Source organism: Bidens hawaiensis, unplaced genomic scaffold, assembly GCF_021521415.1.
Source record: "Bidens hawaiensis isolate Kalapana, Puna unplaced genomic scaffold, B.hawaiensis_p1.1 tig00038603_1, whole genome shotgun sequence".
Taxonomy (NCBI): Eukaryota; Viridiplantae; Streptophyta; class Magnoliopsida; order Asterales; family Asteraceae; genus Bidens; species Bidens hawaiensis.
In genome coordinates, this window is record NW_027496780.1 from 30126 (window position 1) to 102214 (window position 72089).

At 36.4% G+C, this 72089-nt stretch overlaps 4 protein-coding genes, 1 non-coding gene and 5 pseudogenes across 6 annotated transcripts in view; 2 read left to right on the top strand and 8 right to left on the bottom strand.

The window, feature by feature from the left end:
• Nucleotides 1–7124: 7124 nt before the first annotated feature.
• On the bottom strand, nt 7125–9426 carry LOC143590459 (subtilisin-like protease pseudogene; annotated as a pseudogene).
• A 3218-nt stretch (nt 9427–12644) lies between these two features.
• Nucleotides 12645–22663, bottom strand: LOC143590460 (subtilisin-like protease pseudogene; annotated as a pseudogene).
• A 1461-nt stretch (nt 22664–24124) lies between these two features.
• Nucleotides 24125–38295, bottom strand: LOC143590461 (uncharacterized protein At2g29880-like). The gene is made up of 4 exons (XM_077070932.1): nt 38070–38295; nt 37966–38015; nt 37237–37884; nt 24125–24177 (listed from the first exon to the last, which is right to left on the bottom strand). The coding sequence occupies exons 1-3, from the start codon at nt 38293–38295 to the stop codon at nt 37252–37254; spliced, it is 909 nt and encodes a 302-aa protein (XP_076927047.1). The 3' UTR covers nt 24125–24177; nt 37237–37251.
• LOC143590466 (subtilisin-like protease pseudogene) lies at nt 25909–28720 on the bottom strand (annotated as a pseudogene).
• LOC143590468 (subtilisin-like protease pseudogene) lies at nt 33957–36350 on the bottom strand (annotated as a pseudogene).
• Nucleotides 38296–40294: 1999 nt separating the features above from the next.
• Nucleotides 40295–46096, bottom strand: LOC143590469 (uncharacterized). Its single transcript, XM_077070937.1, has 13 exons — nt 46040–46096; nt 45860–45959; nt 45023–45124; nt 44818–44922; nt 41821–42020; nt 41635–41736; nt 41439–41555; nt 41273–41329; nt 41126–41192; nt 40965–41018; nt 40774–40848; nt 40650–40685; nt 40295–40522 (listed from the first exon to the last, which is right to left on the bottom strand). Exons 1-13 carry the CDS (start codon nt 46084–46086, stop codon nt 40409–40411), a joined length of 1176 nt encoding a protein of 391 aa, XP_076927052.1. The 5' UTR covers nt 46087–46096; the 3' UTR covers nt 40295–40408.
• Nucleotides 46097–50003: 3907 nt separating this feature from the next.
• Nucleotides 50004–50076, top strand: TRNAR-ACG (transfer RNA arginine (anticodon ACG)). The gene has a single exon. It is a non-coding gene; the product is annotated as a tRNA-Arg (tRNA).
• Nucleotides 50077–51253: 1177 nt separating this feature from the next.
• Nucleotides 51254–52340, bottom strand: LOC143590463 (sufE-like protein 2, chloroplastic pseudogene; annotated as a pseudogene).
• Nucleotides 52341–52462: 122 nt separating this feature from the next.
• LOC143590462 (protein PECTIC ARABINOGALACTAN SYNTHESIS-RELATED-like) lies at nt 52463–59320 on the bottom strand. The gene is made up of 11 exons (XM_077070933.1): nt 58971–59320; nt 58165–58215; nt 57982–58072; nt 56883–56959; nt 56590–56678; nt 56101–56220; nt 55677–55793; nt 55455–55598; nt 55128–55251; nt 54832–55023; nt 52463–53121 (listed from the first exon to the last, which is right to left on the bottom strand). The coding sequence occupies exons 1-11, from the start codon at nt 59253–59255 to the stop codon at nt 52762–52764; spliced, it is 1650 nt and encodes a 549-aa protein (XP_076927048.1). The 5' UTR covers nt 59256–59320; the 3' UTR covers nt 52463–52761.
• Nucleotides 59321–68308: 8988 nt separating this feature from the next.
• The window catches only part of LOC143590464 (coilin-like), a 4793-nt gene continuing 1012 nt past the window's right edge, over nt 68309–72089 (top strand). The window contains exons 1-12 of one of the 2 annotated variants that reach the window (XM_077070934.1): nt 68309–68550; nt 69449–69513; nt 69606–69836; nt 70192–70368; nt 70453–70522; nt 70635–70712; nt 70772–70846; nt 70920–71031; nt 71224–71255; nt 71390–71590; nt 71664–71735; nt 71836–71967. In XM_077070934.1, the coding sequence (XP_076927049.1) occupies nt 68350–68550; nt 69449–69513; nt 69606–69836; nt 70192–70368; nt 70453–70522; nt 70635–70712; nt 70772–70846; nt 70920–71031; nt 71224–71255; nt 71390–71590; nt 71664–71735; nt 71836–71967 (1446 nt within the window). In that variant the 5' untranslated portion in view covers nt 68309–68349. The remainder of the gene's footprint in view (nt 68551–69448; nt 69514–69605; nt 69837–70191; nt 70369–70452; nt 70523–70634; nt 70713–70771; nt 70847–70919; nt 71032–71223; nt 71256–71389; nt 71591–71663; nt 71736–71835; nt 71968–72089) is intronic. The other variant, XM_077070935.1, reaches the window with a different exon arrangement.

Sequence of the window (72089 nt, forward strand, 5' to 3'; positions counted from 1 at the left end):
AAAGTAAAAGAGATTTTGAACTAAAGGTTCATCAAGGTAAAGTTTATAAAACAAGACTAATGGTCTTAAGCCGGATTGTATATCTGACTAACAATTGGTTATACTCGTACTATAGGTGTGAGATAGCAACGGGAAAGACCCTCGGACGGTGTTTGAAGCCGATCCAAATTGAAAAAGGTGAATATGCCACAACTTTAAAAACTTGTTTTCAAATGAGTCAATGTGTTATATGAAAAACTTTACATGAGACTAAGTGTCTCTAAAATATTTATAAAAAAGAGTATAAACACTGGCCTCAGGTTATCGTGTACGTTTGCCTCGGTCCTTACATATATGATAGGCACATCACACCTGGTCACAATTACGCTCTCATGCGGGGAGTATGACCTTGTGTATACGTATAGGCACTCAACTAGTCGAACGTTGCGGTGTTTGCTGGGGGAACCGAGTGTAGAGACTTGAGTTTATGAATTGTGTTGTTTTAACTTGATTATTCCTAAGCCACGTTGGGCTGAGACCTACGTAGTCTCGAGGGGTGATTAAGTAAAAAAAATATTTAACGTCAGCATATTCACCAGCATTCGTTGCTGACATATTTTCTTACATTTTGTAGGTGATCAAGGTTAGCGCTTGGAATGGCGAAGTGCTCAAAATATCCGATGGCTCGAATCTTCTTGTTTAAAACTCAATATAATGTTAATGGTGGTTTTTTCAAAGTAAAACAAGTAATCTTTAAACATCAAACGGAAAACTTTTAAATCCCGTCTTTTGTATATGTAAATATTTATATTTTTAAATCCACAAGTTTGCAAGACTTCCGCTATTAAAACGTAACTCTGATTTAATTACAATTGTGGTACCAACATATGTGTCACACGCCTAGGCCGTGGTTTGGGGTGTGACATTTCCCGAAACTGGAGATAATTTGGAGGCGCTTAAGGGCTCCGTACGGCTGGGTTAGGCCAGCTAGCGGTGGCCTTTATTCATCGGGTCACCCCGTACGAAGTACTTAGGCATTCTATGTTTGTTGGTCGTTAAAAAAACATCATACTACTCGGACTTCAAAAAAATAGTTAAATAGATTGGATAATAGCAACCTTCAAAGAACTTTGACTTCTTTAAATATCTTAATTAAAAACTATCCTAAAGACTGCATCTCTTTCTTCTTCCTATAAAAAATAACCTGCAAACCCTACCATTTTTTATCAACATTCAAAACATCAATGCAACCATCTCTGATTAACAAAGATCTGTCGAGTTTAAGGAGGCGCTTGCAAAATTTTAGGATGGGGGAGGGGGGAATCAAAATTTTCACAAATATATAACTGAAAAAGAAAAACTAAGGGGATGGTTGCCCCCTTCGGATAAGAATAAGCCTGCCACTGGTCATGCCACTCAGCAAAAAAAGTGCACTATTTGTAATCTATTGGGTAATTGGTATCAACGACCCAACTCACACTTCATCAACTCTTCAAGTCACCAGTTAACACCTATTGATACATGCATTTAATGACAGAAACATGATGTCAACCGTTACTAACGTTTTTTATTATTGAAAAACAAAATTGAACCACTAATACCGGTTTTGTTTCACAATTTTAGTTCACCTGAGAGATAACTTTGACATGGTATGTAGGTTGTCAACTTAATCCAGTTAGATATTGGTATATCGAAGATATAATTTTTTATTTGCCATATTTCGAACTTTTGTAAGTTAAAGACATTGTGCTCACCTCGAGCCTTGAAATAATCTTGTTTAACAAACGACCCTGAGATTCACTTATCGATCACGAGTAGGGTTGCAAGTCTAAACGAGCCCAATTATGACCGATTTTTAAAAGAAATTAAGAATGGCCAAGTTAAGAACTAAGCACATTTATAAGTTATACTTTAAATGAATTTTGTCATTGTTCATATTTTTAGAACCGGACACTGTCACAGAAATAGTTGTAGAATAGAAGTTTGGTTTGTAAATTTTAATGACAAAGAATTAACTGGTTGGTAAAACATCATTATATTAAGTACCATGTCAATTTGTTGTAAAAAATTGAAATTTTACCCACCATACTTGTATTCACATATAATGTAAAAAATTATCGAGTAGGTGGCATGAATAATGGTTGGTGTACCTATTTTCTTCCTGAAGTGCGGGAGAGGCGATGTTTTGACATCCTGAAAGTGTTATTTGTATTACCTTGATTAGAATTAGAAGTCAGAAGAATAGTAGATGCCATGTTGACAACAAAGACTAGACATGAATAATATGGGAGTTAATCTTATGATGTGTAAAATTTGGTTTTAGTTATGAGCAGTGGGACCATATAGGGGTGTTGGTGAAAATGAATCTTCCATTGAATGCATGCATAAATGGAAATCACAAAGTTTCAGAAAAAGGATGTCATCGACCCGGCTCCACAGAACAGATGAAGAAACAAAGCCCATAGAAAATGGTAAGTACAAAGCTCCGCTAGACACCTTCATCTTATATATGTACACACCATTTTGATTCATATATTTAACAAGGTACAAATGAAAAAACAAAACCCACACCACGAAAGCACTATGAGAAAAGGAAAACTCATGTACCCTTAAGCAACACAAACACGGGTTCTGCTTCAACAAAGGATTCAACAAGAAAACGTCAGAAAGGACTGAACCCCGGTACACCCACAACATATATCACTACTCATAAGATTTAACTACAAAGTATACTTTTTTTTTATTAACAAAAATGATAGTGTTGGTTCTCAGCTGCACCCACATCCACCAGCAACACAACTAAAAATGGAAATAACATTGCATGCATCACCCGCACTTGTAACCATCATACCGATCTGCCCAACTAACGACAACGACTGGAATGATGCATGGTGGGTAACCAATAATTTGGACACTGTCATCCAGGTCTGCCAAGCTTACGAGACCAGCAGGTCCTCTTTTGAGATAATTATGGAATTAGTAATGTTCAATATCTACTTCGCCATTACAATTGTATAATAGGCGTTATAATAATCGCTTATATTTTCTTAAGGGTCATCATTTGAAGCATTTTTCTATCTAATATGAAATGAAGAAAAATTAATTACCTAATCATCATTTTACAACTGCGGAATGTCTTCTAATTACAATTACCACTCAAATCCAGATAACATATTATTTTCGTCAATGTTCTATAACATTCGATAGCTAACAAAATGAAAAATATGATATCAAAAGGCAAATTTATATCACCAACCTTCCATAACGTTACGATTAGAACATACTGTCATAGAATGTTACACTACATCACATTAGTGTAATGGCTCTAAACACGACAACAACGACAATCAATTTAATGAAAAATGCAAAAACGAAAGGGTTGTTGTACTACTTTTTCATCTTTATAAAATATGGAATATCTATCCATATATCAAACAAGTCCGTTCCAATCGACCTTCACCACAATATCACCTTTCTTCTCATTACATTCATCCCTAATATTTAGTTACTCATGTTCGCACTGATAAACCATTACACGCCATATCAAACACCACAAACCAATACGAGGGGATAATGTGAATGAACCCGCGACAACGCGCGGGCACTTATGCTAGTATGTATTAATAGTTTAATACTGTCATTTTCATGTATTTACATCTCCATCTCATGTACTAATATCTCAATTTCATATATTTATACATTTATTTCATGTAGTTATGTATTCATTTCATGTATTTAAACATTCATTTCATGTAATTTTAAGCAAAACTTTAGTCCAAGTTTGATAATGGTTATTAACCGAAATTAACTGAACGGAACCGAACCGATAAACGATCGGTTAGGTTGGGTTAATGCTAATAACCGAACTGAACCGTGCACACCCCTAGATGATAGTCTATTATTTGAGCTTGCTTTTTGTGATATGTGTTTTTATTTGTTTTTTTTACTTAATCTGTGCTTCTTTTTTTGTTTTGTCTTGAATTCGTTTCCAAGTGTCAGGTTAATTCAGTTGATATTTGTTATGAGGAGAAAGATGCTACCAAAATTTAACTTATAACCATATCAATTTGCATACCATGACCAAAATACTTGGTTTGACATAAAGTTTTTGTAGTATATTGCAGGTTTGGAAGTTTGGAAGTGCAAGGCTGAGCAACTTTAATCATTAGGGCATTCAGTATTCTTTTATGTTCGTTAATGCCGATAGGTGTGTGATTAAATATTTTGTGTTCATTTGTGCTAAATTCAGGTTTATTAAAGAATGGTTGAATTTAGGCATTGTGGATTGGTTGTGAAGGTAATAAACTCTTTTAAATGTGTAACGGTTGTGTTGGTGACGATTTCAGTGTCCGCAATTCACAACTTATGAGAGATCTTACTATCCATCATTTGACCTACCACCTTACTATCCATCATTTGATCCACCACGGCCGTTTCATTCCTACAACTTTGCTGTATATGAGACACCATGATTGCTAAAACTCTTAAGGTCCACCCAAAAATTTCATTTGAAGGTGCATATGAAAAATGATTTAGTTGACTTCTCTTTTAGCTGTGGAATGAAACATGAATTTTGTGCTAATGAGAGGATTTTTGCAAACCTGGGTGGTTTTAGTATTTATTGTTTTGTGGCACTCTTTGCATTAATAAATCATACTTATATATCAGGTTTATTTTACTTGGACATAATTTCGAAGTATGGTTGTATGAACAAATGGTCAACTACATTATTATGTGTCATATCTTCTAAGTTTTATGCCTATTGTGATTACACCTTTTGATATTCGTTATATGTCAATATGGGTTTTTTTACGAGGCCTGAATTTCTAGATACAAATCCGGCGTAATGAGCAGGCGTTGAACACACTAAAACGACACTCGAATAGAATAAACCATTAGAAGAAGTCAAAATACTAGTTGGAAATGATAGTCGGAGTTTCATGAAAAGATAAAAATTATTCTATTAAATACAATATAAAACATTTATTTTTATTATGTCTCTTTTGAACGGCGTAAAACTAATTAAATTTATAAAAAACATTTATTTAAAGATAGCTTTTGATATTTTAATTTAATTAATTAGATCTAAAAAGGAGAGAGAGAATTACAGAAATTGTTATAAATTCTCTCTTTTTTCAAACCTTTACTTTTAAGTTAAAACGCAATTCATAACTTTAACATATCGCTTTTTTTATTATTTCATTTTTTAAAAGTAATAATTGTATAAAAAATTAAAATGATAAAAACAATTGTATTAAAAATGAACAAGATAAATTATTAAAAGTAATAAAAATATTATATTTTATTGAAAATGTTTTAAAAAGTAATATAAACATTATTTAATGACATATCGTTATTCTTTTTTGTTTTATTGGATTTTAATAAACCAATTTAATTATATTAACCGATATAATTCATGCTCATTTTATTGACACTGGTGATCCTAATTTTAAAAAAGTTGGCCCAATAGTCTCAAGTTAAAAAGGACTTAACGTTATTATACTTGTTTTTTTTTCTCTAAATTTCAAACTAATGTTTTTGGAATTTTGATTAGAAGAAGAATACGAGTCAATTGATGTAAAACTTAGATCAAAACAGTGCTTCAAAATGACAAAACAATGTTTCAATTCGGGTGTTTGAACTTATAATTAACAAAAATCAAACCGTTTGGATCACCGTTTTAAAACGGTACTCCAAATTTAAAAAAGTTGCCCGCCCCTCAATACTCCTCGGTTTGTCTTCGACACACCCTTACTAGACCCTATGGGTGATGTTATATTGGATACGTTGTTTGTATATACGGATTTTATTGTCAATTGTAACTTATCGTAAATTAGATATTAAATTGTTTAAGCATTTATAAGTAAATTTCATCAAGATTTTTTTAGCTAAAGTAATAATTTTGAAAGTCGTTTTATTTATGAATTATGAACGTAAACGCAAGTCCCAGACGAGGATATGAGTATAGTGTTGATTATTGAATTGCCTCTCATTACGTAACGTATCTAACCATAGACCCACCGTTGTCTGCCTACCAGGCTGCACAAACAAAAACATGGGACCTACTTTATTTCAAAAGTTTGATAATTCATAATGGGCCTCTTTTATTATTTTTTTTTCTATTTTAATAATCAAAAGAATTTTAATAATCATGGTATATACATAAAAAAAAATAATAGAACCATTAAACTAATTCATTTTTTATGTTTTCTCAAAAATGAAAATGTTTACATGCTGCACAGGTGTAGGTATGTGCATGTAAGCATATTATGTATAGAAAATATACCTAAACATGGTACACATAACCTACTCATGTATATGTTTTATAAAATAAACGAGCTTTGTTTGTAATATTAAAATAGTTGAATACATATTGTATTTTAATCATTTTTGTATTTTAAACTAAGATTGAAAGAAACTAACAATTATTATTATTATTATTATTATTATTATTATTATTATTATTATTATTATTTTTCTTCCAACACTAAGTGGGAGCTTGAGTCATTGTAATAGAGTATTACAATTATATTAAAATATTTGATTTATAATTACGTGAAAAGCTGTATAGAAAAATGAGGGTACTAATAATAACAATATCACAAACTTAACCCACGGGACAATGGGACCCACTAAACTTACTTACAGTCTAATTCTACAGATGGCTTATGGTCCATGGTTGGACTGTAAAACAGTTAACTTCCTGGAATGCTATGCAGGTATCAAATTTGTTTAACCTTAAATCATTGAATATAGCATTGAATATTGTTTAAACTTGTGACTTTGGTGATGCATTGAATCGAGTTGACATTTGTACATTGTATTTAATATATGCATACCAACTGCTCGATGAAATGCCTATGAGATTATAAGTTTTGGATTCTATCTTTGTTTGCATAAATCTAATTAGTAACATCACAAACAAGGCATAGGACCATCATGATCATCCAATCAGTTTTCACTTGTTAATTATTTATAGGCGAACGATCAAGAACTACATGTTTGGTTATCCATCTTGTTTACATTTTTACTTGTTCATTCTCCTTCAACCGAAAGTATGAATACGCCGTTTCTGGTTCTTATTTATATATAAAAGCATATATAGACGTTCATGGTATACAAGATGCAGGCAGGCACTAGGATCTTCATTCATACTTGAATGAAAATGGAGTTCTAACGCTATACTTACCACTTTCATCTACCCACGTCATATGCCCTTGCCCGTACAGACCTCTCTCCTTGTCCTTAACATCTCGACTAAACGTCACCTCGTATGTTCTCTTTTGATGCAACTCTGTGAAGCTCATGACATCCTCTACTTTTTGAACCACAAACTTAATACTTACACCCTTTGGCACAGAAATGCCCTTGATGCTGTAACCCGACTCTGGCAAACCAACATTCCTCACACCCTCATCATTATGAACCACAACCTTGATACTTACACCCTCTGGTACAGAAACGTCTCTGATGCTGTAACCCGACTCTGGCAGACCAACATTAGTCACCGTCCTTGAGTATGTTTTGCGATCACCTCTTTTCAGAGTTACCGAGAAAGAAGGATAATTGAGCTGGGCCTCCGGGATGGTCTTTGAGCAATTAGCTTTCTTTCTAACGATGGTTTCAATTTGTTTGGGCGTATAGCCTAACCCACAAAGATAAGGAATGTAGTCCTCGGGTTGGATGTCAAATACTAGGCCTGGATCGCGGGCTTTTGGTGGGTTTACGTGACCCGATCCAGTGGCGAATACATCAGCAGGAAGGCCTGTTTCATCTACAATGGGCTCTCCTTTTCGGTTTAGTTGACTAGCGGTGGTCATTATTGCAGACTTGATAACAGCAGGAGACCATTCTGGATGTGCGCTTTTGAGCAACGCGCTTATGCCTGCAAGATGAGGACAGGACATTGATGTGCCTTTTTTGACGTGAAATGTTGCTTTGGTTACTGTTTTGTTGTTGACTGACTGATGCCATGCTGCAAGAATGTCCATACCGGGCCCAGTAATGTCTGGCTTTAGGATTCCAGGACTTGCACGGTTAGGCCCTCTTGAAGAGAAAAAAGTCATCTGTGGATCTGATTTCAGCCGACCACAATTCCACCGCAAACGATGGTGGCAACAGGAGAAGAAGTTGAGTTCAGATACTTCTTAATCTTAACCCCTTCTTTGTAACCAACATTTGACGTGAGTATAACATGAGGTTCTGCTATTATACTTTGACCATGAACATTGCGATTAGCCATAATCATGGCAACTCCCCCTGCATCCTTAACTACCTTTCCGTTGGAAACAGTATCAAAATCTTTCCCATGATCACACAACACTACGTTCCCCTTGACGTCCATGTGGTCCAGTGATGCTTTTTTGCACCATGCTCCGTAAACAAGAGGCCAAAGCTTCTGGTCACAATCCTTTGGTTGGTACAAGGATTCACCGTGAAATTTCTTCTTGTTTCCAAGAACAACTGTTGTGTTGTCCTGAACCTTCTATCAATTGTACTGGCCCCAACTGTAAGGACCCATGGTGCCTCATTTGATAGTGATGCACTCTCCGGGCCACCATTACCTGCTGAACAACTCACTAAGATCCCTTTCTGCATGGCACTGAAGGCGCCAATTGCTATACTATCATTATGAAAATCATGAAAGGAATAGAAATTCAGGCCAAGCGAAAGAGACATCACATTAACACCGTCTTCAATAGCTGCATCCATGCCCGCCAAGATGTCATCGTCCTTACCAACCGCATATGTACATACTTTATACATGGCTACGTGCGCTAATGGTGCCATCCCATTGGCAGTGCCATTCCCCAATCCGAATACGTTTGCGTTGTCTACAAAATTCCCTGCAGCTGTACTTGAAGTGTGTGTCCCGTGGCCGTCATTATCTATTGGCGAAATTCCCCTCATAAAGCTTCTCATTCCGATGAGTTTGTTATTACACCCGGCCACTTCACATTTGCCCTTCCATGTTGATGGTGGAGGGGGGATGCCATCGTCGTTAAAAGACGGATGTCCGGGAGTAATTCCAGTGTCGAAAACGCCAATTATGATTCCCTTGCCATGGTTTGAATCTTTCCACAACCTTGAGTTTTGGCTCAAGCCCAGAAACTTAGGTGAACGAGTTGTGTGTAACTGATACACACTTTGAGGCCTTACAGATAAAACTCCACTCAAACGCTCCATCATCTCAGCTTGATCTGCTGTCATTTTAGCAGCAAATCCTGTAATCACGTGACGGTATGTGTAAACCATCTCTGGTTTCTCGTTTGATCGCGTAGCTACTTTTGACAAAAACGAGTTATACCAGTCTTCAATGTTGAGGACCTGGACTTCAGGTGAACTTACGTGAACAATGTAGGTCTTGAGGTTAGTGGCTTTGGTGGGAAAGACATTGAAAAAGGCTGTGCAAGTGAGAACTAACACAAAACCAATTGTTGGCGACATTTTGTATCCCTGCCTCCCTGGCTACTTACGATTTTGTGGATATATGTCAAGGGCTACTCCTAATATGTATCTATATATCACTGAGGGGTATGACATTATTCTTTAGGAATAATCTTTTAACAAGCAACATCACCTTTGTAGCTACATATAAACACATAGTAGTTGTATATTATGCTCTCACTCAGTTGTCTATAATTAGGAAAGTAGTTTTCATATTGCCTTCTGTTCTTCATTTCTACACGTTTCCCTTCGTTTAAAAGAAGGTTTAAATCCAGTGAAAGTTAGTTAGTTTTCATAGTGCTCTATACATATTGCTTTTAGGACAAGGAAGATTAACTTATGACTTATCGCCAGCAAATTTATTATTGATTTTAGGATTATCCTTAATTCCTTATTTTAATTAGCAGGTTGTCGTCATTCTCTTTTTGGTGTCCTGTAAAGTGTAAACCATCGCTTTCTTGGCCAGCTTTGAGTTTGTTTTGTGCAGAATCTTAGCCAGTTAGACATGCATGTAGTCTTTGCTATTACTGAAGGTTTTCACCGTCTGCAAGTTTGTTTATAATAAAAACGAAAGGGCCTAAAAACTTGTTTATTTTGATTAATTAGCAGATAATTACAGTTAGTTTTGCTATACAGTCTGCTTCTTTTTTAATTTAGAAATATGTTGAGCTGGTATGGGCCCAGGCTCATTCTTTTGCAGGTGCATTGCTATTTTGATAGAATTGGCATAACATTCTTGCTTCAAGTCTCATGTAACTAGGTATGCAATTATTAAGCAATTCATCATAAATTGAATTTGGAAGGATTATTCTTCCTATCGATGTAAAATCAGTGACATATAATCCAATGGTCAATACAAGAAATATCTTAGGTAAGCCAAAATTTTGTGGCGACCCTATGTGTTGGAACATAACACATTAATGAATACAATAATCCACTACTAGAATTTAATCACAAACCGACTCGAATCAGTGTCAAAACTAAAAGATGGCCACCACATGCTCATTTCGAAATAGAGAGGCTTCATTGTGGTCTTTGCGTGATTATATTTTTGGTTCTGTTGTTAAGATTCTGTGAATTAACGAACAAAGTAGTAATTGCTTACGGCCTGCTTTGTCACTAATTTGAAGAATTATGTTGCTGGATTCTGATGATTAACTAAATGAATGGTATTTTCTTTAATGTGCATATTGGAAAAAAGTACTCCTGTCTAGATAAGTTGTTTTAATCTAGTTGGTCCACTGATGGTGTTATCATGGCTATCACTGGCTCACAACCACTGCCCTGGAAATTATTAGCATAAAGTCATGGACTATGGCTATTGGCTACAGAAAGGCATCTTGGAATATAATCAGGCAAGGCTAACATAAGTACATAACTATAAATATTAACATACTATTAGGGTAAAAGCGGGGGGTGGGGGGAGGGGGGGGGGGGGGGGGGATTTTTGTTGTATATTTCATTAAAGCATGCTTTAGTAAGACTACAAAATGAGTTCTAAAAAAACTGTCAAACTAACTTCTAAAAAAACCATAATCCACAACATATAGTGTTATAGTGTTACTACCTTGACCTGTGACATCAAACTTACGATCTAAATCTACAGTCCAGTATTTTGGTTGAGTTTTTGTTCTGGGCCAATTGAACTTTTAATTGGGCCAAAACATAAGAGAGAATGTTTTCTTCATATAGTTAGATTTTTATTTTTTTCAACAGCGAACTTTATTAAAAAGCTAGCAAGATGCTAGAAATCGAATAACGAAACAACCTTATATGGTAAAATTACACCAATCATTCCAAGCCAAGTTTTTAAATGAAGAACACTTTTTAATTAAAAGAAAACCTAAAGATTTTAAGCTCTCTACTGTTTTAGAAATAATAGCCGACTTGTTTTGGAAGATGACTTCGTTGCGGGTCTTCCATATGCTCCAACATGTCGTGAGAATGATCCCCAATAACACCTTGTTTTCCTTGTTCCTCAAATTGCTAAACTCATAAATAGTAAGCAAATATCAGATTGAGAAAGCGAAAATCAGAGGAATATTGCATCAATTGCTAACAAATTGCCAAACTAAAATAGCAAAATAACACGAGGTGAAAAGATGCTAGCTAGTCTCCTTGTATTCTTCACAAAGACAACAGGTCCCGGGCCCACGTCTACATTCCGAATTGAAAGGTCAACTCGAGTTGAGAGCCTATCGATTTCAGCCTTCCCAGCATGTATGTTGACCTTGATTGGGACCCAATTATTCCATTTCATAATAAATGGGACAAATGAGTTAGAGGAATCGAGTTAGAGGAATTGAAAAGAAATTGTTTTATGGCAGCAACCGTAAAGGATCCCGCTATATCATTTTGACAAACCCAAGTGTTCGGAGCAAGCTTAGGTAAGCAAGTCAAAAGTTCATTCGACTCATTTTGTATCAAACCTATAACGTTTCCACCTCCATTTCCAAACTATATTTCCTTCAACCATCTCGAAACAAGGGTGCACCAAACACGTTTTTCGGGTTAAACAAGTCATGTTAGGATTATGAATTTATGAATGAACATTTGGATCGGACAGACCCGAACCAAGATATACAACTCCACAATTCACATATTTAAGAACCAAAGACTGACTCAATTCGGTTGTCGACCAACAGTTAACTATTCTACAATTCCATTGACCTGATCACCATAACTAGTAGAAGAAGATCAAAGTAGCTTAACGGTATTTTCTTTACTGCATTGTATGTAATGCATGCATATCAACTGCTCGATGAAATGCCTCTGTGAGATTGATTATTAATTTATTTTACTTAAAGGCAAAACCAACTATAACAACTAATTTTCATGGTGGCCAATGATTATTTATATATAATTAACAAGTATGCACCTTTGGCTTCTATCTGTGTTTGCATATAGTCAGTCATTGAGTGATTGTGCATAATAATAATATTGTTGTTGATAATATAACCAACAGAGTCACTCGAGGATAGTTGAAGTCAAATGTTGTCCTCGTATTGGGGGGTTATTGAATTCGGTCCGGTCTTTATTAACTCTTGGTCCAGACCCAAACCCGAATTCTTATAGAATACAAAGACTGAAGACCAACTTGTTGTATAAATCATACTGGTCCGGGTCCTCGGGTAGTTTCAGTCCAAATAAATGTGTCAATCATTCATACATATGAAAATATTCATGTTATGCATTGCAGGCACTAAATATTGGAACCTTCATTCAAACTTGAATGAAAATGGAGTTCTAACAGTATACTTATCAGATTCATCTACCCATGTCATATGCCCTTGCCCATATGGACCTTTCTCCTTATCGTTAGCATCTCGACTGAACGTGACGTCGTATGTTTTCTTTTGGTGCACCTCTGTGAAGCTCATGACACCCTCATCATTATGTACCACAATCTTAATACTTACACCCTTTGACACAGAAACGTCCTTGATGCTGTAACCCAAGTCTGGCAAACCAACATTACTCACACCCTCATCATTATGAACCATAACCTTGATACTTACACCCTTTGGCACAGAAATGTCCCTGATTCTGTACCTTGAGTTGGCCAAACCGACATTAGTCACCGTCCTTGAGTATGTTTTGTTGTCACCTCGTTTTAGAGACACCGCGAAAGAAGGATAATTGAGCTAGGCCTCTAGGATGGTCTTTGAGCAATTAGCTTTCTTTCTAATGATGGTTTCAATTTGTTTGGGCGTATAGCCTAACCCACAAAGATAAGGAATGTAGTCCTCGGGTTGAATATCAAATACAAGGCCTGGCTCATGGGCTTTTGGTGGGTTTACGTGACCCAAGCCGATAGCGAATACGTTAGCAGGAAGACCTCTTTCGTCTACAATGGGCTCTCCTTTTCGGTTTATTTGACTGGCAGTGGTCATTATTGCAGACTTGATAGAAGTAGGAGACCATTCTGGATGTGCGCTTTTCAGCAACGCGCTTATGCCTGCTAGGTGAGGACAAGACATTGATGTGCCTGCTACGACGTGAAATGTTGCTTTTGTTCCTGTTTTGTTGTCAACCGATTGATGCCATGCTGCAAGAATGTCCATGCCCGGTCCTGTAACGTCTGGCTTTAGGATACCAGGACTTGCACGGTTAGGCCCTCTTGAAGAGAAATAAGTCATCTGTGGATCTGATTTCAACCTGACCACAGTTCCACTGCAACGAATAGTTGCAACAGGAGAAGAAGTTGAGTTCAAATACTTCTTAATCTCAACCCCTTCTTTGTAACCAACATTTGATTCAAGTATAACATTTGATCCAAAAGTGCGAGGTGAAACGAGAATCTCGATCGGAAATGATCGAGACAGGCACTCCGTGTCTAGACACCACTTCTTTCATGTATACTCGAGTCAGTCTTTCCATTTTGTCTGTTTCTTTAATCGCTAGGAAGTGTGCCGATTTAGTCAACCGGTCAACGATCACCCAGATGGTATCGCATCCCGTCGGTGTCTTAGGCAAACCCGTAATAAAGTCCATAGAGATGTGTTCCCATTTCCACATTGGGAGTTCCGGTTGTTGCAGAAGGCCAGATGGTTTCTGGTATTCTATCTTGACTCTGGCACAAGTCAAACATTTGCTCACGTAGGTGGCAATGTCGGCTTTCATGTTCGGCCACCAGTAAAGTGCCTTTAAATCATGATACATTTTATCTGAGCCGGGGTGGATAGAATATCGGGACTTGTGAGCTTCGTCCATCACTAGAGTTCTCAACTCTCCGTATCGTGGAACCCAAATCCGGTTCCCAAAATATCGGACCCCGTCCGATCTGGTTTCAAGTTGCTTGCTCATGCCCCGCATGAGTTCCGATGGAAGATTATCATCTTTCAAAGCTTCCAGTTGCGCATCGCGAATCTGATCGGGTAAGCTGGCATGAATCGTGAGTTGCAATGCTCTCACCCGTCTGGGTTTATCTGTTTCTTTTCCGCTGAGGGCGTCGGCCACCACATTGGCCTTGCCAGGGTGGTACTTGATGGCACAATCATAATCTTTAAGCAGCTCGACCCAACGACGCTGTCGCATGTTCAGCTCCTTCTGATCGTAGATATGTTGGAGACTCTTGTGGTCGGTGTAAATGGTAAACTTGGTACCGTACAAGTAATGCCTCCATATCTTAAGAGCAAACACCACAGCTCCGAGTTCCAAATCATGGGTCGTGTAGTTCTTCTCGTGAACCCGTAGTTGTCTAGAGGCGTAGGCTATAACCTTCTCGAGTTGCATCAGCACACAACCGAGACCTTGTATAGATGCGTCACAGTGTACCTCAAAATTTTCTGTTCCCTCGGGGAGGGCTAAAATAGGGGCGCTACAAAGCTTGGTTTTCAACAGTTGAAAAGCGGATTCTTGTGCGTCACCCCAGTTGTACTTAGTGCCCTTGTGAGTCAAAGCGGTGAGGGGTTGAGCAATCTTTGAAAATCCCTCGATGAAACGCCGGTAGTAGCCGGCCAGTCCTAGGAATTGTCGCACCTCAGTCGGAGTCTTAGGTGCTTCCCAGTTTTTGATGGCCTCTACCTTACCGGGATCGACATGGATACCATTCTCGTTGATCACATGTCCTAAAAAGTGAACCTCGCGAAGCCAAAATTCACATTTCGAGAGTTTAGCATACAGTTGTTCCTTCTTCAGTAGTTCCAGAATTATCCTTAAGTGCTCTTCGTGGTCAGTCTCGTTCTTGGAGTAGACGAGAATATCATCAATGAAAACAATCACAAACTTGTCGAGGTACGCCTTGCATACTCGATTCATGAGATCCATAAATACGGCTGGTGCGTTGGTTAGGCCAAAAGGCATAACTGAAAACTCGTAGTGACCATACCGTGTTCTGAAAGCCGTCTTTGAAATATCTTCTTCGCGCACTCTCAGCTGGTGGTAACCGGATCGTAGATCGATCTTCGAGTAGTAACTCGATCCCTGAAGCTGGTCAAACAAATCATCAATTCGGGGTAAAGGATAGCGGTTCTTGACCGTCACCTTGTTCAACTCCCGGTAGTCGATGCACATTCGGAAAGTCCCGTCTTTCTTTCGGACAAACAAGACAGGGGCTCCCCATGGTGATGAGCTAGGTCGGATAAAACCTTTATCCAACAAATCTTGCAACTGAGTGGACAACTCCTGAAGTTCCGCCGGTGCGAGTCGATACGGGGCTCGTGCTATGGGTGCTGCACCGGGTGTCAACTCGATTTGGAATTCGACTTGACGAATAGGAGGGAGTCCGGGCAAATCCTCCGGGAAAACTTCCGGAAAGTCTCGCACAATCGGTATGTCCTCAACTCGTTTCTCCTCCGCGGGTTTCTCAACAATCTGCGCCAAAATTGCCGGATGACCCTTTCGTAAATACTTCTGTGCCTTCAAAAGGGTAATAACGCTGGTGGTCATGCCGCTCCTCTCGCCTCGGACCGAAATGATCTCGCCGGAAGGGGTGGTAATATGGACTATCTTATCATGGCATATAATCTCCGCTCGGTTCTTGGATAACCAGTCCATGCCGACAACGACATCGAAACTACTAAGCGTAAAAGGAATAAGGTCGATGTCAAAGACATGACCTGACAGTTTCAACTTACATCCCGCAAGTATATGAGTTGTTACTACAGTTTTACCGTTAGCTAATTCAACAGGAAACTTAGCGTCTAACGGGGTTGGAGTAAGGTTTAAAAGTTGGCTAAAAGCATTTGACACAAAACTCCTATCAGCTCCAGTGTCAAACAAAACAGAAGCAAAACAATCGTTTACAGGGAACTTACCAGACACCACATGCGGATCATTGCGGGCTTGACCCTATCCAATCACAAACGCTCTTCCTTTGCCATTTCCTCCACCGTTACTGCCACTTCCATTACCCCCATTATTGTCATTCTGTTTCAGCTTGGGGCAATCCTTCCGGAAATGACCTTCCTGTCCGCATTCAAAACATCCCTTAGTCGTCATCGGTGGCTTAGGAGCACCCTTCGCCGCAAGGTCAACTCTACATTCCTTCGCTTGGTGACCTATCTTTCCGCATCTTTGACACTTGACACGGTCACACTGGCCAACATGATGAAAGTTGCACCTGTTGCACTTTGGATATTTCCCAGCATATCCGCTCGAAACCTGCCCGCTACCGTTGTTGTTGTTGTTGTTGTGATTCTGAGTATTGAAACTCCGAGTAAATTCGGGCTTACGGTAGTGGTGTTGCGGTGGGAGGTTTGAGGATGAAGTTCTGGTGTTGTCAAACTTTCTCTTTCCGCTGTTCGGGTTACTGTTGTTGTCACTGTTGCTGACGTGGTCATTACTCGGGTTGCCACGGGCTTTAACAGTCGAACCCCTCGGTGGTAACGCACCCTGGGTCACAGCCTGATCCGTCAGTTTGTGAGCCAAACGGATCGCTTGTTGGATCGTGGCTGGTCGGGAAGACGTCACCATGCCCTGAATCTGTGGTGCTAACCCATCAATGTACAACTCTATTCTCTTGCTCGGCGGATCCACCATCCGCGGACACATCACTGCCAACTCGTGCGAACGAGTAGTGTAGGCTTCAATCTCCGAACCCACCATCCTCAACGACCAAAACTCCGACTCTAACTTCGCAATCTCTTCCCTCGGACAGTACTCCTCTCGCATCATGTTTTTGAACTCCTCCCAGTTCATCGCGTTAGCCAGTTCCAATCCAAGGATCTGGACGTTCGAATTCCACCAAGTGAGGGCGGAATCCTCAAGTGTCCCAGCAGCGAATTTGACCCTACTGGCAGGGGGACAGTTACACATCTCAAAGGCCGACTCGGCCTTCTCAGCCCAACGCAGGAAGCCTATAGCTCCCTCAGTGCCCTTAAACGTACTGGGCTTGCAGTCAAGGTAGTTCTTGAAAGTACGCGTTCCACTTGGACCTCCAGTTTGATTCTGAACGTGTGCGGCTAAAGCGGCCGCCACATGGTCATTCAGCAGAGTTTGGAGTTCAGCTGCAGTCATGCTGATGTTACCACGTCCTCGTCCAGCGTTTCTTCCGGCCATTTCCTAGAATCACAGTATAAAATGTTAAACATGAATTTTTCTTTCATATACAACACACCATACATGTAATAAGAGATAGGTAAGAAAAAAAATCACGTCACAACCACATATTAGTCTAAATAAAAATTCATGATTAAAACCATTGTATTCGCTACAAAGTATTTCCAATCAATCCTTAAAATCATAGAAAAATAATAGTTAGGATGGAGACAACCCCTCCATCTAAGTATCATCATCACTAGATGTCGTCATCTGAGGACACTTCCGAATGTGCCTCCTCCTCAGCCGGTTCTTCCTCCGGTTCTTCTTCAGGCTCTGCCTCGGGCTCGGCCTCAGGCTCTGCCTCAGGTTCTGCTGCGTTCTGAGCAAGTTGCATTTGTAGGATATCGCAACGTTCTAACGCTATCTCAGTTCGGGTCCTTGCTTCTTGGAGTTGCTCTTGCAAGTCTATCATCTCGGCTTGCATCTTCATCATAACCTTTGTTTGTTGCTTACTAGTCTCTTGCATTTCTTTCATTGCCGCTGCCATGCGGGCAATCTCCTCCTGAGTCTCGGTTCCATCTTTAAACAGTCTGGCAACATTTTCTCTAGTGTAGCGCATGTAACCCACATCACGCTCCAAACAAGAGACGACAGCTGCGAGAACTCGCTCCACGGGTTTGGTTATGGGTGGTAGGGTGTTAGGGTAAGCAGGGTGGTTCGGGTGAGGCAATGGGGGAACTTGTTCACGGTAGACCATACGTCTGATCATGTTGGGGTACCAATCCCAGCTAACGTCGTTTTCATACAGGCCTCCGGATGGGCGGTACCTCTTCGGTGCAGGAGCTTCGAGTTCCGGGACTACACGGGGTGGCGAGGCAGTAGGTAACTGCGGTTCCTTCCCGTGAGCATGCGTCATCGAATCGGATGATGATGAGGGTGGCGTCGACATTCCTACAGGTAAGCCGTGTATATGCGCGCGTAAGAGTGAAGGAGGTAAAGAAATAAGATTTCAAGACTACACAAACCTATGCAGTGCGTATCATTATAACTAATGGGTCGTCGCGGTTATAGTCTAGTATGCATGCAGCTTCTAGTTCACTATAACCAGTGGATCTGATACCAATCAATCACACCCTCAAAATCCACTAACGGAGTTTTACCGTCAGAGGGTGTGAACTGGCAGGATCGGAATCATTAGTTATAATCAAACCAAAGAAAAACGTTTAAATGAAGTAAGTGCGGAAGCGTAAAACCTTAATTCAAAAGTTGCGTCACGCAGGACGACTTAAAACCAAATGTAACTGTTAAAATTTAAGTTTGCAGAATAAAGATGGTTTCAATTAATGCATGCTCCTAAACCGCGCGCCCGCCTCGGCTACCTGAGAATAACATACTAAAAGTGTCAACACAAGGTTGGTGAGTTCACAAGTTAAATAAGATAAATCGTTTAGCGTTTTGCGTAACCTCGTTACGGCGTTTCAGTGTTGCGTAACCTCGTTACGACGTTTAAGTGTTGCGTAACCTCGTTACGACGTTTAAGTGTTGCGTAACCTCGTTACGACGTTTAAGTGTTTTGCATTACCAGATAGTGTTATGTCAAATTATATATCGATAGGTAGCTAATCTATACAACAAGTATCGCTAAGTGGTTCGCGACCGAAGCTGACTGTTTATCAAGTGCCCGTCACCAGGTCAATCCAGACCATGGTAAGTGTTAGCCAAAATTACACCCACTCAACCTCCAGTTGAGCTTAACGTCGGGTGGGGTTTGTCAAACCCAGTAGTACTACTCAACAGTGACTCGCTATTCCAAATATTAACCGGTCCGATGTGTGGGACTTCAAATGTTACGTTTGCCGCTTAGCCCTTTACAAGTGATATATAATTTATAACAAAATCTTAAATATGCGTTTATCTCAGAAAATATGTTTATCGGAGTATGTTATCTCCCCCAATTGAAAAACGTTTGAAAACAGTTCAAAGAGCGGGGTAAGTGAAACTCACTGTTTGCGAAGACTATCCCGATGTAGATCACCAAGTGATGCGCGTCGTAGAAACTCTCTAGCGTTCTAAATAACAAAGAGATTTTCTAAGTATCGGTACGTTTAACGAGTCTCTAGACTCGGCACATAATACCTATGCACGTAACAGATTTCGTGTTTCGTTTGTGAATTGTGTGTGACTTAAACAAGTACAATTGTGATATGATACATGAGTGAGCAATTACTTTCGTGTCACGTACTAATAACATACTTTACTAGCAATTATTCCCGTAAGGGCATTTTGGTCAACAAACAAAGACTAACTAACCATTATTCCCCAAAAAGGGCAATTTGGTCAATTCATGGCAATCAACTAACAACTATTCCCCGCAAGGGTATTTTGGTCAAAATACAACAATTATATAAAAACTATCATATTTCATGCAATCCTACACCATTCAGCAGCTAGTTTCGTTATGACAGAATTTCTACTTGAAAGATTGCACTAGTTCACTGATTATAACGTCTCAATTAATTCACCAAAAATTACCACAGAAGCATACATATCTCAGGTTTCCAGAACATATTTTATCTTATCTTTATTCCACATATTTTTCTTATAATGACCAAAACATTACAGCAAACTCTTATCAGTCAGATTCATGCGCAACAGAATGTTATTTGCAATTCCCGTTAAACGAAAAATCCAATAAATGCAAGACCACTTGGGTTTGGTTCCTAACTCAGTGAGTCAACTTCCAGAAGTGGAACCAACCCAATTGGTCTCGTAGTTCATGAGATATAACATTTACAACATAACCTAACAGCAGGTCTAACAGCTCAGCTTTGCATCACGTTTTTGTAAAATCATAAAAGTATACTTCCACTTATCCAAAAATTACGAATTTATACTTTATAGAAACTAGACTCAACCTAGTTTACTGCAGTACCCACAATCTCAATCAATTTTCACGTTTACACTTCGTTACAGTCAGTTAAACATCGTATATACATTCTGTCCAGAATCTGTTCACATCAAAACTCAACAAAATAACAATCTATGAACTATCATGCATCCATATAACCCTCTAGACACTATAACTACTATCCATGCATATCAATTACACCATACCTACAAGATTAGGGTTTGTGTTTTAACTCAAATCAAAGACAACAATCAATCAAGCAACAACATCAATCTAGTTATCCAACTAACAATAATCATATTAATCACATACATACCCATGATCGGCCGAATTAGGGTTTACACACAACCCATTAAACATCAAAATTAAACAACAAAGAGGTAAGAGGTGATCAAGTATACCTTCCTAGCACCTAGTTCTTGGATTAATCTCTTGATTTGATGTGTGTATGTGTGATCTTGGTGGACGGCAGCCGTGAAGAACAAGGAGAGAGAGAGAGGCGATCGGGTGGGGGGGTGAATGGGTTAGGGTTTTGTGAATAGGTTATATTTATAATAATACAAGTTACACTCTAGCCCCTAATCTTTCAAGTGTTACATCTCTAGCCTAAACTAGTTGGTTCTTGTTTCTTGTTTAACATTCCACATAACAATCAAGTAACACACATATATCTAACACATAATAATCACATAATTAGTGTTTTGACGTTTGTCGTTTATTTATCAATCGTTCGCGTCAACTCGTTTGCGTTTCGGTGCAAATCCCGAAAGACTACACATGTAGTAAGTGTTAAGCGTCATTTAAACCCTAGTTTAAATGTAATGAAGTGTGCGTTATAGATTCAACGATCTTAAAGTTTGAATTGACGGAGTTGAGTTAACGGGGTTAACCTGAAATTGACGATTGTCACACTTTAGGATTCCGGGACTTGCACGGTTAGGCCCTCTTGAAGAGAAAAAAGTCATCTGTGGATCTGATTTCAGCCGACCACAATTCCACCGCAAACGATGGTGGCAACAGGAGAAGAAGTTGAGTTCAGATACTTCTTAATCTTAACCCCTTCTTTGTAACCAACATTTGACGTGAGTATAACATGAGGTTCTGCTATTATACTTTGACCTTGAACATTGTGATTAGCCATAATCATGGCAACTCCCCCTGCATCCTTAACTACCTTTCCGTTGGAAACAGTATCAAAATCTTTCCCATGATCACACAACACTACGTTCCCCTTGACGTCCATGTGGTCCAGTGATGCTTTTTTGCACCATGCTCCGTAAACAAGAGGCCAAAGCTTCTAGTCACAATCCTTTGGTTGGTACAAGGATTCACCGTGAAATTTCTTCTTGTTTCCAAGAACAACTGTTGTGTTGTCCTGAACCTTCTATCAATTGTACCGGCCCCAACTGTAAGGACCCATGGTGCCTCATTTGATAGTGATGCACTCTCCGGGCCACCATTACCTGCTGAACAACTCACTAAGATCCCTTTCTGCATGGCACTGAAGGCGCCAATTGCTATACTATCATTATGAAAATCATGAAAGGAATTGAAATTCAGGCCAAGCGAAAGAGACATCACATTAACACTGTCTTCAATAGCTGCATCCATGCCCGCCAAGATGTCATCGTCCTTACCAACCGCATATGTACATACTTTATACATGGCTACGTGCGCTAATGGTGCCATCCCATTGGCAGTGCCATTCCCCAATCCGAATACGTTTGCGTTGTCTACAAAATTCCCTGCAGCTGTACTTGAAGTGTGTGTCCCGTGGCCGTCATTATCTATTGGCGAAATTCCCCTCATAAAGCTTCTCATTCCGATGAGTTTGTTATTACACCCGGCCACTTCACATTTGCCCTTCCATGTTGATGGTGGAGGGGGGATGCTATCGTCGTTAAAAGACGGATGTCCGGGAGTAATTCCAGTGTCGAAAACGCCAATTATGATTCCCTTGCCATGGTTTGAATCTTTCCACAACCTTGAGTTTTGGCTCAAGCCCAGAAACTTAGGTGAACGAGTTGTGTGTAAATGATACACACTTTGAGGCCTTACAGATAAAACTCCACTCAAACGCTCCATCATCTCAGCTTGATCTGCTGTCATTTTAGCAGCAAATCCTGTAATCACGTGACGGTATGTGTAAACCATCTCTGGTTTCTCGTTTGATCGCGTAGCTACTTTTGACAAAAACGAGTTATACCAGTCTTCAATGTTGAGGACCTGGACTTCAGGTGAACTTACGTGAACAATGTAGGTTTTGAGGTTAGTGGCTTTGGTGGGAAAGACATTGAAAAAGGCTGTGCAAGTGAGAACTAACACAAAACCAATTGTTGGCGACATTTTGTATCCCTGCCTCCCTGGCTACTTACGATTTTGTGGATATATGTCAAGGGCTACTCCTAATATGTATCTATATATCACTGAGGGGTATGACATTATTCTTTAGGAATAATCTTTTAACAAGCAACATCACCTTTGTAGCTACATATAAACACATAGTAGTGGTATATTATGCTCTCACTCAGTTGTCTATAATTAGGAAAGTAGTTTTCATATTGCCTTCTGTTCTTCATTTCTACACGTTTCCCTTCGTTTAAAAGAAGGTTTAAATCCAGTGAAAGTTAGTTAGTTTTCATAGTGCTCTATACATATTGCTTTTAGGACAAGGAAGATTAACTTATGACTTATCGCCAGCAAATTTATTATTGATTTTAGGATTATCCTTAATTCCTTATTTTAATTAGCAGGTTGTCGTCATTCTCTTTTTGGTGTCCTGTAAAGTGTAAACCATCGCTTTCTTGGCCAGCTTTGAGTTTGTTTTGTGCAGAATCTTAGCCAGTTAGACATGCATGTAGTCTTTGCTATTACTGAAGGTTTTCACCGTCTGCAAGTTTGTTTATAATAAAAACGAAAGGGCCTAAAAACTTGTTTATTTTGATTAATTAGCAGATAATTACAGTTAGTTTTGCTATACAGTCTGCTTCTTTTTTAATTTAGAAATATGTTGAGCTGGTATGGGCCCAGGCTCATTCTTTTGCAGGTGCATTGCTATTTTGATAGAATTGGCATAACATTCTTGCTTCAAGTCTCATGTAACTAGGTATGCAATTATTAAGCAATTCATCATAAATTGAATTTGGAAGGATTATTCTTCCTATCGATGTAAAATCAGTGACATATAATCCAATGGTCAATACAAGAAATATCTTAGGTAAGCCAAAATTTTGTGGCGACCCTATGTGTTGGAACATAACACATTAATGAATACAATAATCCACTACTAGAATTTAATCACAAACCGACTCGAATCAGTGTCAAAACTAAAAGATGGTCACCACATGCTCATTTCGAAATAGAGAGGCTTCATTGTGGTCTTTGCGTGATTATATTTTTGGTTCTGTTGTTAAGATTCTGTGAATTAACGAACAAAGTAGTAATTGCTTACAGCCTGCTTTGTCACTAATTTGAAGAATTATGTTGCTGGATTCTGATGATTAACTAAATGAATGGTATTTTCTTTAATGTGCATATTGGAAAAAAGTACTCCTGTCTAGATAAGTTGTTTTAATCTAGTTGGTCCACTGATGGTGTTATCATGGCTATCACTGGCTCACAACCACTGCCCTGGAAATTATTAGCATAAAGTCATGGACTATGGCTATTGGCTACAGAAAGGCATCTTGGAATATAATCAGGCAAGGCTAACATAAGTACATAACTATAAATATTAACATACTATTAGGGTAAAAGCGGGGGGTGGGGGGAGGGGGGGGGGGGGGATTTTTGTTGTATATTTCATTAAAGCATGCTTTAGTAAGACTACAAAATGAGTTCTAAAAAAACTGTCAAACTAACTTCTAAAAAAACCATAATCCACAACATATAGTGTTATAGTGTTACTACCTTGACCTGTGACATCAAACTTACGATCTAAATCTACAGTCCAGTATTTTGGTTGAGTTTTAGTTCTGGGCCAATTGAACTTTTAATTGGGCCAAAACATAAGAGAGAATGTTTTCTTCATATAGTTAGATTTTTATTTTTTTCAACAGCGAACTTCATTAAAAAGCTAGCAAGATGCTAGAAATCGAATAACGAAACAACCTTATATGGTAAAATTACACCAATCATTCCAAGCCAAGTTTTTAAATGAAGAACACTTTTTAATTAAAAGAAAACCTAAAGATTTTAAGCTCTCTGCTGTTTTAGAAATAATAGCCGACTTGTTTTGGAAGATGACTTCGTTGCGGGTCTTCCATATGCTCCAACATGTCGTGAGAATGATCCCCAATAACACCTTGTTTTCCTTGTTCCTCAAATTGCTAAACTCAAATAGTAAGCAAATATCAGATTGAGAAAGCGAAAATCAGAGGACTATTGCATCAATTGCTAACAAATTGCCAAACTAAAATAGCAAAATAACACGAGGTGAAAAGATGCTAGCTAGTCTCCTTGTATTCTTCACAAAGACAACAGGTCCCGGGCCCACGTCTACATTCCGAATTGAAAGGTCAACTCGAGTTGAGAGCCTATCGATTTCAGCCTTCCCAGCATGTATGTTGACCTTGATTGGGACCCAATTATTCCATTTCATAATAAATGGGACAAATGAGTTAGAGGAATCGAGTTAGAGGAATTGAAAAGAAATTGTTTTATGGCAGCAACTGTAAAGGATCCCGCTATATCATTTTGACAAACCCAAGTGTTCGGAGCAAGCTTTGGTAAGCAAGTCAAAAGTTCATTCGACTCATTTTGTATCAAACCTATAACGTTTCCACCTCCATTTCCAAACTATATTTCCTTCAACCATCTCGAAACAAGGGTGCACCAAACACGTTTTTCGGGTTAAACAAGTCATGTTAGGATTATGAATTTATGAATGAACATTTGGATCGGACAGACCCGAACCAAGATATACAACTCCACAATTCACATATTTAAGAACCAAAGACTGACTCAATTCGGTTGTCGACCAACAGTTAACTATTCTACAATCCCATTGACCTGATCACCATAACTAGTAGAAGAAGATCAAAGTAGCTTAACGGTATTTTCTTTACTGCATTGTATGTAATGCATGCATTTCAACTGCTCGATGAAATGCCTCTGTGAGATTGATTATTAATTTATTTTACTTAAAGGCAAAACCAACTATAACAACTAATTTTCATGGTGGCCAATGATTATTTATATATAATTAACAAGTATGCACCTTTGGCTTCTATCTGTGTTTGCATATAGTCAGTCATTGAGTGATTGTGCATAATAATAATATTGTTGTTGATAATATAACCAACAGAGTCACTCGAGGATAGTTGAAGTCAAATGTTGTCCTCGTATTGGGGGGTTATTGAATTCGGTCCGGTCTTTATTAACTCTTGGTCCAGACCCAAACCCGAATTCTTATAGAATACAAAGACTGAAGACCAACTTGTTGTATAAATCATACTGGTCCGGGTCCTCGGGTAGTTTCAGTCCAAATAAATGTGTCAATACATCGTTTCTGGTTATAAAATTAAACATATAATAATTCATTCATACATATGAAAATATTCATGTTATGCAGGCACTAAATATTGGAACCTTCATTCAAACTTGAATGAAAATGGAGTTCTAACAGTATACTTATCAGATTCATCTACCCATGTCATATGCCCTTGCCCATATGGACCTTTCTCCTTATCGTTAGCATCTCGACTGAACGTGACGTCGTATGTTTTCTTTTGGTGCACCTCTGTGAAGCTCATGACACCCTCATCATTATGTACCACAATCTTAATACTTACACCCTTTGACACAGAAACGTCCTTGATGCTGTAACCCAAGTCTGGCAAACCAACATTACTCACACCCTCATCATTATGAACCATAACCTTGATACTTACACCCTTTGGCACAGAAATGTCCCTGATTCTGTACCTTGAGTTGGCCAAACCGACATTAGTCACCGTCCTTGAGTATGTTTTGTTGTCACCTCGTTTTAGAGACACGGCGAAAGAAGGATAATTGAGCTGGGCCTCTAGGATGGTCTTTGAGCAATTAGCTTTCTTTCTAATGATGGTTTCAATTTGTTTGGGCGTATAGCCTAACCCACAAAGATAAGGAATGTAGTCCTCGGGTTGAATATCAAATACAAGGCCTGGCTCATGGGCTTTTGGTGGGTTTACGTGACCCGAGCCGATAGCGAATACGTCAGCAGGAAGACCTCTTTCGTCTACAATGGGCTCTCCTTTTCGGTTTATTTGACTGGCAGTGGTCATTATTGCAGACTTGATAGAAGCAGGAGACCATTCTGGATGTGCGCTTTTAAGCAACGCGCTTATGCCTGCTAGATGAGGACAAGACATTGATGTGCCTGCTACGACGTGAAATGTTGCTTTTGTTCCTGTTTTGTTGTCAACCGATTGATGCCATGCTGCAAGAATGTCCATGCCCGGTCCTGTAACGTCTGGCTTTAGGATACCAGGACTTGCACGGTTAGGCCCTCTTGAAGAGAAATAAGTCATCTGTGGATCTGATTTCAACCTGACCACAGTTCCACTGCAACGAATAGTTGCAACAGGAGAAGAAGTTGAGTTCAAATACTTCTTAATCTCAACCCCTTCTTTGTAACCAACATTTGATGCAAGTATAACATGAGCTTCTGCCATTATACTCTGACCATGAACATTGCCATTAGCCATAATCATGGCAACTCCCCCTGCATCCTTAACTATTGTTCCATTGGAAGTAGTATTAAAATCTTTCCCATGATCACATAACACTACCTTCCCCTTGACGTCAATGTGGTCCAACGATGCTTTTTTGCACCATGCTCCGTAAACAAGAGGCCGAAGCTTCTGGTCGCAATCCTTTGGTTGGTACAAGGATTCACCGTGAAATTTCTTCTTGTTTCCAAGAACAACTGTTGTCCTGAACCTTCTATCAATTGTACTGGCCCCAACTGTAAGGATCCATGGCGCCTCATTTGATAGTGATGCACTATTCGGGCCACCATTACCTGCTGAACAACTCACGAAGATCCCTTTCTGCATGGCACTGAAGGCGCCAATTGCTATACTATCATTATGAAAATCATGAAAGGAATTGAAATTCAGGCCAAGCGAAAGAGACATCACATTAACACCGTCTTCAATAGCGGCATCCATGCCCGCCAAGATGACATCGCCCGTACAAGACTTGTACGTACATACTTTATACATGGCTATGTGCGCTAATGGTGCCATCCCATTGGCAGTGCCATTCCCCAATCCGAAAACGTTTGCGTTGTCTACAAAATTCCCTGCAGCGGTACTTGAAGTGTGTGTCCCGTGGCCGTCTTCATCTATCGGCAAAGTTTCCCTCATAAAGTTTCTTATGCCGATAAGCTTGTTATTACACCCCGCCACTTCACATTTACCCTTCCATGTTGATGGTGGAGGGGGGACCCCATGGTCATCAAAAGAAGGATGCCCGGGAGTTATTCCAGTGTCGAAAAGGCCAATTATGATTCCCTTTCCCTGGTTTGAGTCTCTCCATAAACCTGAGTTTTGGCGCAAGCCCAGAATGTAAGGTGTACGAGTTGTGTGTAACTGATACACACTTTGAGGCCTTACGGATAAAACTCCACTCAAACGCTCCATCATCTCTGCTTGATCTTCTGTCATTTTAGCAGCAAATCCTGTAATCACGTGACGGTATGTGTAAACCATCTCTGGTTTCTCGTTTGATCGCGTAGCTACTTTTGATAAAAACGTGTTATACCATTCTTCATTGTTGAGCACCTGGCCTTCGGGCAAACTTAAGTGAACAATGTAGGTTTTGAGGTCAGTGGCTTTGGTGGGAAGTACATTGAAAAAGGTGGTGCAAGTGAGAAGTAACACAAAACCAACTGTTGGCAACATTGTGTATCTCTCGTTGCTTATGATTTTGTTGATATATATGTCAAGGGCTATTCCTAATAGGTATTTATATAATACTGAGGCGAGGGGGAGTTTAGCTTGTAATCACCTTCGAGTGAATATGACATTATTCTTGAGGAATAATCTTCTAACATGATATGCCCACTCAATCATTTATTATTAGGAAACTGGTTTTTATATTGCTTTGTTCTCCTTAGTTCTTCATTTCTACAAGTTTCCCTAGTCTAAAAGAAGGTTTAAATCCAATGAAAGTTGGCTGGTTTCCATAGTACTATATCTTGCTTTTAAGACAATATTAACTTATTACAAACACATTTCTTTTGGTTTTTAGGAATATCCTTACTTCCTTAGTTAATTAGCAAGTTGTCGTCATTCTCTTTTTGGTGTCCTCTAAGCTATCGCTTTCTTTTCCAGCTTTGAGTTTGTTTTGTGCAGAATCTTAGCCAGTTAGACATGCGTGTAGTCTTTGCTATTACTGAAGGGTTACGCCGTCTTCAAGTTTGTTTATAATAGAACCAAAGGGTCTAAAAACTTGTTAATTTTGGTTAATTAGGAGATAATCATAATTAGTTTTGCTATACAATCTACTATTTTTTAATGTAGAAATTTGTTGAGCTGGTAAGGGCCCTAGACTCATTCTTTTTCAGGTGCATTGCTATTTATAAAACTGGCATAACTTTCTTGCTTCAAGTCTTGGATAACTAGGTATGCAATTTTTAAGAAAGTTATCATTAACTGATTTGGAAGGATTATATTTTCTACCTATCAAGGTAAAAATCAGTGACATATAATCAACTGGTCAATACAAGAAATATCTTCGTGAGCCAAAATTTTGTGACGAATGACGACCCCTATGTGTTGGTACATTATACATTAGTGAATAAAATAAATCCGCCACTAGATTTTAATCACAAACTGACTCGAATCAGTGACAAACTAAAAGGTGACCACCATGTGCTCGTTGTGGTCATCGTGTGTGATTATATTTCTTGGTCCTGATGTAAAGATTCTGTGAGTTAACGAACAAAGTAATCATTGGTTATGTTATATGTTGAGATATGAATTACAATGTAATGCTATTCTAATATGGTTACTCAGTGATAAAAGTCAATGGTAATAGTCAACAGCGGTCAAGTGTAGCTGTTCTCAAGTTTGTTCCATTAGTGACACGTTGTTACAATTCTCTAATCTTTTGTACTCTTGTTTTGTAATCGTTTGAAGGATTCGAGTAATCGTTTGCATTAATAGTTGATTTTGTTCTTTTTTTATTTAACCGTTCGTTCTATTTTGATTCAATTCCGTGATTTACAATAACAGCTTACGGCCTGCTTTGTCACTAGTTAGAAGAAATATGTTGCTGGATTTTGATGATTAATTAATTGAATGGTAATCTTTTAGATGCGTATATTGGAAAAAATGGACTTCTGTCATTGTTTTAGAGGGATTCGGTAGTCTAGCCGGTCCGAACTGTCAAGAAGAACTGGTTCACATGTTAAGGAAAGTAAAATTGGGATAAAAAGAGCCAATGCTTTCACATGTTAAGGAAAGTAAAATTGGGATAAAAAGAGCCAATGCTGGTAAAAAGAATCGAACGCAAGACCTACTTGTCTATTCGTTATAATCTTTTTCTTACTTATATCACCTAAACATCTAGAGTTTTAATACGAATAATTATTTATATGTAAACTAATCACAATAGTGTAAGAAATACTTAATTTAGCGATATAGGACTTTTAATATGTTTATAATATAATAAGTTAATAACTTCATTATAGTCTTTTTTTAATTATATTTCCTAAACATATGGAATGTATTATATTTTATATTATTATATATTATGTAATTTCCTGCTGTGCGCGCATATAATGTATATATGTGTGAGCCCTCGGTTGGGCAAAAGTGAAATTGCACTAATTTTGACGTTATTTTACTAATCTCGTGAAAATAATGTTAAAAGTGGCGGAAGGTTAGTCAGACATCATGTGCTGGCGTTGATAGTCGAAAGACAAGGGTAGATGCACCAATTGGCCGGTGTCCCGATGCTTGAGTGTACGTGCCATATGTCCAAGGCTTGATGCAAAACTATTATCGAGTCGGGGGTCTCACTGGAAGCAGCCTCTCTATCCCTATGGGGTAGAGGTAAGACTGTCTACATCTTACCATCCTCAGACCCTAGCATAGCTTTGCTATTGGTGGGATATACTGAGTACGATGATGATGATGATGATATATTATGTAATTTCTACATAAATTATAGTGTTATCCGGTTCTTAAATCCGAGCCAACCCCAGTTCAACCGGTCCGACCAATGAATCAGTAACTCAGATCCGGTTATGAAAACAATACTAAGAGATTGAGATATCATTTTGGTGAACCAAACGCACTTAATGCTTAGAGGTAGCCTCTTAATGATTAAAACTTAGAGGTAACCTTTTAATGATCATTGATCAATCAAAACGTCTGAATACTGTGTTATCTAATTAGTATAGTTAAGAACTTTGGTACCATAATGTAGTGTTAGTCTGTTTTAGTATATTTCATAATAGTTTCATGAGTTGACATTAGATAAGCATTTGACTTGATGGTGGTTGTGTTTACTTTGAAATATGTGGCCCGTTTGTTACCTTTTTGTTCGAGCCCCTGCTATTGCAGATATTAGGCTGTTTTTTGAATTTTTTATGGCGCGCGTTTTTAATTTTGGTGCAGTTTCCATGAAGCCACACATATGAGTTAGGGCCTTACATAAGGCTATGTGTAGTGAGGGGCTACAAAATCGAGCGATTTGCTTCATTGGCGCTCAGTAAGCAAAGGATCAGGGGCGGACCTACGTCTTGAGCGCAGGGTCGGCCGTACCCTGTGATAAAGAAAATATTAGTGTTATATATACGAAAAAATCCTGGCCGACCCCTGTAAAATTTTGACACCGACCCCTGTGAAATACTGAGAAAAGAAGGACAAAAGATAGAAAGGAGAAGAAAATATTGCCGGAAAGATTTCCGGAGATGTGGAGTTGCAGCGGCAGCTCAGAAGTTGATTTTGGGAAGAAGGAAGAAATTGATATTAAGACCATCTCCAACAGTTTTTGGTTCAAACCAGCCACATCACTGCCACATCAGCTTTCTTAAAAACCACATTTTTTACTCCAACAATACACTTTCTCAAACCATCTTTACATTTTCACATCATCATTTAATTTTACATTTATTTTAATTAAGAATTTCACATACTATAAAATATTTAATTATTATAATTCTTTTTGCTAAGACTTCTTGTAACATTTTTTTTCTATGACTCTTTGTAATTTTTAGGACTTCTTGTAACGTTTTTTTTCTAGAACTTCTTGTCATGTTTTTTATTCGAATTAAGCGTTGTAAAATAAATAATAAAATCGTTAAAAAAACTAGTTGTTTTAAAAAACTATCCGTTAGATAATTTAATCGTTAAACTAGCCGTTACGTAAAAAAATACACAAAACAAAAACTACATCATTTTTGAAATATAATGTATGTATGTATGTATAATATTTTAATATATTTTTTAAATATAAATATAAATATGAGTGTATATATATGTGTGGGGTGAAAGATATGATGATTGAGGCTCACAATTGGTGGTTTTTGATGGTTTAAAATATCAAACCTCAAACCTTATTTTTTAGTTTGAACCAACCACTCCAATGGTTTAGGTGGTTTTTGAGTTGGTTTGAATCAACATAAACCAACCATTGGAGATGGTCTAATTAATATTATATAGATCATAGTTGTATATTGTGTCTCTACTTCCTTTTCCTTTTGTCTTTTCTAATTTAATATTTCTTTTTTTCGATAATAGGGCATAGATTATTTAAAACAATTGCTTTTAGTCTTGAGTTAAGTATACGTTTTTTAGCTTTTCTTTTATTGAATTAGCTGATTTTTATTCACATTATTTTTAATTTTTTGTTATCTTATTATTTTATATATTTTACTCTACATAAAAGTATTATATATATACACACATATATAAATATATAGAGTTTTTGCTTTCTAGATGTGTTTATATAAAAAACATATAGAATTTATTCATATTTTTATCGCATACATAAATCAGTGTGTTTCAATGCCCGTCTCGTGATTGACGTAATTTTTTTTATATTTATAACCTTATTTTGTTGTATCTTTCTTTTTATGTGATCCGACCCGACCTGATACCAAATATATATATATATATTCAACGATAGACAACCAAAAATCCTGGATCCGCCACTGCAAAGGATAGGTTTTGTTTTTGGGATGTAATGGTGTTGTAGCCCTATATATATATATATATATATATATATATATATATATATATATATATATATCACTCACAATCATATATAATATTAATTTATATGTACGAAACAAGCAGGCGAAGACATAAGTTAAGGTCATGAATTGGGTCGAAGACAATTTATGTTTATCAATTTGGGGAAGGAAATTGTTTTAGTTTTGGTATCGTAACGGACGTGACAAAAACCAGCCGAATTCGCATAGACTCACCTCATTTTCTTTTAGTTCCAATAGCGTACCGAAAACTTATCAAGCCGATTTTTTTTAGTTCCGGTAGCGTAACGAACATGACGAAAGCCGGCTGAAATCGCGTAGACTCACGTCATTTAGTTTTAATTCCGGTATCGTAATGAACGTAACGATAACCGAAGAAAAACAAATTTGTTTTTTTTGTTTGGTTATTTTTTTTTGTTTTTTTTTGTTTTAGTTATGGTACATTAACAATGTGAAGGTGATCAACCGAATTTGCGTAGAGCTACCGCATTAACGCCCGGATTGACAACGCTTTGGTTTTACCAACGATCGAGTTTTATCGACCGACGCCACCCATCGGTCCGCCTCAATTTTTGTTTATTTTTTGTTTTAGTTCCGATACCATAACACACGTAACTGAAACCGAATCTGCGTTGACTTAGCGCCTCAATGCATGAGGCCTACAACGCTTGGGTTTTACCAACCTGCCCCAACGCAATCCGTCGGATGAAAGTACTAGGTAATATTAAAATGTAATAAAATAAAATTTAGGATATCTGCTTTAGCTTTCTGAAATGCAAGTATTTACTTCATATGGATTTTGAATTGCAAAGCAGAGTTTACAATTAATCTTGAATGATCGAATATAACGATGAGTATTATTTAGTTTTGTGATTTTTGGAATGCACTGAATTGAATTAGACATTTCTACATTGTATTTAATGGGTGCATAGCAGCTGCTGGATGAAATGCCTGTGTGAGATTGATTATAAATTTATTTTACTTCAAAAATCCATCAATCAAAGGCAAAACCAACTAGAACAACTAATTTCCATGGTGGTCAATGATTCTATATAATCAACAAGTATGCAGTAATGCCGTAATGGTGGTGTTTTGGGGTAAACCGCAGTGGCGCCTTTTCATCACAAGGCTTAGGATCATGACCATCCAATCAGTTTTCAGAAGTACATGTTTTGGTTACCTTGTTTATATTTTAATTACTTGTTCGTTCTCCTTTACCAGTTGAGTACTTCACTACTTCAGTATGATTTCTGCTCGCCCCTCGAAATCGGGGGTGATTTCTGGTTCTGATTTTGAATTTTCAGCAGTTCTCCTATTTAACTTTGAAACTTTTATAACAATAAACATATAAATTATTCGAAACATATGAAAATGATGACTTTTCTTCCCTTCGTATTACTTATTTATATATAAAAGCATATGTAGACGTTCGTGGTATACAAGATGCAGACACTAGGATCTTCATTCATACTTGAATGAAAATGGAGTTCTAACGCTATACTTACCACTTTCATCTACCCACGTCATATGCCCTTGCCCGTACGAACCTCTCTCCTTATCATTAACATCTCGACTAAAAGTCACCTCGTATGTTCTCTTTTGGTGCAACTCTGTGAAGCTCATGACGTCCTCTACTTTTTGAACCACGAACTTAATACTTACACCCTTTGGCACAGAAATGTCCTTGATGCTGTAACCCGACTCTGGCAAACCAACATTCCTCACACCCTCATCGTTATGAACCACAGCCTTAATACTTACACCCTCTGGCACAGAAATGTCACTGATGCTGTAACCCGACTCTGGCAAACCAACATTCCTCACACCCTCATCGTTATGAACCACAGCCTTAATACTTACACCCTCTGGCACAGAAATGTCACTGATGCTGTAACGCGAGTATGGCAAACCAACATTAGTCACTGTCCTTGAGTATGTTTTGTGATCACCTCTTTTCAGAGACACCGCGAAAGATGGATAATTTAGTTGGGCCTCAGGTATAGTTTTTGAGCAACTAAATTTCTTTTTAACAATGATTTCAATTCGATTGGGTGTATAGCCTAATCCACAAAGATAAGGAATGTAGTCATCAGGTTGGATGTCAAAAACAAGCCCTGGCTCATGGGCTTTTGACGGGTTTACATGACCCGATCCAGTGGCGAATACATCAGCAGGAAGACCTCTTTCGTCTACAATGGGCTCTCCTTTTCGGTTTACTTGACTGGCAGTGGTCATTATTGCAGACTTGATGGCTGCAGGAGACCATTCTGGATGCGCGCTTTTCAACAACGCGCTTATGCCTGCAAGATGAGGACAAGACATTGAAGTGCCTGCTATGACGTTAAATGTTGCTTTGGTTCTTGTTTGGTTGTCAACTGAAAGATGCCATGCTGCAAGAATGTCTACACCGGGTCCAATGATGTCTGGCTTGAGGATTCCAGGGCTTTCACAGTTAGGCCCTCTTGAAGAGAAATAAGCCATCTCTGGATCTGATTTCAACCCGACCACGGTTCCACCGTAACGGATAGTTGCAACAGGAAAAGAAGTTGAGTTCAAATACTTTTTAATCTCAACCCCTTCCTTGTAACCGACATACGATGCCGGCAGAACATGAGCTTCTGCTATTATACTCTCACCAGAAACAATGTCATTAGCAGCCCCACCTGCCTTCTTAACTACCACTCCCTTGTCAACATTATCAGTCCTATTCACATAATCACACAACACTACTTTCCCCTTGATATCAATGTGGTCCAGTGATGTTTTATTGCACCATGCTCCATAAACAAGAGCCCAAAGCTTTTGGTCGGAACCCTTTGGTTGGTACAAGGATTCACCATGAAATTTCCTCTTGTTTCCCAGAACAGCTGTTGTCTTGAACCTTCTATCAATTGTACTAGCGCCGACCGTAAGGATCCATGGGGCCTCATTTTTTATTGTTGCACTGTCCGGCCCCAAATTACCTGCTGAACAACTCACGAAGATCCCTTTCTGCATAGCACTAAAGGCGGCGATTGCTACAGTATTGTTATCAAACGATGAGGAAACCAGACCAAAAGAAAGAGACATCACATTAACACCGTCTTCAATAGCTGCATCCATGCCTGCCAAGATGTTATCATTCGTAAGAGAGTCGTTCGTACCTACTTTATACATGGCCACGTGTGCTAGTGGTGCCATCCCTCTGGCAGTACCATTTCCCAATCCGAATACGTTTGCATTGTCTACGAAATTCCCTGCAGCGGTACTTGAAGTGTGTGTCCCGTGGCCATCATTATCTACTGGAGAACTTCCCTTAACAAAGTTTCTCATTCCGATGAGTTTGTTATTACAGCCTGCCACTTCACATTTACCCTTCCATGTTGATGGTGGAGGGGGGACGCCATCGTTGTTAAAAGACGGATGTCCGGGAGTAATTCCAGTGTCTATAACACCAATTATGATTCCCTTGCCATGGTTTGAATCTTTCCACAACCTTGAGTTTTGGCGCAAGCCCAGAAAGTTAGGTGTACGAGTTGTGTGTAACTGATACATACCTTGAGGCCTGACAGATAAAACTCCACTCAAACGCTCCATCATCTCTGCTTGATCTGCTGTCATTTTAGCAGCAAATCCTGTAATCACGTGATGGTATGTGTGAACCATCTCTGGTTTCTCGTTTGATCGTGCAGCTACTTTTGACAGAAACGAGTTATACCATTCTTCATTGTTGAGCACCTGGCCTTTGGGTGAACTTAAGTGAACAATGTAGGTTTTGAGGTCAGTGGCTTTGGTGGGAAGTGCATTGAAAAAGGCCATGCAAGTGACAAGTAACAGAAAACCAATTGTTGGCGACATTTTGTGTGTATGTGTGTCCAAGGGCTATTCCTAATGTGTATTAATATATCATTACAGTGAGAGGAAGTTTAGTTTGTACTTACCATCAACTGAATACGACTAACGAACAACATCACTAATTTTATAGTTTACTTTCAAACACATAATAGAGGTATATGATGCTCTCACTCAGTTGTCTATAATTAGGAAAGTAGTAGTCATATTGCCTTCTGTTCTTCATTTCAAGACGTATGTTTCCCTTAGTCTAAAAGAAGATTTAAACCCACTGAAAGTGACTTACTTTTCATAGTGCTATATCTTGCCTTTAAGACAAGGAAGATTAATTTATGAAAAGCTTTAACACTCATAACTAACATTTATAATAAAAAATACTCATGTAATTAGAACCCTTCACATAATTTACATGTTTCATAAATATTCTCGAAAATCGGATGTTTCAATACACCATTAGGGTACATGCCAGCATAAAGTTAATCGACAAACCAAGGCTGTAGTAGGCACTTCCAGGATGACGGCTACACAAACTCTTTGGCCACAGCAAGGAGTCGCTGCTAATCTGGTTGGTCCACTGGTGGTGTTATTATTGCTAATCTAATGGCATCATGTTGCAGGTGGCATGAACTATGGTTACAGGAAAGCCATCTTGAAATAGGAAGAATCTTGATTCTTGACAATGAGTACAAATTAAAAACCAATCATATGATGACAAATGTGTAATAAACAACATATAATCAGGCAAGGCAAACATAATTATAAACATTAACATATTATTAAGGTAAAAGGGTGGTTACTATTATTGTTGTATATATAATCAAAGCATGCTCTAGTAAGACTAGAAAACAAGTTCTAAAAAACCTAACTAATTTTCAACTGTTTCATAATAACCTTAAATAAGCCCTGAAAGTAACATTGACACCCATTCTTTTCTTTCTTCATTTGAAAGACTATAAAAAAGATCAAGTTTAGCAGAATCACCAACAATAACGGACGCAGCTCGAAGCCGTGCTTGTAGACTAAGACTCGGTATCTTTTTCAACTCTCCATTCAATTTTGTTCTTTTATCAGCCGCCGCCTTATCCGCCGCCACATCTACACCCACTATTCTTACCAAAACCGAAAACTGTTCCTCTTGCTTTTTAATCAACGCCTCAATTATCTTTACTAATCCTTCCGTCCGTGAAGACCAATTACTACCTTGACCCTTCTTGTTAACAACATGTGCAGCATCATCAATCGACACATCATCATCTGAATCATCACCAGCCGCCATGTCATTCGCTTTAAGTCCATCGTCTTCTTCATGGTCAAACTCATGATTCTCATTTTCCGACACTTTAAATTGCTCATATTTTGACGTATGACCAACATAATCACTAGTTTCATACGTTTCTACTACTCGATTAGCATCTGATGCATCTCCAACAATCTTGTGATTGCCTCTGTGTTTTCCAAATATCAAACGCAAGTCATCATAATGAGGAAACGGTTTATTTCTCAACCCCTTTGCATCTGGATGACCCTGCAACACCATAATGTATACATATAAACATAATAAGAGTTTCGTAAACGATTTTCAAGTATGTTTAATACGGTTAATTACCTTTATCCAATCATCCCATACGTCATCATCAGAGCAGACCACGGTGCAGTCTGCGCTTCTCCATTATATACCAAATGCATCTTTCATATTGGTTATTGCATCACAGTGTTTCTTTAAGGTTTTAAGCCTCGACTCGATATGAGGAGTGGCCTTGAGATTACACCCGGGAAGCCTGGATTTGAGTTCTTTCTCAAGAACAGTTGTGTATCCGCTTCTGAAGATGTTATTGTCTCGTTTCCATCCGGATTGACATATCTCTGTCAGTGCAGAAATCAATGCTTCATCTTCTATTTTTGTCCATTTGTGTTGTTTGGTTGACAGTCTACCCATTCCTACCAAATTGTAAATAATATTATTTATAATGATAATAATAATCACCTGATGTGTTGACAGATATAGGCCTGTAAACAAACAGGATGAACACGAAAATGTAATCAAACAATTTTTTGTGTTCATGCTTGTTCATTAACAAAATGTCCGTGTTCGTGTTTTCGCTCGTTTTAAACCTAAACTAACAGTTCACAAACGTAAATGAACATATCTGAACAAACATAAACGAACGCTGTGCATTCTTACGTATATAACAAACGACTAAGTGAATACACACAAACATATGTGTAAATAACTACTTATGTGTTTCTTATGTATTTATTTAAATTTAAACAAACGAACATAAATGAACGCGTAAAGCCATAAACGACCGTTCGTGAGCATGTGAATTGGTTTATTAAAATAAACGAACATAAACGAAAGAGTTCATGACAGGCTTAGGTGGACAGTGTAACAAGATTATGCAACTAAATCACTAAATTGTTGATAAAGCTGGAAATTGAAAATGAAAAACCTAAAATAAATAAAACTAGAATCAACTAATAATAATAATAATAATGTTAAAGTAGAGAGGTTTAAATGAATATATGCAGGTAGAAAACCTAGATTTCAGCAGTCGGCGGTGATGGTTGGAATTGGAATTGGAATTGGAATTGGAATTGACGATTGAATCGATTAGGGGAAAAGGGGATTCTATTCTATTCTATTCTATTCCATGGCTGCCAATGCCAAACACCGGAATGGAATTGATGCTGCTGTTATTATTATTATATTATTATTATTAACAGCATATAACTCATTTTTTCGGGGCTACGTGTTCAAGGTCAACTCCTTGACAGTCGTGAGACTGTACCCCTTGACATACGGGAACCGGATGAAATCCATAAACCCTCGTTCCCTGTTGGGTTCGGACCCGGAATTAAAGCCCTGATTCGTTGTTTCACCCAGCTGTCCTTCGAACGGGCCCAAGTGGGAATCAAACATATATCTTCATATTGGAAGAACAAGTCTCTTGCCACTAGACCAACTTCTCAGGATGGTGATTTTTTTTATTCTGTTATTTCAGTTTTTACTTTAATTACAATATATATAAATAAGGGATTACTCCATAGAATAGTAACCAACTTTGAAAGTTGTTCCAATCAAGTCATTGATACAAACTTTTGTTCCAATCAGGTCACTGAACTTTCATTTTTGTTCCAATCCTAAATATTTTACCTGGATAGCAGGTAATCTAGGTTTTTAAGTTCTAGGATTGGAACAAAAATGAAAGTTCAGTGACCTGATTGGAACAAAAGTTTGTATCAGTAACTTGATTGGAACAACTTTCAAAGTTGGTTACTATTCTGTGGAGTAATCCCTATAAATAAGCTTAATAAGCTTCCGTTATTCTCATAGAGTCATCTGGGAGGTTTATTTTATATACGAAACCATGTTAATGACTATAAGAACAAAACATTATATGTATACACCATATATAACGTTTTAAATATGATACATAAGACGGTTATGTAACTGTCTTATTTTCTCTCTTCTGTTGAGACTATCTTCTATACATCATGTATTATTAATAAATTATATATTTTTTAAATTTCTTAACATATTATTAGTTCTCATATTTTATATCTTCTATACATAATCCATGATTCCTTTCTCTAATAATATAATGATTCCTAGAAGATGAAAGAATTATCTTTTGTAAAAACATCATGGAATCAAAAGAGTTATCTTTTTCAAGGTTTTAGCTTTTATTTAAAAGTTAAAAATAGAATATAAGCAGAATTGTGTATTTGTGTTCCATATTATCTTCTAGTTTTATCTTTTTATAAATAAGTAAAAACATATGATTCCTGGTAAAACACATCAAATAAGGCTTTATGTTCCAACTCATGTACATTCAAACATAAATTTTATATTAGCATTAACATGGATTAGATCAAATGGAAACTGCATTCAATAGCTAAAAAGAATACAATAAGCTCTAGCAGTGTGGATATATATTATTCTCCTCTAAAACCATATGGTATTAAACTATGAACATCTAGCTCTATAACTGTCTACAACCAAACGCCGGCAACGAGGTATAATCACAAAAATTCTGTTAATTTTCTGGCTAATGTCCAGTTATATTCAACGAGTCAACCCCAATCGACTTGTAGTAATCTTTATCTGCATTGGAAACTCGCTCGCCAAACATTTTCCACTCGCTTTGACATCTTTCCCTCACCTGCCATCAAAAGTCACCAAAATATTATATAAGAAATCCTATCAATGACTATTATATTTTGTTTGATTTAGCCTTTTATTTCATACTACAATTATGATGTGTTTTGAGGTATAAACTGTATACATACCCCTTGCCATGGTTGTTTCCCATTTTCTCCTTTACCCTACACATAAAACAAATAGAGGTTAATCGATTATAAATTAAGAATCATCCAAGTTCACAAGGGCAAATTGGGAAATTGTTCTTTTTACCTGATTCCCGAGTGAAGGTAGACCTTGATGAACTATCCATTGTGCATCAACAACTCCAATCTTTTCGTGTGCAGGCTATGAAACCAGAAACAAATAAAAAAACAAAGAGAATACACAATCAACTTCATGTTATTTTTTTCTATAAAATGGAGAAATTAAGCGAAACAAGAGATGGTTAGTTAGTTAGTTACCTCAACACATTTCTGGAGAGCAAAATCAAGACCCCACCCGTGAACCAAGTCATTCTACATTTACAATTGAAAAAATAAGACATAATTATATGCCAAGAATCGTGTAACGTGAAAAAGATACACATTTTAACCATCTTATTATCTCTAATCATACGTGATACCTGGATTAAATGCCAAACGCAGCGCCAAGCCTCTCGAGAGAAAACTGGAGCCATGATCTCTACAAATCTGTGCACATAAAAAAACAAAGAATTAGATAACTAATGTTATAATATTGTTTTATAAAGTTAGCAGTAGATTGTACGTACGCTGCACATGGAGGCAAATGCGGGTCGCTGCACCAACCTGGCCTCTCCTCTGTTTCTCTACCATTAAAAAAATTAAATAAAATTGAAAATATTAGCAGACATGTAAAAGGATTTTATCTTTAATAATCTTTAGCTACTTATGCTAACAAAAAAGAAATTATCATACTTATGAACTTCACGATCTCCACGTCTCCTAGTCATTTGCCATGTTAAACCCCGACTGCTAGGATCCAAACCAGGCTGAGATATTTCTAACCCATGCTTCCTCACAAGTTTAATATACCTACAAAGATGAGAAATTGACATTACTAAAACATATAAATCTACAAAAGAATACAAGACTTTTGTCTCCAAACACTCACTCTTCAGCATCAAAATGGTCAACCCCGAGATCTTCGTCCCAAATAAATATGAAGTCGTACGGTGCAACGATGTCAGGATGAAGAAATCTTTTTGCATACCACCTTTATAACAAATAAAAAAAGCACACATTCATAAAGTCAAAGTCAAAGATATGTAAATAAACGAGATTCACTATGGTGACCTACCATTTGGTTTGTTTTTCCACACTTATATGAATGGCGCGCTTTGACCATTCAAATTCATCCCATTCTGTTGTTTTACCATCATAATGAAATAGAAGGATTGTAAAATTCTCAGAAAATTTTTGGACTGCCTTATCGATGTTAGGTTTCTGATTTTGACCGACAGTGAAAGTCACTAGATACTTTGGTGTGATAGTTAGGTCCTGCAAAGGGGAAGAAACGATGTACCAGATTATATTAGCTTAATATATCCTAATTTATAGTCACTATCCATAAACTACAATACAAACAATCTAAGATTTTATAATATATATCATCAGACTGGATTTGATTCGAGTTCACTTTTTCTTTAATGTCAAATTATTGCAATTACGTATATTAAAATTTAGTTTTTACTTAGGCTAATTATGTAACAACACATAGTTGTTTAAGCTAGTAATATTAAAGCATAATAATCTTCCTTTAACGATCAAGATCAGTGACGGATTTAGAATTTTTTTTTATCTGGTTCGCTATTTTAAGATGCTCTAAATATATAAGAACGCGTATAAAAAAATTGGGTCGGGTTGACGATTCGGATTGGTTTAACGGTTCGGGTCAAGAAAGATTAATCATATAATAAAGAGCTTTTTTGGTTGATCTAACCAGCTCAACTGCATTCATGATGTCTTGATCCTTTCTCTGAAGAGCTTGAGACAATGTGTTTGTAACTCCCAAGATGTACTTCATCAAATGTAGATAAAATACAAAATTAAAAGATTTTATGTATACATGAAGGCCATGTGCTTGACTTTTCTGAGCACGTATCTCTCCCCAATTTTCTATGTACTCGAGCACATCAATAACGGCAGGATATAAAGCAAGCAAACGCAAAAGAGTTTTTTCATGAGAACTCCAACGTGTATCTCCAGCTCTCGCAAGTGACAATTCTTGACTTTTTCCACGCCCTGTTTCAATTTCCGGATTCAAATGTAATCTCTCTCTTTGACTTTCTCTAATCAAATCTACTCGTTTGCAAGAAGCACCAACAACATTCGTTAAATCCGACACTTCATCAAAAAACTTATAGATGTCATGATGCTTTGTCGCAAGAGCCACAACAACAAGTTGTAGTTGATGAGCAAAACAATGAATAAAATATGCCGAAGAATTTTCTTTCAAAATCAAAGCTTTCAATCCATTAAACTCACCGGACATGTTGCTTGCACCGTCATATCCTTGGCCTCTAACCTTCCGCAAACTCAAGTTGTAACGAGCAAATAAATCATCAATTGCAGATTTAAGAGACGACGCGGTTGTTTCCTTGACATGGACAAGGCCAATGAATCGTTCTTTTACAATTCCAAATTGATCAACGTATCTTAAAACCACGGCCATTTGTTCCTTTTTAGAAATATCTCTCGATTCGTCAACCAATATTGCAAAAACATCATCACCAAGTTCATTGAATATCTTTTTTAATACTTCTTGTGCAAAACAATTGCAAATCTCTTTTTGGATGGATGGAGCGATCATTTGGCATCTCCCCGGAGCGTTACTTAATATAACCTTAGCAATATCTTCATTTATTTCTCCCAACAATTTCAAAAACTCTATAAAATGTCCTCTATAGAGTGAACTTTCAGATTCATCATCACCACGAAAAGGTAATCCACCATTCAACAAACCTTTTGCAAGTCTAACTGAGGTACTCAAACGGAGTCTATAGTCCCTTTTTTGTTTATTAGTTTGTTTGTCAAAGACAACATGTATGGATTGTTCTTGTTTAAGTAAGTCCTCACCTTTTTTACGTGCTTTGTTGTGAAGGCTTCTAATACCACCAACATGTGAGGATATTCTATCAGAATGGCTCCAATTACCAAATCCATCGGTCACAAACGCATCTTTTTGACCAGTTTCTGGAAACAAATAACAAAACAAGCAATATGCTTTATCCGTTTTAACACTATACTCCAACCAATTTTCATGTGTCTTAAACCACTCGGGACGAAATTTTCTTAAGCAACCACTAAAATCTCGTTGCGGGAAATTATGCCCAATAGGTTGACATGGCCCTCTTAGCAAATATGTTCTTCTAATTTCATCTTTTTGATTAGGATGATATGATGAAATCGGCTTTCGATCTGAAGGATCCCATGGAAGATCATCCAATTCGACTCTTGCCAGATTATTACTACTAGATGGTGAAGGGTCTCGTGGCCTTCTCGATAAAAAACGGTCCATAATCTATCAAATTTAAGTTCTGTAAAAGCAAAAATAAAATTCAAAGCCCTAAAAAAACTAACATCTTTTTTGAACACTCAATCATCAAAAGTCTCATTCTAACGAACTACAAAAGGGGCGGGATTCGGGAACGCACCTGAACGCGGAGGCCGGACTGCCGGAGGGTATCGGACTATCGGTGAGACGGCGACGGCGAGTTTCTGGTGTGACTGTGTGACTGTGAGTGTCGGAGTCGTCACCGTCGGCGAACGCGGAGGCCGGAGGATGTGTATTGTGGATTTAGGGTTTTTAATTTGTGGGAGCTACAGATGGAATTGGAGATTTGGAGGTGGTCGGCGTCTGTCTGTGTGACTGTGAGGTGGTCGGCGTCTCGGCGAGTTTCTTTCTCTACGGTAGAGGTGGACAGACAGACAGTGAGGGAAATTGGGGGTGTTTAGGGTTTTTAAGAAAGGTTTATAAGGGTAATAGAGCACAAAAGAAAAAGGCAAAAAAAAATAAGGTTGTGTCTTGTGTGAGACTCGAACCCGGGTCTGCACTCAAACACAATGCACGCCTTGCCACTAAGCCAGTATATGTTTTATGTATATATTTGAAACGAATTATATATATGGTTCAGCCCAGAAACACATGGTTCGCTAAAAAAGTCGCTATTAAATGCTCCACTACGGTTCGAAAAACACCTGGTTCGCTTGACCCGGTACTCACATGAATAAATCCGTCCCTGATCAAGATTAATAATATTCAAAAAACAAAAGTTGTAGCAAGAGATAGACAAACCTCAGTAGGTTTACCAAACAATCTGCGAGGAAATAAATCTGACTCAGCAGCAACAATAGCTGGAGGTAGTCTTTCTGCGCCACGTGGATTAGATGAGACCCAAATCTGCATAATTGTTTTGAATTTCACAACATGTTTAGGGCCGTTAAATACAAAACGAATAAACTTTACCAACAAAATGAAAATTTTAAGCAAATTTATATACCTTAGATGGATCAATATGGTTTTGTACTTCCTTTGTGGCATTATCCCTTGTGACAGAAATCACATTTAAGATGTACGTATCGAATGGAGAAATGAGTTTAATCTGTCAAATTTAATCACCAAAATCTTGTTATTAAAGTAAAGCCAAAGATGACACCATAGTAGGTAGAAGAACAACAATGAAGCATAACACATGCAATTAAAACAGAAAGTACTAAATTTATATACCTTTACAAACTTGAAAATTATCATATATACCCAACTTTAACGAATTTTTACTTAATGACCATTCTACCCCTTTCCATTATATTTGCTTAAACCCTATTTTTTATTTGGATTTTGATCGAAATCAACAATAAGCAAGATGGGCATTTATGAAATTTTAAAGTTTTAGAAAAGTAAGGGTAAAATGGTCATATACTAAATATTTGTTAGTGAATTGGGTACAACTGTACATGTGATATGTTAAGTTTTTAACTACTTAGTAAGGATATATATATATATATATATATATATATATATATATATATATTCTAATTTTGAATGGATATATAGGATATTTTCCAAGTTTACAAGGGTAAATATGTAATTGCCCCTAAATTTATTCCTGTGTTTAATGAAAACTGCAATGTCTAACTCTTGCTTTTCTATAAAAGTATTTGAATATGTTTTGTAAATGTCTAAAATACCCTTCAAGCTCGACAAAATAAGGTAATTTTGTGGATTAAGATAAACGACATCGTTATTCTAGTAACGATGACAATGTGCAGATAAGCGAATTCTCACCCTAAAGAAAACACAACACACTTTTTACTAGGGGTGACAAAACGTGTAGTACCTTTGACGGTGAGAAAGCTGGAAACGTTGCCCCGATAAGGAAGCCAAAAAGAATACCAGATGTGATAGTTGCAATAATCCTCGTACACTCGTTCGATTTCCTGATCATTCCCATATTAATAAAACTGTAGACAATAATTATTTTCATAAAAAAACAAGAAGATATAGACAAACCACAAACCTTCCATTAGAGTTTCTTTTTCTTTTATTAATTTCTTCAAAATCCATTGTTTAACTAAACCCTAAAGAAGTGAATGGCAGTTAAATAGAAGAGAATTTGAGAGAGACAATAATATAAAGAGCAATTGAAAAGCTGCAGCCCATAAACTGCATGTGCTTCATTCCCAATATCACAAACAAGTTACTTTAATTTCAGGCAATTGAACCAATCACGTGCCTACCTTTGCCAGATTGATATGCTGCTGCTGCTGCTGGGATATACATATACGTACTACTATTAATTCAATTCAACCATACAGCTTTATATAAATAAATATATATATATATATGTGTGTGTGTGTGGTTTTGATTAAAATTATAAAAGGCCACTACACTAGAGATAGATAGAGTTGATTAACTTAAGCCACAATAAAAGGTTAGAGAAGAACCCTAGCTAGCTAACCCCTAAAGTCAAATCAAAACATGCATCTACTAATGTTTGCTTATTAATCAATAAAACAACGTACCTGGCATGAAATAAATTTGTCAATGCGAAGAATATTGTTATTATTGATGAAAATAAATCTTGGTGTTGTGAATGATTTATTTACTTTTTTTTGTTATAAAAGATAAAGATGAATTGAAGTGGGAATTGTTTCAAGTTTGCAGCATCAAATTAATGTTCTTAATTCTTATTCCCCTTTTTTGAAATTCAAGATAGTTACAGCTTTCAAACTATTATATTAATTATATCGTTTAAATGGAAAAAAAATATATTTATTTCTATTTATCCTCTGTTATATCATTATTTTATAAATGGAAAACAATTGGTGTTTGGATCATATACAAATACAAGCAATTCTTTTAAGTATAAATAATTAGAGTAATTATAACCGTAGAACAGAAGTAATTACTCTAGTCAATTATGTGCTTATTAGTTTAATTTCATTTGTGGTTAGTTATCATATTCAATGCTTCTAAGATACACATAATAATATATTTGGAAATTGGTAGAAGTTGATAAATATGGATAGAATTATTTTTTAGTTATTATTGATACTTAGTTATACCTTAAATAAATAAATGGTTCAAAGAATCATGTTTGTGTCCGGTTAAGAAATTGCCATTAATTAGCTTAATGATGTGTTGGTACGTTAAACGGTGTACCCTTCCTTAATGGTTAAGATTCGAGATTGTTATAGACTATGGAGTATGGTATACAATTAAGAATAGATTAACATTGCATTTTCGGGTTTAAAATACAACGAAAAAAAATGATAAGATTGGATAAGGAAGGAAAGGAAAAGAAATTATATACTTAAAAGGAATTCTCGAGTTAAATAAAAAAAAAAGTTTTAATTATATTCTTGAATTAGATCGTAGGTAAAAGATAGGGGAAAAATTGTAAGTTTACAATAATGTCCTCATAGCAACATAAAAAAGAGAATTGAGATAGCGTAAATTAGTAATATTGTAATAGACTATAAACTTTTCCGTCATGATCATACCATATTTGGCTGGAAAGTTTTGAAGGAAAAAAAGCCTAAAAGTTTTCTTTCCATTCTCTTTTTTTTCTTTAAATTGAGTATTGGCAGTTAAATGTTTTGTCAGTTTACAAGTAGTGGATGGGTAGTTTCTTTGTTAGTGGGTCTATTTAGTTTTCAATTTGAAGTCTATACAAGGCATGTCCGATTAGGAATGAAGGTATGAATGAAAAATGTTAATTTGATCTAAGTTTCTCTCTAAATTTCTAGTTTGGCTTCCTTCTAATTTATTTGGCCAAAGATTAAACCATCGGAACCAAATCACAGTGCTGAATAGTCCAAAACCATTACCTCTCGTTTCATGGAAAACCTGTTGCCCAAAAGCCCACTACGAAAAACCCGGTTGATATCGGATTCGAACTTCAGATCGTGCGATCTCTAGCACACGGTGTTGAGCTTATGTGTATTACTTTTTTAATAATTCCTTATTTTGTATTAACTTTATATATTTTTTTGTTTCTTTCTTTCAATTGCTATAACGAGTAGATTGAAATCGATCAAATTCTCAGTCGCGCAGTGCGTAGTACAAAATACAATAAAACCTCACAGCAATGCGTGGGTAATCATGCTTGTTTATATTAATAGCCAGTAATATACCAGAGTTCAATTTTAACTAAACGTGAAAATACAACTTAATATTTATAGTTATGATTATACGGTAGTGAAATAGAATCAAATACAAATAAAATGCAAGTCATGAAAAGTCTTTTTTGTTTTAATTTGAGACAACATCTATCAATAATCAAAATATTTTATCATCTGAAAAGCAGTAATTATGGAGAAATCAAATTATTATCAATCTTTTGTTGTGCTTTTCCTGAATATTTAGGATTGTTAAAGTAATATAATATCTATATGAAATAATTTAAACATCGATGACTTTGTGGCCCAATGGATAAGGCGCTGGTCTACGAAACAGGAAACTCTGGGTTCGATCTCCAGCATAGTCGTCAATGATTTTTAATCATTTTTTTAATTTTGTATGTAGAATACAAACTCCAATAACACATGTTCAATGTTCCTTGAAAATTAAGAAAAACTACAACCATAACTATAGCATAAAAGTTTTCTTTATATCCTCAATCATCTTGGCGGTGTGTTAGTTATAACAAGATAATAAAAAAATATTAAAATTGTATCGTAAGAGCGCGTTCATTTCACAAAATTCATAGTAATTTAAAGAAATTGGAATTTAAATATCATGACATGGTGTGTTCTGTTAGACGATAAATTCAATGAAATCCCAACTTACATGGAATTCATAAATCCTTCAAAATTTGGAAGGAGAGTTGATAAAAAACAACAAAAAAATTATTGTTTAATTTTTTTTTAATTATTATTGTTTTTTTTTTTTTGGGTGGGGTGGGTGAGGGTAGAACATATTTCCAATTCAATTAAAAAGTTTACCAATGGAGCATATTATAAATTTCTAAACATTTCATTTCCAATTCAAATTCCTTTAGAAAAAATCCCGCGAACTTAAGGCGACCTAAGGGTATGTATAAGACTTTAGATTTGCGTTTTTGAGAACAAAATTTGATTTATCAGTTGAAGTAATTGTCATTTTATAACAGGAAAAGATAGTGTGTTACTTATAAATTGGCAAACAATGTGGTAATTTAAGTTAACTTAAAAATGAAAGTAAAAATACCTTATTTTTCTCATTAGCACATTATATTAGTATATACGTTCAACACCATCATCACTAATCGAACCACAACCAATTTTTTCGATGTATACGTTTGAAATACTTAACTACAAGTAAGGTGTTGGTACCTGCTCATTATGTTAGCTTACTTGATTTGATCATAAGTATACGAAAAATGGAATACAAAGTCTGAAAGCTCTTTAACCAACTAGAGGGACTTATTGTGTATCCTCCGCCATTTTGGACTAAATTTTCAAATTTTTGTGTGACAGTGTGATGGTGACTAGAATAAGGTAGGGGATCAAGGAAGACTCAAGTATATCATTTAATTGATTATCAATTTTACAGTTTTTAGAATACTTGGTTTTGATATCTTAAAAGAACTAGCAAAACAATTTGTTAGTCAGTTAGTGTATGCCTTCAGTTTTTATGTAAAAAATGCACTTGAATTCTTGACTGAATGATTTACTCGTAGTTAAAACTCCACTGTTAGTAAATAAAACTTTGTAAGTCAGCTATTAAAAGTTCCAAAAATTTAAGCTTAATGTGATTATTACCAACTTAGGATTATCAAACAACAATTTCATTATCGTAACTAATGTCATCGCTCATCAACGCCAGAATATTACTTTGTTCTTTTGATCTGCCAAACCTTAAACCATGAAAAGTAACCTGGAATTAAACACCCGTTTCCTAAGACGTTTTGAGGATGCAAACAAGCAATGCATTGTAGATACAATTAGACAAAACAGTTAAATTATATCTAACAGAAACGAAAACTGTAAATCGCCAATGACTTTGTGGCCCAATGGATAAGGCGCTGGTCTACGAAACCAGAGATTCTGGGTTCGATCCCCAGCAGAGTCGTAGTTCATTTTTTGAATTTGTAACTAATTACTCTACTACAATGAAACTAGTTAAGTTTGAGCTTGAATATGTTTTGTGGGCTAATAAAATATTCAACTTCTGTTTCTATTTTGTATGGATTATTATCACACATCTAAAGTCAAATAATTCGATATATCATCATTATCTGCTCAATATTAAGTTTGACAAAACAAACACACTTTTATGTAACTAATCTAAGCATTTTCTTTCTAAACTTACATACAAAAGTACTTACAACTTACTCTTTTGTTGAAAGAAATTACAAGACACAAAATGATGCAGGAGCATCCAAGATTATCTCTAACTTGAATTTGAATGTTTTACTTGTTTTTATCTTTACATCCTTTTTGTTAAGTTTAATATTTTATTTGGTTTGCTAGTTTTTTGAACTCTTTAAATACTCATGGAATGAAATAATTAGTATTGATTGAATTTTAATTATAAGAACTTTGTTATTGAACATTTGGTTCGATTATGGACCTTGATTAATCATTTAAGTGTCATGAGCCATTTGATTGCTTCTAAAACTGCATCACAAAATTTTAAAGAAGTAAGCTAAATAAAATACAACGATAGTCATATAATAAGAATTATATTTATATCTTCACTCATTTTCGTTAGTTAAGAAAACTCTTAATCTTATATTATGAAATATCATTATCTTTCTAGATTCTGACTTAAATTTTACACGAAATGATGCTCCAAACAACTTGATTTTTATTTATTGGAAGTTTAAACACCCGGATTGAAGCATTGTTTCATCATTTGGAGCACGTTTCGAGGTAAGTATTACATCAATCGACTCGTATTCTCCTTCCGATCAAAAGTCATATAACATCAATTTGATATCCGGGAGAAACTTAACGGGGCTAAGTTTTTTTAACGAGGGTCAATGAAAATAAATAGTGTGAAATGTGGGACCGGTGACAACAATTTTCTGAGATGAGATTATTATCATGCAACCTAAATTAATAAAATCAAAATTTTCTTTATTTCATTACCTAACACCCAAAATTGAAGGAGAAATAAAAAACAAATACAAACTCCTAAGTTCTCATTTATAATCTTAAAATACATGCTATAGATATCAAATTATGTGATTGGTAAAAAACCAAGATTTTTCAACCATTAAATTATATATAAACTGATTTTCAAACTATTGCAATAGAGAAAGAGAGGGATGATCACCATAAGTCTCCATGATCAAATCTCTTGTTCTTCTGTGCATGCTAAGCAACACATTATGCCATGTATTAACTCTAGAACTAGTCCTAACCGGCAATATTCCGACATTCATTTCCCTTAGATCATCAACCGTAATTTCGAAAACATCACCAGCGGCAGCACCGTCCAACAACCAGATCAAACAGTAGCAGAACCCTTTTGCGATTTCTGAATCGCTATCAACTTCTAAATCTCATTGACCCGTCAACTTCCATCACCACCTCCAACCAAACCTGAGCCGTACATCCAGCGACTCTGTTTGATTCCACCCTACCTGACTCGTCAAACTCTGGCAAGAGACTTGCATAGTGTATCAATCGTTTCACCCTGTCGATTGGCTCAGGTAATGATTTGAATTCAGAAACGAGGATCTCAAGTTTCTCCGCCACTGTGAGTGCTGTTGAGAAACATGGAGGTTGCGGTGGTGTGATGCGTTTAGGATGAGGGATTTGGGGCAATCGGGTATATATCGAGTTTAAAGTTGATTGATTTAGCTCGTGTTGCATACGTGGAGGATTACGGTTCAATGAACTTGCCAGTGGTGGTGGTGGTGGTGGTGGAAGAATGGAGTATGGTGGTGATCTGAAGCCATAGGAGGCGGAGTTCATTTCAGATGGCGTCTACTATCTACTGACGGTTGTAAGAACAGGCTGGAAAGTTAGTTGGTAGGAGGCAAAACGATGGAGCATGTAACAATAGTATTCTATGAAACAAGTTAAATAGAAAACTGAGTTAAGAATAGTCATTGATCAGTCTATGACTTTTAAAACAATACTTGGTCACAAACACGTAAGATAGAGTGTAAACCTCACAAAAGCAAACGTGCAAGTCAAATAATTGGGTCATTTTCCCACAATTTCAACAATCATGAAAAATCGCATGGTACGACAAAGGAAGAAAAATCCAAGACTTCCACTTGTATACGTAGACAATTATGAATCTTCCGTAGATCCTTACTTCCCGAACAACACGGTTTGTTTGTATATTTAACCGAAAGAGGAGAAACACAATAATTAACCGACTCGAGCTAACAAAAAACAACCACGGCCATTTTTTCTTATTTGTGACACAGCAACTAGCAAACAAAATTATTACAAGGAAATAAACCTTTTTCACATATAGAATAAATAAACCATATTCAATCAGTGTAACTAGATGCACCTATACGAAAACAATTCACAACTAGCAGTTTGCCAAAAACACAAAACCAAGATACAACACGGGAATCTCACAAGAACAATGGTCAATTCGGAAAGTCAAACCCCCAAATTAGAAGAAGTTTAATCTCATTTTCACTTTTCCCTATTTTAATTTACACCGACATTGCTAATCCACCATTACCGAACTCTTAACATCTTATCTTAATATGTGTACCCATAGGATCTATTTGCTTTAATAAAGATCAAGATCTTACCTTTAGAAGAAACATCAACATTATAATCAAGCTTTGCACATGCAAGGTGTTAAAGGGTTCTCCCATATATCATAATTGGGAAATGTTGCTTCTGGAAGTCCGGTACGAGTTTGGTGGGTTATGACAACATCTTCAACAAAGGTGGCCCAGCCCATGTACGGGTCTCCTAAAGATTTGGAAAGTAAGCCTTTATCGGGCTTTATGGATTTTTGCCGGTGGCCCATGTACCGTCTTGCACCGATTATTAGTTTTGCAAAGTTGCCTCCATGGGTCATTACAAAGACGTCTGATTTTAAGCATACCAAAAAATCTAAGGCGGCCAAGCTTGTAACGTGTTTTCTGAAGCTGTCTAATTCGTCTTTTGTTGTTAATTCCTCTTTTGTCACCTGTTACAAACCAGCATCAAAATCAGATTATAAAAAAAAATAATGGTTGGGGACAATTTGGGTGTTGTTTTTATCATAAACGGATCAAATTAATAATTTAAACTAGAACAGAAACATGTTAAATTAGTCAAAAATTTAAATAATTATTGGAATAAATAAATTATATATGATGGCAAAACTGCAAAATCGCATTGTTGGTAAAATCAGCATTCAGCTAATTAAAATCTGCAGTAACTTAACATCTTTTAAATATTATTTTTTTCCTTTGTAAACAATATACCAATATATGCAAATATAAGCTTAACAAATGAAGATAAATGGAATGTGTTGTTCGTTATTTACCAATACAAGCAACATAGTTTCTTAACAATATAGTGTACTTATCAATTTACTACTTAATGCAATAAACTCCTTGCATCCCCAAATTCTTGTTCATGTTTCGATTTTAATTTGTCTCAAGATAAATGTCCACTTAAAGAATGGATAGTTATAATATACTTCTTCCCATTTTTCCCTTACCATCGAATTTGCAATTAATTGGTATCTTAATTACTCTTATCCGAATTCACTGTTAATCATCTTAAAATATGCTCTTTTTGTTGGTGAACAGCCAACAACTATACTGATACAGAAGGAGTACTAAACATTTAAATACCATTTAATGCAACAAATTACATATTTGTAAGAAGGGCAAATACCATTAAAAAAACAACATACTTTCTGTTTTCCCTATAAAAGTCCCTCAACAATTTTTTGCCAATAGAAGTCCCTATACATGTTTGTTTTGAATACAATCGTGAAAGGTTTTTTTAACTTAAACAATTAACCACTAGTATCATAGAAAATCAAAGAGATCATCTTAAAATTACAAATGATAGAATGCAATCATGCAAGTAACTTTTACTGAACACGGACACATAATCGAACAATTTTTTTGTTCATTAAGAGAATGTGCATGTTCATGTTCGTTCATGTTCCTACGTTTAAAACTAAACTAACAGTTCACAAGCGCAAATGAACACAAATGAACGTAAACAAACAAACTTAAGCGAACATTTTTTAACAGACATAAATGAACATAATTGGCCAAACATTAACGAACATAAGTTAGCATCAATGGACACAAATGAACAAGTATAATACATCACATTTCGTTCAAGCATATATACTTTTGTTTACATTTACATTTATATGAATGTAACCACTTATGCATTTACTAAAATTTTAAACAAACATAAATGGATGTTCACGAACATAAATGGATGAACAAAGCATATGTTCATGTTCGTTCATTCAAGTAAACGATAACTAACCTTTTAAGTTGTTCATATTTTTTTTCACGATTGTGTTCAAAATTAGCATGCATGGGAACTTTTATGTGCAAAAAAATGTTGAGGGACTTTTATAGGGAAAAACAGAAAGTATGTTGGTTTTTTATGGTATTTGCCCTTGTAAGAAATGGTGTCTTGAATTAAATTTGGTTAAAAAATGTGTCACATATATCAGCAAAAAGTGAACAGTACATAACATTTTCGTGCAGTTTACCACTTTGCCATTTTATAACCATAACCAACACATTAATAACTTATAGTCACAATTTAAAGATGGAAAATGCAGTTAGCAGCTCAACCCAAACAGACTCGCCCGCCATACTAACTACCCGCACCATTTTGATACCCCTCTAGTGTAAGATTGGTAAGAGGTTCTTACAAGATTGGGGAACATATTCCTAAGTGGTGCCATTCTGTTCTGACCACCATAAACCTGCCCAGAAGCAACATATATTTGAGTTTCTTTTGGATAACCCATTGCCCGCAACATAACCGCCACTTCCCCAGGCTCAAGAGGGCATCTTCCTTCTTTCCTTTTTTGTAGAGCAAGAGGCCATAAATGTGAACCATCCTGTATAAAAAATCAGAATAACCTTTTGTTAATACAGCTTCCTCTTCTAAAACTAATAACTTCTAAGCATCATAATATCATAAATTAGAATGTTGGTATCTAACCTTAAAACGCCTGGGCCATTCTTTTAACCTGTATAAACCCATCAAAGCTTTCTCTGCTCTGGTTCCCACAAAGTCACAAAATGAAAGTCCTACCATCCCTTTCTCGAATCTCAGATGAAGAGCCCTGTAAAGAAGATATTGTTACAAGTATAAGCAGTTGGAAATAACAAACACATAATTCATTCTTTCAAATTTAAGGAAGTGATGTGTGTTATATGGTGTTCAATAATTAAAACAAGATATCCTTTTAATAGAAACAAATTAGAATAAGATAACCAGAAGCAGAATCTGTTTACCCAAGCACTTAGTCCCGATAACAAAACTTACATAAATGGATTTGGACTGCCAGTTCGATTTCTCATCCTTGCAAGAAGCCGATCAGCCATTTCATCAATCTCAGGAAGAAACTTGAGAGCATGATAGTTAACCCTACACCTTAATCTGTTTATTTCTTGAGGGACATTATCATAGCTGAACAAAAATAAAACACACACAATCTTAGAAATTAACAATGAAGTAACTTGAAATTAATTAAAAGACACAACATACCCAAGTCGATCCACAAAAGGCTTTAATGCCATTATCTTCTTTTCTTTAATCCGGGGCAGAACATTGTCAATGTAAAATTGTGCGGGTGCATATTTGGGGATGTTTTTCACCGTCCGTCTATAATGCATTAAAACAAGATTTAGATTCCCCATGAATAAGTAAATAACTGGTGTCAAATATGACTGAAGAAACTATATCGTTCAAGAATAACTGATCTTATTGGATAAACAATTTAAGAGGTATTTACATAATATATACTTTAGGTGACTTTCGATCCATTCTATTTTAAGATAAATTCATTAAATTACCAGTTTGATATGTCAATTTGTGCAAATCATGTCAATTTCATCAGCTTGAAAAAAACTAGATATAGGTTCCTTTGTGATAATTTATTGAAGTGCAAGCATGTGTAATAAGGGAGAACCTTATGCTTGTGAACAACTCTGACTTGTCAGTAAACCATGATGGAATATCACGCACTATTCGCACATCATCCTTCAAGTAGTTAATGAAATGATCCACATCAAATATGTCCTCAAACTTTCTGTGAAAAACATATATGCATTTTAGCCTCGTAAACATATATAGAAATCAAGAACAGGCTAAATATGTGGGGTGTGCAAACATAAACTTATGAGTATCATACAATATGCACTAATTGGAAGCTCACTTAGAATAGTGATAGTAAACATCAAAATATATTTTGAAATCAGCACTGTAAGTTTTATATATGCATGTTTATTATGAGTATAAGTTTAATGAGTAGATAAAAGAACAAGAAAACATGGTACTTGCGCAAAAATAACATCAATGAAATACACAGTCTTGCTTCCAATATATTGTTTATGTTAAAGTTGATATCTGACCCACACAAAATAAAAAGGTTTTCTTGTAAAGTGTAAAGATAACTCACGTTTGGTCCTTCCATATCTGGTCTTGCTTTAACACCGGCAAAATAAGAGTTGCATTCATAATTTTGGCAACAGCAACTGCATTGCATATCTACATGCACACACATCAATCAAAAGTTAGCATTTGATATTATTTAGCCACATCAACATCATTGCCAGTTTGCTACATCACTACAAAGCAGGAGATTTATGAGTAGACAAATGATTATAATTTCAAAGGTTTACAACAATACAGAAAAATGTAACAGATCCAACCAATAGCCTTTATCAAAGGGTTTTGAAGAATAGTACATACAGCAATTCTTTGCTGATTTAGCCCGCCCTCTGCATGAATAAATATATACCCATTTGTTTCATTTGCCTCGGGAAGATCTGCATAGAACCAATAACCATAGATGAGTTCACAAAACAAGTCATAACAAAAGTGGAAGTCAGGTGCAAGCGCTTATAGCCTTTTATTTATCATTGAGCTATGTTGTAATTACAGTTAGTATAAATTTAGTTAATAAAGGTGTGAAGAAATAAAAAGAGTGAACATATTGACTGTCCAGTTTCAGACAAGTAGAGAAAAAGTTTTTAATTTACAGAGAAAACTAATCTCATCCGATATCCATGTAAATGTAATTTACAGAGTTAAGACATGTATTCCATAGTTATTAAAAGCGGGCGCTTTTTGCGCTTAAGCGCCAGGCGCATTAAGTGCGACTAGCATGCGGCAGATATTTAATGCGCAGTGTTATTTTCCCAAACCTCCCATGCGTATTAAATTCTCTAGGAGTCCCCTAACACTCCACTATTTAAGGGGTTCCATAATCAATATTATATCACCCAAATCATCAAGATACTAAGAATTACAGGTTAGTTTTGTTCTTATTTCCCTATTTTCGGATTTCTTTCTTTACTATGCACTTTTTGTTCTTTGTTTTTGGTTGCTTTTATAAACTCTTTGAAGAATGAATGTATTTGTTCTTCATAAGATGTTCTATTTAAGTTATTTTTTTTGTTTTTTTAATGTGCGTTTTTTTTTAAAAATCGGGCGCTTTTTTTGCGCTTATCGCCTGGGTGCTAGACCCAGCCTCAACGCTTTCGAGCGCTTATCGCATTTGATAACTATGATGTATTCAACAAAAAAGTATCAACTTTCAAAGCTGTTATGTTAGCAAGTAGCAAACACTTAGTAAGTCAATTATTTTTTGGCAAACTGTATGCCAATCTACTCTCTGAAAATTTTGTACTTTCTATATCTTAATTGTTAATACTCTTCATATCAACCTCACATCAATACTTTAGGTGAATCATACTTCCTCTACCTCGATTTCCATCTCTCTTCCATATCAACCTCAGTTCATTAAAAAAAAGGATCCACGGAGTTACATAAATGTCCAAAATTTTACCTGAAATTAAACCACTGCGTCTTTCAGCACATGGTTTCCAAGAAGTGGCAGCCGATAATGGATTTTCCCACAAAGAAGGTGGCTCCTTGACCTAATAAAAACAAAAGCCAAATGCAACTCTAAAGTTATTAAACCATCACATCGCATTATGGTATACACTCAATACAGTCCAGCATAGCTTACACGGGGGCAATGAAGCGTAATGCCTTCTTTTGTGCATATATATGGAGCGTTCTACAAGTAATGAGAATAAATAAAAACAACATTAGTTCAACTTTACAACACATATATTTACCATACCTATAAAAAGTATCAAAACCAAAATCTCATTCATCACATGCATGCCCATAAGAAAAAAAAAACTGAAGATCCTGAGAAGTTGTCCAGTCAATGAATGAAAAACAACTTCTTTATTAGAACAATCCAGTAACTATAAAGGACATCAGCTTCGTTTTACTAATACAAATATGCCAATATGTTTACACAACTATACATTAGTAACACAACGGTCCACATCATTGGCATCCTAAATGGCTAGGGGCTGTTTGGTAGGTTCTTAATGATTCCATTCTAAATCGGTCCAGAGGTAGAGTGTGTTTGGTTACACCTCTTAATGAATTCTGGAGCGTCTTATAACATGCCGAATGATTCAGAGGCAACCTCTTATTGATTCAGCACTGGATTGCCCTAAATTCGTAATTTGATACTTTTAGGTGAGTGCATTGGCATTGAAGATCATTCATTCCTAACACTATAAATTAGATCAGAAGCAATTGGCTTAGTCAGCACCGATAGATCCAATACTCAGAGAGTTAAATCCTAACTTGCAAAAGCATTGGCATCCTAAATCCCTAACTTAATCCACAATGTGATGGTTAGGGTTTTAACTAAAACAGAATGTAAAGTTGACATTACAATATGTCTAAATCATAATAATAATAATATGAATGTAATAATTAGAAAGTGAGATTTGAATAAGGAGTACTGACGAGATGAGTTACGACGGAATAGACGGTGAAGAATCCGGCGAATACGAAAACAGTGAGGAAGAATAAGAAGATCTTAAAGTGTTGAGAGTAAACCCTAGCAGTGTCATCTGATAACTTGGACAAGAGTGAACGGAACCGATCTCGAGGATGCCGATCTCGGCCACCGTCGTCGTCAGGATGATGATGATTGCTGTCGGAAGAGAGAGGAGAAGTGACGTCATCGCGTTTCCTGGGAGACGGTGTGGCTCTGGCGCCGATGGAGCTGTTGTGGCGGAGCTCCGCCATGGCTCGCTTCGGACTATAAGCCAGCTTTCTTTTCTTTTCTTTTCTTTTGTTACTGGGCGTCTGGTCTCTTTACTCACTTTAAATTAAATATATATATATATATATAGTTTGTGACTTATTAAATATTGGTGTTATCCATAGGTTTGGATCTGATTTGTGCTGGAACCCAAACAATTTTTATATGACAGTGTTAACCAGTCTGTTATGAATGCAACTACGGTTTGATTTTTGCCAGCATATGTAATGTAAAACACAGATGAAAGAAAGCAATCACTAACAAGAGTCTTAAGCCAGGTTTATGACAGCAATGTATCTTTTAAAAAGTCATAACACTAACTAACTTCTTCTTATCAAGTTTAATTTTAGAATAGTAGCATGGCATACGCTTTTGATTCGAACCGATCCCCAAGAGGAAAGTCATATGGCCATGGCCGACCCAAGCATAGTGACGTAATTCCCAGGGGCCAATATTTTTATATATGTTTTTTATATTTTATAAAATATGTATGGATCTTAATCATCTTATTATTTATTGGGTATAATATATTTTTTAATCCATAATCCATTTAAGCTATTAGGCGAAACTAATTTAAAATAAAACAAATAATAAACAAAAACATACGAAGGCCGATCGTCGATTGAATTCCATATTTTCAGGCCTGATCCTTCTTTGTTGAAGATCGACGATCGACTAGAACTCCAAAAGATATCGTCATTATATAACGTTTTAACATTTACACGACGGCCTATTGTTGATTGAATTCCAAATTTTTTAGGCCCAATCCTTCTTTGGTGAAGGTCGACGATCGACTAAAACTCTAGAAGCTATCGCCGTCATATAATGTTATAACGTTAATTTGTTTAATAAAACTAGCTTATATATTTTGTTACTTGTTAGGGTCTACAAACCTTTATATTTATGGCTCGACCGATGTATTTAATTTTTTGGAAATGGCCCTGCATTTGGCAAAACCCCTGGTCACACGGATGAATCTACGATGACAACGTTGTTGGTAATTCTGGACTGTATTCAAAAATTGGTGAACATGGAAGGACTTAAGTTTATAAGTCGGTCAAGTTGGTTTAGTTTTTTAATTCTAATATGATTAACAGTGCAATGTCTTGGTCACAAAGTTAGGGTTATATTATAAATATAAAGCTTGATTAGAGGCTTTAGATTTGTGATCATAAGAGAATTATTGTAATGAGTTTTTCAGATAAGGTTAAAATACAAAGTAAAACAAAAGTGAGAGTGAATCTAATCCATTGATCTTAATTTGGATGGTGGAGATTAGTTTAAGAATAAAAATCGATGAGAAGGACATGTATGTAATAACCCACGAATGATGACTTTCTCTCTTCACATGTAATGCAGATGTCAATTATTCCATTATTTTAAAGTGTCTATAACTTTCCCATACTATATTTTTTTAGAAATTTTTTTTACTATAATAACAACCGTTTTTCTATCTTTAATATGAATATTATATTGTTATATAATAATAAAAAAGTTAGTGGGTTTTTTTATATTGTGTTATTTGGTTGTCCATTATGTTTTTTATTTGAGTTTTTATATGCATTGTGTTATAGATTTTGATTATTGTGTTTTTCAATTGGTACTCGTTCTAAAGATAACAATTAAAACAAAGATTACATCACCGTGTCTTTATGCTCAACATTTGTCTTTATACTTATCATTGTGTTTTAGTCATTGTACTTAACATTCACTTAAGTCGAGAAAAATAGTATTATGCTCTTTCATTCTTGCTAAAAAAACTTTACAACATTAGTTTTCGACGTTAAACCTATATAAATGTACCCACTTACCATTTACTAAAAGACAAAACATTAAGTTTTGAGGAACCCATTCCTAACAGGCCTAGATTAGAGATGTCATGTTGTAGTATGGGAGGCCCAAACAATGTTTTGATGATTAGCAGTCTAACCATCCATCCTTGAGGGATTATCTACCTTTCCGTAAATTACCTGAAAAATGTTTTTAAAGAACACGCCAGCATTCCCACTTGTGAATACCAATAACTAACGTATCTTATAAAGCATTTAATATAAAAAATGACAAAATGGCAAAACTAGTTCTTTACGTTTGCACTTTTTTCAATTGTTGTCCTTTAGCAAACTTAATGACAAAGGACATCCTTTAAGTTTCAAATCCCTATCACGTTACGTCCTTTGATAATAACCCAGTTAAATTTTTTCGTTAAATCTTAGCATATGCAATGCACATGAGGGTAGTCTTGTAATTTTATAATTACTTTAATATTTAAAACTAAAATGTACATTTGTAATAACACACACTCTCTCTCACACACATCATATATCTCTCTCATGCCTTTCTCTCTCAACACTCAACACCAAGAACCCACTGGACCATCACCACTGCACCTACAACCACCGACGGCGGTGGTTCCCCATCCCCAACAACACAGATAAAGCTAGCGTTTCTCCGCAACTGCAACCACCATCGTTTTTCAAAGGACGTAGTTAGAGTTCCGTCAACACACACAGATCCAAATCACTGACAAGCGTGACGGCGCTGGTGAACGAGATATACAGATCCGCCATAATCTCCACCCGTAACCGTCGTCTCTGTGTTCGCCCAATACACCAACAACAAACCAATCTTATATTCTTCTTGTTCCGTTAGCTTACCAATGATAAAATCTCTGATTTGTTATCTGGGTTTGGTGATTGAGTGTGTCATGATTTAGAATGGGTTTTGGGATCGGTGTATTGGGTTTGATTTTTTCAGATTTGGGTGTTGATGGGTAGATTTTTGGTATTTATGTTGGTTGACTTTTGGGTTTTTATGATTTGTATATTCCGGCTGCCTGTGGAAATTGGTGGTCGTAACAGCAGGTGATGGCGGCGGAAAATGATGCTGGTGGCGGTTTTTCCGGCAATGGTTGTCCTTTAAGTTTCAAATACCTTAAATTGATTTCCGATTGAAACGACCAGAGTTCGTGCAAGGGTTTTTTTCTGGTGTGTTCAACGGCCTAATATTTGTGGCAGTAGTTCGGTGTTGGCTGTGGTAGTTGCAGTTTGGTGATTGTTTAATGTTGGTGTAAGGCCCCGTTCCCGGTAGCCCTACTTTAGCGTCAGATTTACTCATAAACACAGTTCTTACAAATCAGAGTTAATTAAAACTTTCGCGAAATATAAAACTTAACCGTTTATTACAAAACATTTAATCTTTTTCTTAAAACCAACTTAAAACATCATTTCTTTCATCTTCAGATGCCAGTCGTTCAGTCCATGCCACGTGCCATCCTCATGCTAACTCTTCAGTCTGATCACCTGCGTGCATACTAAAAGTCAGCTAAGCTGAGTGAGTTCTAGTTACTCAGGTAATCATACATTACATACACATATCATACATACTTACGTATCCGAAGATACATACTAATACTTAACTAGTTACCCTTCTGTTCTACATACATACTTACTACCATACATATCTACAATCACAATCCTCAGTCTACCGAGAGTACGTTCATAGTCCGCCGTCTATACCTGTACTCAATGTCGTGAACATGTAAAAGGTCCGCAGTCCTTACCTATGTTCACCGATTATGGTACGTGCAAGGTCCGCAGTCCTTCCTTATACCATCCTATATTAACAACACGTACAAGGTCCTCAGTCCTTCCCTATGTTGCAACCTAACCATAGCACGTACGAAGTCCGCAGTCCTCCCCTATGCTACCACTACACAAATACAGCACGTGTAAGGTCCACAGTCCTTTCCTATGCTGCCACAACACAAATATAGCACGTATAAGGTCCACAGTCCTTTCCTGTGCTGACGCCTATCTACAGTACGTATAAGGTCTGCAGTCCTTATCTACGTTGACGTCTATACCTATAACACGTATAAGGCCCACTGTCCCTATCTACGTTTACATCTATCATCTATATCACGTATAAGGCCCACAGTCCTTACTACGCCATCACCTGCCAAGTCCATGTCTAACGGGCGTTAGAGGGATTTGTCATCCTAACTCGCTACGTCGGACGTAGAACTACCATACTGTTCCTGTACCTGCATACACATTCTTCACATATACAGTTTATAGCATAAGAACACTCTAGGCGTTCTTCACATCATTCTATTAACAATCATACTCCTTGTCGGCACGTGCAATATCCGAAGATTGTTCACGCCCCGACAAGCATTCATTCATAACAATTATACATCATCCATATATAATATTTATATCTTTATTTATAACCTGACAGTACGCGCAATATCCGAAGATCGTTCGCGTACCGACAAGCAATCATTCATATCTATCACATATATCACATATGCATACACTTATCACTTAGGATAAATATATTAACAAACACATCGAGTATGCACACAGCCCCGAAAACATAACAAGGAATGGGGCTAGAAACTCACCTGATCTCAGCTACTTCTTCTGTTAACGGTTACTCCTTCTCGAGCTGTGCGTGTCTAACTGTTTAATAATTGAATATCAAATACTACTCTAGCCACTCTCATTGCTACTTAATCAGTCTTACGCGTCTAAGCCGGTTTTACTTCATTGAATCATTACCGGTTAGTTAATCGTTACTCGTTAACCTTTTAAAGGTATCTTTCATAATTTATCAAAGTCCAAGGGCTAATATGTAATTAAATCATTCTTTTCTAAGTCCAGGGACCATTCTGTCTTTATATTAAACTCCTAGTTCGTTACTTTGCCCTTAACGAATTGGGTAAAGAATCATCCTTTGATTCGCTAAGCTCCCATAACGAACTAGCTAACGAATCACCCTCTGATTCGCTAAGCTCCCATAACGAACTAGCTAAAGAATCACCCTATGATTCGCTAAGCTCCCATAACGAACTAGCTAACGAATCACCCTCTGATTCGCTAAGCTCCCATAACGAACTAGCTAACGAATCACCCTCTGATTCGCTAAGCTCCCATAACGAACTAGCTAACGAATCACCCTCTGATTCGCTAAGCTCCCAAAACGAACTAGCTAACGAATCACCTTCTGATTCGCTAAGCTCCCATAACGAACTAGCTAAAGAATCACCGATAACGAATCACCCCTAGTTCTTATCCAGACTTTGATTCAAGGGTCAAAATCAAAATCGTCAAGAACACAGATTAGTCAACAGATCTTAGATCTGCAATTAAACCTTCGTTTCTTAACCAAATCTCACGATTTTGGTATCAATGGAATTGTCTGACCAGCGCCTACAAACCCCAACCATCAAATTGGCCTAACATCGATGTTTAAGGGGTGCGATTTAGGCATATAGGTTACGGGTTCTTTTAGGTTAACAATTAACCTATCAAATGCTAATCAATTCCAGTAATATTTGTTGTTTTGGGTTCGTTTATAACAAACTAACACAGATCTATGATTTCCCAAATCAAACCGAACCTATACGAACGATTTCTAACTATAAACGTACCTTGAACGAGTCGAACTACGAACACGGTTAAGCCTTGATGTTGTTTTGGTCCGTCACGACGTTCCAGCACCAACAAGCTCGGGTTTTCGCCTTCGGATCTTGGTTCGGGTTATAAGATGGTGTCGTGTGTGTTTTCTAAGGTATAGGCTAGTGTGTAGATTAGGATAAAAATGGAAAGGATTAGGGTTTAAGGGGTATTTATACTCCCTTAAGCCCATGGACCTAAGACTCATCTTTCCCTTTTGGTCCATAATTAAGTCCATCTAAAAGCCTACTTATCCTATCATATTTTATTATTATTACTATCCGAACGAAAAATTGGGATGTTACAGTTGGTAATGGGTTGTGGTGGTAATGAATTGCAGAATGAAAAGAAAAGGAGAGTGAGAGAGAGAGAGGGGAAAAGAGAGGGAGGAGAGAGAGAAAGAAATATATGTTTTTAAATATCTATATTCTTTTACTTTTATCATTAAATAATGTGTAAAATTACAAAGATACCCTCCTGTGTTTTGTAAATGACCAGATTAAAATAGTGAAATGACTGATATACCCTCATGTGTCTTGCACATGATCAGATTTAACAGAAAATTTTAACTGGGTTAGTACCAAAGGACGTAACCTGATAGGGATTTGAAACTTAAAGGATGTTCTCTGACATTAAGTTTGCAAAAGGACTACCATTGAAAAAACGTGCAAACATAAATGACGAGTTTTGCCATTTTGTCGATAAAAAATGGTTGAAACGAAAGTTGACCATATTATTGACATGGTCCAAGAGTACAACTATAGTACATAACTACATCTCCAAACTAACTCATGATTTCACGTATGTATACAACTGAGTCTGTTACTAGCCTGTTACACTGTCTCATCTATAACATGGTATACAACACACTTTTATATGTGTTTCACCATATAACATGTATACTATTGTATCAAACATATCATTACATAAAATGTTGAACCATTTAAAAGCATGTTAAAGATACGTGTCTTGAAAGAGTAAAACGTATTCACCTGATAATTTATCCGGTCGTAGTTTTCCTGTGAGTAAAGCCGCCCCGCTCTTAATGGACAAGACACTACCGTATCAAATGGTCCGTATAACCAACTTTTTAACGTTTCACTTTAAGTCCCTCGATTTATACTTTGGCTTACTTATTCTTTTGCTTTCTAACTTCAAAAATGTTCATTTTCATCACAAGAATTTTCCCTAATATTACAATAAGGGATTTGAGAACGACATATGACCCTTGTATAATGATATTTGAGGTATTTCTCGTCCATACGCCACATGATGCAACAAAACAACTTTGTTTCAGTAGTAACACATATCATCTTTCGATCGCGAGGAAACCATTGACTGTTCAAAACTTCAAATGTGTCGTGGATACGTGTTTTCTCTGTCTTGGACTCATATATATTATTGAAGGAAAGTTATGTAGGCTATACAAACTTGACCAGTTGCCCACCCTAATCCCATACTTAGGGCTGTAAACAAATCGAACGGCCGACGGATGTTCGTACGTCAGTTTGGCAAGAAGTTTGTTTATGTTCTTCCGTTTAATAAACGAACCGGTCATGGACAAAAAATTTTCGTTCGATAAGCTTAACGGACGAATACGGACAGATGTCACATTCGTTCAATAGTGCTTGTGAACGTCCAGTAGTGTCCTTCCGGTAATGATAATACTTTTTGAAACTTATACGTAATTGTTTATGTTCGTTTGTTTATGTATGTTTGTCAATTGATGGTTATTTGTTCATGTTAGTGTTCGTTTGTCAACTAATGTCGATTAGTGAGTGACTAGTGACCTTGTTCGTTTGTCCATTAGGGTCCGTTATCGTCTGTTTACAATATTGACGAACAGACACAAACACGAACTTTCGTTCGATAAAGTGTTCGTAAACTGTCCGTCAGTTCGGCTCGATCCGAATACAACACTTCACCACGTTTTTGCTTAACTTGGTAAATACAGTGATTATTATACTTTTCCCTTTGTGTTAGAGCATTTTCATCCAATCCTCCATATTATGTGAGTTAGTGTTTTTATAATTTAGAGAGTAATTTAGGATGTTGCGAGTGTAGAATTTTTATATTTTAGAAAACATAGTGATTGTGGGGTTTGGGTTTCCTTATTTTAGCTTCTTATAGCTTATAACTTATGAGTTATAAATTATAAGGTGTTTGGAAAAGTTATGTTTAGTGAGTGTTATGCCTTAATTAAGGAATAAGACCATCCGTAGCACGGCACCCCCCCTCGGCGTTTTGAGGTTTTTATTTTTTGAGCGTTTTGTATAAAACGCAAGGTATGGCACAAAAATAAAAAACAATATCTGTTGGGTGGGTGGGGGTGGAGGTTTACCGTTAGGAGCCGTTGACACCGGCGGAGGTGGAAGGAGTAACTCCGGCGGCGGAGGTGGAAGGAGTAACTCCGGCTGCTGCGGTGGAGGTGGAAGGAGACCTTGTTTTCTGATCTGGCTTCAAGCTTGTGGCGGTGGAAGGATACATTGTTTCTTGATTTGGCTTCGGGCTTGCGGCGGAGGAGGAGCGGCTGCGACAGTAGAATTTTGGTGGGTGTTGGGTTGGTATGTGTATTCCCAGGAGGATGATGCTTCGTATAGTTAATATATTGTTTTTGTGTGTTGGGTTGGTGTGTGGTGTCTTGGTGGGTGGGGTTGGTGTCTTGGTGGTTAACGAAAACCCAATCGAATGTCAATTTTGTTTATGTTTCGATACCGTAACAAACGTGTCAGAGACCAATCAAATGTCAATTTTTGAAAAATACAACATGTAGTGCCAATTTTGTTTTTGTTTTTGTTTCGATACCGTACAAACATGTAATGTTATTGGTATTATTTATGTATTTTTTTAATTTAATGTATTTTTATTTTAATTTAGTTTTTATTTGTGAGTTTAATGTATTTCTTTAATTTTAATGTTGTTTTTTCATTTTATGTTTAATTATTTAAGTGAATTATTATTAAAAAAAACAAATAAAATTAATAGTGATTGGGCGTCATGTGGCGCATAATGCCTGGGGTGAAGAGTTATGACTACACCCTGTTTTTGTAAACTCAAAGGAAAAAGTAAAGTAAATAAGAAAATTAAATTTTAAATTTTTAATAATCCAAACGGTCTATGAGTCATTGGATTTTAATAGCAATCCTAACTTTCACTTCCGTTGCAGGGGCATTTGATTTGACTTGATTCCTCTATTTTAATAGCAATCCTAACTTTCACTTCCGTTGCATGGGCATTTGATTTGACTTGATTCCTCTCACAATGAACTAAATGAGAAACATACAAGTGAAAATCGAATAGAAATCAAATATAATATAACTCAATTGTAAATTAATAGGATGGATTATTTTTATCGTCATCTGCCAGTAAGTCATAGTTTAAACTATTTAAAGCAATTAACATAAAAAGCAAGCCCTAGTAATTAGGGTTTTAGCATACACACGTTGAGGGTTAAGAAGTTTAAGGAGCTAAAACAAAGAGGAATCCCAAACACTTGCATAAACCTCATCAATAACCATCACTAACTCACAGTGACCACTTTCCGATGTCAGGATTTTAGCCAACAGAGTCTCACGGCTGCCGTTTCTCCGTCAATCACATCCTTCACTCTGCATGTACAATGGGGACTCCGTCATCGTTGAGGATCCGTCTGGTCTTCGAAGACCGTTCGATTCTGAGCAAAACACAGCAATCGGACGGGATGAACCACACCTGGCTTCTTCTCAAGTTACAACAACTTCGAACCATCTCGGACGTCTGCACTTATCTTCTACACATCTTCAAACTCCGTCGTTCCTGCCCTAACGGCATCCTCCTCTCCGTAACTCCTTCATTTCTTACTCTATTGTAATAATGTGTATGCTAAAACCCTAATTACTAGGGCTTGCTTTTTATGTTAATTGCTTTAAATAGTTTAAACTATGACTTATTGGCCGATGATAATAAAAATAATACATCCTATTAATTTACAATTGAGTTATATTATATTTGATTTCTATTCGATTTTCACTTGTATGTTTCTCATTTAGTTCATTGTGAGAGGAATCAAGTCAAATCAAATGCCCCTGCAACGGAAGTGAAAGTTAGGATTGCTATTAAAATCCAATGACTCATAGACCGTTTGGATTATTAAAAATTTAAAATTCAATTTTCTTATTTACTTTACCTTTTCCTTTGAGTTTACAGCTCACAGTTAGCTTTCTAAATTATGTAAATATTGAAGTTTGAAAGCAACTTATTAGACTTTCAAAAGAATGTGCAGTTTTTTATGCTACAAGACCCCAGCAATATGTATCTGTAGTGAATTTGAGTAGATTTTTGCATTCTTCTTTGTTAAAATATATGTCAGAGACCTTGGGTGTTTTACACTGGTTCTTGTAGCTTTTTATGCTTTAATACCATATAAAGTTTCAGAGATGATAACAGGGATATATTATTGTTAGCTATTAGGAAGATTTATTATTGGTAACAGATATGCAAAAAGGATAATGATAATTATGGCCAAAATTGTTTCAGTTTCTGTTACCCTACCGCTAGTTGTTCATTTGTGTATTTTATTTGATCTTGTCTGCCACATTGCACATCTTTTAGATACCGGGAAGGCCTGTTATTGGTGATTTGCATTAAGTGTTGAGTTGCTTTGTAAAATAAATGAAGTTTTAGTGTTTGTTACCGACTCACCGTATTCTTGTCACAATTGGCTGTTGTTTACCTTACAGATGGAGGGATTTGCATTACCACCTTTCGAGTCAACTGAAATCTTGAAAGATAAGGAAATTATATGGTCAGTTTAACTTTTACTGTCATATTAACCATCCTTGGTGAGTATTTTACTATATTTAACATTATAACAAGCACAATTTTTTGTTGTTTTAGTGTGAAAAAGAAAGGTGGCTCAACACCAGATGCATGTAATTTGCTTGATGATGTGTTGGAATCAGAAGATGATGGTTTGCTCCATTTAGGAAATGATGATGTTGATAAGGAGGCGAAAGAATACGAAAGTGAATCTGAGGAAGTTGATGAAGAACAATCACAAGATGAAGAACCACCTGAAGAAACCGTTTCAAAGAAAAGAAAAGCCTCCTCAATTCTTCAGAACTTGAAGTAAGCCTTGTTTAGGGTTATGTTTTTTGATGTCATAATAATTAGATAATCAGATGTTTGCATTAATGGTAAGTTAATAGATAAAATGATCAATAATACCTATTTGCTTTAGACAAAGGGAGGGCATTTGTGAAATGGGAATAAAGGCTTCTCAGATCAGGTTAACAGAATAGTTGATATTGTTTTTATCTTTACAAAATTAGTTTTGGTTGAAGATGATATGAAAATGACCTCTTATTCTGTTTGTCCAAACAATAATAACCTTTTTTGATTTCAAGTTTTAATACTCCAAAATAAATTTTAATCAAAACACCTCTATAAGATACTTATTCCCTCATATATGTTTGAATCACAGAAAGAAGAAACAATGTCTGGTGGCATTGGATGATGATGAAGATGAGGCTGAAACAGAGGAAATTGAAAATGTTCATAACAATGCATCTCACCCCAAGAAGATCAACAGTACAAAAGAGACTAAAAAAATGACTGCAACAAGCAACAAAAAAGTTAAATCTCCTCCCACTGTGAAAAGGTACTAAAATTGATAATAATGTCTTTACCATATGAACACATACATTTTTACAGTATTTTGTTTTCATCAATCCATGTTTTACAGGAGTGCAGAGAAGCTTCAAGGGAATGTTGAAGAAGCCAATCAAGTGACTAATACTCCTGTGGCTAAAAAGGTTTGTAATAGTGATAATGATTGTATTATTTTTATGGCTGTACAGAATTCGTGGTTAGTAATTAATAAGTTTGTTGGTGACCCTATATGACATAAAATACAATCAATGTCAGCTTGCTAGTAGAAGTGCTAGACGGAAAAAGGCTAAAAGACAATGGATGAAAGAAATAGCTAAAATTGCAAAAAAGAAGGTATTTGTATGTTAATGTTCATGTTGGAATTATATACAATTCTAACTTGAAAACTGCAGCCTCAACAAGCCTATTCAAAGCCTGAAACAACTAAGCCTAAAAATAAATGGGTTAAAGATCAGTCAAAGGGACTAGTAAGTAATTAATCGTGCACTAAAAGTTTACGCAACTCAAGTATTATGTTTATTGACATTTTTAAAATTGCAGATAAATTGGAAACAGGCTTCTAAAAAGCCTGTGCAGAATGGGGATGTGGGTACTGATGTGGGCCCTGCTGTAACCAGGCCTGGACATATTCGGTTTGAATCTCTTGATGAAGGTATATGCTACGTATTTTAAATGGATTGCTTTCATATCCGTTCTATTCATGTCTAGTAGTGTTAGTATCATCACATAATTTATAAAATCAAAGATGTTCAATTCAATATTAGGTTGAAATTTAGGTCTTTTACACTTCTTGGGAGTTATTTGTGTTGCAGAGTGCTAATTTTCATGTTCCTGTTTCATGCAGATGAAGCTGCTAAACAGACTGGGGTATCAACTGTATGTGCTATGCTCAAATTAAAGTCTGGTTAATTGCATCATCTTGTCATTTTGCACCAGCATTTGCTAATAATCTAACTTTTTTTTTTGGCTTTTAAACCTTTCAATACCTTAATTCTTGAATTGTGCTCCAGGAAAAAATGAAGTGGAATGGTGGTAGTAGCAGCAAGACAAAAGGTCAAAACTGGGGTAGAGAAAAGCTCTCAACTTTGAAAAAGAATGATCAATCCAAAAGAATAAATCAAGAGTCCTGTAAAGCGTTGTTTAGAGATTCGAAAGTACCTATAATCGACCCCAATGATTTTGACAAGCTTCCTCCTTGTTCTGATCCAAAGGTAATTTACCTCTCTCTCTCTCTCACACACACACACACAAATGGATGATTATAATATTCTCAATAATTTGCAGGAAGGTGATGTGATTGCATATCGTCTCATCGAGTTAAATTCTTCATGGACCGTTGAGTTTTCATCCTTTCGGGTAACTTTCTATTTTGTAACAATCAACATGTCTCAAAAGAATCTATATTGCCGGTTCTATGTACTCTTTCCTTTTGCTAAAAAATCAGTTTACATGACAGGTTGGAAGAATATCATATTATGATGCCAAGGACATTGTTCTCATACCTGTGACAGAATATCCTATTGTATCAGACAAGCTTAATGAAAACGGCCAAAATGATTCTCCTTATAAAGAAGATGGTACTTTAGAGGTAATCAGATTCAGGTTATGTTTTTATATGTAATAGTTCAAACTAGTTAAAGCATTATCTTAGAAACAAACAAGAAGCTGCATGAACTGTATTCTTTCTGAAACTTCTTAAATCCTTTAATT

Coding starts and splice junctions, on each gene's coding strand:
- LOC143590461 (XM_077070932.1), bottom strand. CDS start 38,295: ATGGGTAGACTGTCAACCAAACAACACAAATGGACAAAAATAGAAGAT. Junction 38,016..38,069: donor TAAAACCTTAAAGAAACACT/GTGATGCAATAA, acceptor GGAGAAGCGCAG/ACTGCACCGTGGTCTGCTCT. Junction 37,885..37,965: donor TATGGGATGATTGGATAAAG/GTAATTAACCGT, acceptor ATGGTGTTGCAG/GGTCATCCAGATGCAAAGGG.
- LOC143590469 (XM_077070937.1), bottom strand. CDS start 46,086: ATGGATTTTGAAGAAATTAATAAAAGAAAAAGAAACTCTAATGGAAG. Junction 41,556..41,634: donor GACCATTTTGATGCTGAAGA/GTGAGTGTTTGG, acceptor TCATCTTTGTAG/GTATATTAAACTTGTGAGGA. Junction 41,019..41,125: donor GCGTTTGGCATTTAATCCAG/GTATCACGTATG, acceptor TTGTAAATGTAG/AATGACTTGGTTCACGGGTG.
- LOC143590462 (XM_077070933.1), bottom strand. CDS start 59,255: ATGGCGGAGCTCCGCCACAACAGCTCCATCGGCGCCAGAGCCACACCG. Junction 56,679..56,882: donor TAAATCAGCAAAGAATTGCT/GTATGTACTATT, acceptor GTGTGCATGTAG/ATATGCAATGCAGTTGCTGT. Junction 56,221..56,589: donor CAGATATGGAAGGACCAAAC/GTGAGTTATCTT, acceptor TGTTTTTCACAG/AAAGTTTGAGGACATATTTG.